The sequence below is a fragment of the Anser anser genome, assembly GCF_964211835.1.
Source record: "Anser anser genome assembly, chromosome: 3".
In the NCBI taxonomy this organism is placed as follows: domain Eukaryota; kingdom Metazoa; phylum Chordata; class Aves; order Anseriformes; family Anatidae; genus Anser; species Anser anser.
The window spans coordinates 117,605,740-117,677,828 of record NC_139722.1 but is presented as its reverse complement, the minus strand read 5'-3'; positions in this window follow the sequence as shown (position 1 = coordinate 117,677,828).

Genomic DNA, 72,089 nt, shown 5'->3' with positions numbered 1-72,089 from the left:
CCAGACTTCTTGTATATCTAACATGTGAGGCAACCACAGAGCTTCATGTAGGTTGTGATGGGGGAGACGCTGTCAGGCTGCACTGCTACCAGAGAGGGGGTGAAGCCATGCTGGGAACGGGGCTAGCAGTGAGGCACCTGTGCAGCAGCTGCAGATCACGACCACAAGGTCTATCTGTAGCCTGAGGACAGAAACTGAGAGAAGTTGGTGCAAATTATGCGAATTACTCAAATAATGCTTGCTGGAAAATTACATCCCCATTCTGCCATCCGTTAGCCTGCAAGTTGCTCCTCAGACAGCAGAAGAACTAATACCAAAATAAAATATTACTCAGCAAAAGGTGGGGCTGACTGATTGCGCCTTCAGCGTTTCTTACCTGCTTGCAAATAAACTCCCATCTTAACAACTCTATTTATTGGGTCAGGTCCTCACCTGGCCAGCTTCTTGGAGCTAAACTCAACAATGCTGTTTCAGGCTAGCATGAATCCGTGACTTACAAGCATTTGCTGATAGTTTCTGCAACCCGCTGTCTGTCTCCAGGTTGTTTGCCACATTCAGTAGTATTTCTCTTGGTACTTCCCACCTCCTGCTGCTGCACAGGGGCCCCAAGCCACTGGGGTCTGAATGGGGAGCCCAGCTTCACAGCACCCACCGAGTCATTGGTGGAAGGTTTTTCACCTGGCTCTTCCCCTGGAAAATTTGACTTGGGAGATGTAACCCCGACCGTTGGTCCAGTCCCCAGCCCAGTTGAGTCCCAACCCAGCAGACCATGCGGTTAAGTCCCGAGGGACTTAAGCATGTGCTTAAGTGCTCTGCTGGATCAGTGCCTTCACAACCAGTCCGACTGCTTTGTTAGCAGTGCTGAGCACCAGGGCTGAGCTCCAACAGGAAATAGCAGCTTCCCTTTGAAGTTCTGCCACTGATGTTCACGTAGGTGGGACTTCAAAGAGGAGCCACCGCTTCCCCTCCCAGTATCGGAGGCCCCAGTGTTAGAGAAGCAGTAGTGCTGGTTTTAATTGCATTAAAGGATGCTTTAGGGCGGACGATTCAGCCCTTCTCAGTAAAAGGACAACTTTAAAAGGTTCCCACCTGCTGGCAAGAGACCCAAGGAAAGGTTAACTCACATCCAAGAATGCCCTTTAAAACACAGGCCTGTGGAAAGCAATCTCTTCCCCTCCTGCTAACTGTTTTCCCTGCTGCCACTGAAAACTACCTGGTGAGCTTCTCATTTACTCTGGAGCTGCACTGCTGGCCATCATAAGGGTCCCTCGCCAACTGGGATGTGGACAAGTAATGGCCAACCTCAGCTCCTGTAATAGAGATCACTGAGCCAGCGCCAAGAAATACCCCCACAGCCAACCTAGATGGCTGATTCTGCTGCTGACTGACTGACAGTCATACACAAGAGCACCTTTAACCTCTCTGTATCTCCTTTCCTTGAGGGAAAATAAACCAGAGAAGTCTACATCCTATATGGTGTAAATAAACTCACATTACACCAAAACCTGACTCCACTTCTCCTCTTTCCAGTCTTGCAAAGATTGCCAATATCCAGCTGTGCTCTAAATCTCCAACCAGAAGCAAGACTCAGTCAGATGGGAGAGGGATCAGTCCACAAATACAGAAAACCCTGAGAGGCACTGATCACTGAATGCACTAGAGAAGCAGCTATCATTCCCAGGAAATAAAAATAACTGTGTGCAGGGCTTGCACTGATTTGCAAAGCTCTTCCCTGTTCATTATGCTGTTTTTCTCTTACCTGGATTTCCATTTCATATCCAATATACTCAATCTGTATTCCATATATTTCTATATTCAAAAGCCAGCTATGTAAGTAGGCATGGATTCTGATGGAAGATGAGTAATTGCATTTTATTTGAGGGCTGAGCACTTTGTGGCCTCATCACATGGAGTTCAGCTGAGCTTTGCTGTTCAGGTCGCCGACTTGCCATAACCTGGTCATCTCACCTGACCATTTCATATTTTGTACCTCCACACACAACACTTGCATGTTGTTTGTGGAACAAACCTGAGTCAGCAGCAAAGCAGTATGCCAATGGGGAGTAATAAGAGGAGGATGTTTACCCCAGTAAAACCAGCTAAGCACAGATGCGCCCCAAAAGTGCAGAGAGAGCTCAATACCAGACCCCCAGGGGCTGAAAGGAGCAGCAGTATCCACACAGTGTGACAAGACTGGACGTGACCACCCAAATGATCCCAAATCCTGACATCTGTCCTAGTGCGAAGAATTACTGAAAAGCCGAACTGAAATGGTTTCTGGCTCTGGAAGAAAAGATCCGTGGGGAAAGACACAGCCACATAGATAAGGCTTTGCTTATCCAACTCAACTGCAGAACAGCTTGTATAGAAATGCATGAAAAACTGCCTCTTTTTATCAACAGAAAAGTGTTTTTTTCAATAGATTTCTCCTAAAGTTTTAAACTTTTACAATAAAAATGCCACTGTGCGTTTTCAGTCAAAATTACGCAATTATACTAATATTCTGCAGTTTCCCATTAAGAATTCCTTGGATTTAGGAGTCTGGGGATTTTAATTGCTATTTTTTCTGAATATTTAATCAACATTTTCCACTGAGGGTGAAAAAAATATTCTGTCCAAGTGTAGGTTTCCTTGCAAGGTTGAGAAGGGCAAGGGGAAGGAGGGGGCGCTGTATTTTTCCTTAAAGACACAAACATTCTCTTATAACTTAAGTCACCGCTGCACTTGTGAGCCTGACAAATTTAGAGGACTTAAAATCAATCAATAAAAAAAGAGCCTGACCACAAAGGAAGTTCTGGTCAACCCTTCAGCTTTACATCATAGACAACATTTATTTTATCACAGCCTTACAAAAATTAAAATAGAAAAATGCATCTTCTTGGAAAACAGTAGTTATTTTCTTCCCCTGCTCAGATATTTTTATAAGCCCGGTTCCACCAGCCTCACTCATGCTGAGAATCACCTTACCCTGAAGAGCAGACCATTTATTTAGAGGCAAGATATTATGTCCCAAGCAGGACACTAAGATGCCTCCACCCAACAAAAACTCTACTGTGCAGCTGAGCTGGACCAACCTACATCCCAGGTCCAAGTCTGGTTTGAAGCATTACCCATACTGTCTGGACACTGGCCTCTATAAATAAACAGGCAAGAACATTTGGAGAAGAGGTGAAGCCTTTCTCATTAGTTGTGAGCAAGGAAGGAAGTTGTACCTTACCAGAGACTGCGGGAATTCACAGCTCCCTCCTTCCCTTAATAGCACTGCTGGAGGCAGAGAGGAGCAGGGCAGAACAGCCTTACAGGGATGGTCCAGCAAAATAGCCAGGACGACCTGGGAAATGAAATACCGCACATGAGTAAGGGTGGCAGAACTTGCCTGACAGATACCTTTCTTGCTGGCTAATCATAACCACAATTTATAGCTGTTTCCATTAAATCTTAACAAAAGGACACACTGGCACAGAGGCTGATCCGAACGGCTGGCAAACATGTCTTAACCCATCTTTGTCCACAGAACTGGTTCCGATGTTTGTCACCTCCCCGCGGCCCCTGCTTGTTTTGGTTGTTTACATGGATTGGCTTCAGTAAAACTTCCACTGGTCCAGGAGGAAACTTCTGGTCAGAAGACACACAAACAGACCTGCCCAGGGCTGGTTTCGGCGTTCAGCTGGAGCACAGCAGCTCTACATTTGAAGGCCTGATACAGATCAGGGAGCTGGACTTGGATCTGCTAAACCCAGGAGGGATATCTCAACCCCCAGGCAAGAGGCTGCTCTTGGATGTTGCTTTCCTGTAGGAGTCATTTCAGGTTTGATGCAAGTACTAAAAGATTTGCTGCTAACAGTGAGACCAGTTCAGCAGCCCGGAGGCCAGAACCCTGAACCAGAAAGAGCAGGGACGTGGTGCTGAGTCTCCCATATGCCAAGTGAGTGACTTGGCTATCTACTGGTTTACTGCGGTAACAAGAAAAACAAAACCTTTATGGATCCCGTGTCTTTCAAGCAGAACAGAAAAAACTTGAAATCTCACAACCTCTGGTGCAACAGGAGAACCATTTCCTACTCGCTGCCACAGGGGGTAAATCTGCAGAGTTTATCACCTCTTGTCGCCAAAGTCAGAATCTGGCCTGCTGCCTTCCACCCTAATTCAGAATGCACTTTCATCTCTAGTATAAACACTGAGACATATCAAAAGCCCTGTTGACAGTACTGCTCTCATTTTCTGCTTTAAGAAGTTGCCAAAATGTACAAAATTAAACTCTCCGAGTCACAGTAGGCTGTTTTGTCAGTTTATCCAATCGGTAACGCAATACTATCGTAACCTCTATCATTCTCACTCTTCTTTTTTTCTTCCCCCACCCCCTTTCTTTCTTTCTTAAGCAAGAATTTCCCCTGGAAGGGAGCAGATTTCCTCCAAAAATTAAATCATAGCATCAAATTTCAAAACCACAAATATAAATCAAGTATCGTTCCATTGACACGGAGGAATATTGCTTTGCACGACATGCTGCAGGAGCACTGTCCACACCACAGTAGGTACTATAACTATTACCACAGCTATAGTCTAAGGAGCTAGAGGATCTTTTCTGGGAATTTCCCCTGAAATTGCAGGAGCTGGAAAGAAGCACTGACTGCTCCACTGTCTCTTAGCTACTACCTAAAAAGCACATTTGAGAACTAGCTCTGTTTTTTTTTTTTTTGTGTGTGTGTTTTTCCTTGTTCCTTTCAAGACTAATGAGAAATTCTGGACCTCAGAAAATACAGAATTAGGTCCTTCCTAATTTCATTAATGAAAACACGAGCAAAATAAGCAGCACCATTTAACAAACTGCAATTCTGTGGAAAACTTCTAGGAAAACAGGAGCAATGCCAAACGTTTCTCCAGCATAGGAGTTCCTAAACGAGGAAATACATCCCCACAGTAAGGCATGCATGACATTTCCAAACGACCTTCACTTGAAATCAAAGTGTAACATACATTACCTCAGTACATAATTCATTCTTAATCTATTAATGATATGACTCATTAACGTATTAGTAGCAGTAGCGGTGTTAATAGTAGTAATAGTACTGCTAATGTCATTGCCATGCTAACAGGTTTCAACATGCTAGTTCTTCTACTCACATACAACAAAAGGATTTGCGACCCAGTACCACAGAGGTGGTGAGACGAGGACTTTGATAGCCCTACCAGTTACCACGTGGGGTGTCTGCTATTATCTCTTCTTACCTCCCTGAGGAATCACAGATCTAAATGTGCAATCAAAAGGGTTGGTCAGCTGTAAGATCCCTGACGGTATCTTTGCTGGACACGGGATGAAGCAGTCAAGAATGTCGTTTTCTTATTCCTTCAATGTTTCTGTAATTATGCAATCAGGTGTGAAATGCCTATGTAGGACACACAGGGCTGTAGTACAGATTTCTGTTTCTCCCAGTTGCAGGAATACTCTTACCTCAGGGAAAGGTTTTATGAAGTCATTTTGCAGAGCTTGTCAAGAACTACCAGGGAAGGATAACACACAGCATAAGAAAAGCTGTTGCATGTCTGGTTTTCTACCCTCTGTTTCCCTGCTTGGAAATCTCACCTGAAAAGAGGTTGGAGGAATTGATCTCTTAGTTTGGGGCTTCCAGAAGCTCGGTTCCCCTGACCTTGGGGCGAGGTCTGCGTTCACCCACCGGGCCCAGCCAGCACTGCCACACAGCCAGCAACGCAATGATTTCTGACCATGCTGGTTGATACAGAAAATACTGCTCACAAGAGCTGGGGCCTTAATCCAGATTCTGGTTTCAAGAATCCTTAAAATTTCCTGCTTTAAGAACCCAGCTTTAGGGACAGGCCCTTCCCTGGTTTTAGAAAACTAGGAAAAGAAAACTGGATGGTATCCCTGGCCTCATGCACTGATAAGATCTGCAAGCATGGGTCCACCTGCCCCTCTATGGTCATGGACGTGAAAAGGAGCCATCCTGTGATATCTTGCCATGTATCCCTGACTCCTGCATGATGGAGAATCCACACCTCAGCAGAGAATAAGCTGGGAGCCACAGCTGGGGTGGAAAATATCCACAGCAGCATTATATAGGAACAATAAAAAGCAAGACTGTAATTATCTTCCTGCTCACCCTCATGGTGCTGCAATGAAGTCTCTCCCATGAATGTCTAATCTACATACAAAGGCTGTGCATCTTGGAGTATATCTGAACAGTGAACGCACTAGAGCTCTCACCAGAAAGAAAGCCTGTATGGTGTAGGTCACTTTAATGCCAAAATAACTGCATTCACAAGAGGTCTAGTCCCACTATAACCAGTGGTAAAAAAAATAAAAATAAAAATTTTTTATTCCCTATATCCCCCTTTTATTCCCCCAGAATTATTCCCTAACCAAAAAATTCTATCAATGCAATTTTTCATGTAAACCAGGCCTAAAATAGTTCTTAAAAGTAGCTGCCAGGAAAACTGCCTAGCTTTCCAATTCTTCCCCACATCCCATGGTACCCAGAAGGGCTTTTAAACCCTCAGCTCTGGAATCACAGGACTGGGCAAGGACCTCTGTCCTGGCCACAGTGCCCACCAGCCTTGGGCCTGCCTAGGGATGCTGGAAACCAGCAGCACTGAAGGTGCAAAACCAGGGGAGTTTGGAGCCAGGTGGGCTCCAAACCCCATGTTGCAAAGAAGCAAAGCACCAGGATTGCAGCCTGTTCCCCTCTCAGATGGGTATCTGAAGGACACCCGCGGAGGCAGACGATCCCGATGTCACTCCGGTGCAGCCCCAAGGCAGCTCTGTGTCCCAGAGAGCAGCGGGAGAGGGGTCACCAGCCCCATGCCAAGGCTGCACGGGATGGCAAGGGCCATCCAAGCATCTGTCGATGTCTGCCTTCACGACTGGTTTATCTGGCTCCCACCTGCCAGCTTTTTGGAGCCCCCGAACTGTTATTATCAAGGAAATTGTATTAAGTACTATGTGCCCAAGTGAGTAAGTAGACAGGCTCACCCCTTGGGAATGAGAAAACAAAGTCTCAAAGGCAGATCTCTCCTCCTCCCTTTCCTCAGGCTTACTTTTATTTTTGGAGACAGACCCAAAACCAGTCCAGGTCACCCCATGCCAGGTGCAATGGACAAGGCCCCAGGATCCTCCCTGCCCATTTTTAGCCTTTTTCACAATTTTGCCCAGGTTGCCCAGATAACGGGCTGAAACCCGCTCACTGCACATGCTGGAGTAACTGCAACTTTGCCACAGCTGTCTGCCTTCCTCCCCCGGACTTAACAACCCCCTGCAATCTCCACTGGGGTGAAATAGAACAACTTGGGGGTTTTACACCCCTGAAAAAAGGGAAAAGACCCCGATGCCTCTGTCCCACTGTGCTGATAAGCTGATATTGATAATCTTGATAGTCTGTCCTGTACAAATACTGTATGATGGCCCACGTTCTGGTGGGGGAAATACACTGCTTGGATCACACTGCACCCCCAACAACCCTTCTGCGGAGATCTGCAGAGGGGTGAACTTCACCTTTGCAGAGCTTTTGTGAAACCTCCACTGTTGAACCCTGCTCCTCTCTAGAGGGGGGGACAGTCCTCCCGGTGCTCCTGTGCTGTAGGAACATGGGCTTTTACATTCAGGTTGCTTTATGGAGGCTCTTGAGAGGAGAGCTCCTAAATTGAAACCACATTGCCCAGCCTGAGCCAGAGCCTGCTGCATGAGCCCTGTTTACTCCCCAAGTCTTTCCAGTGCTGCTCACTTCGCAGAAAGAACAGGGAACAGTGGGGCTACAGATCCCAGGAATCTGCCAGCATGGAAACAGGAACAGCTAACAGCTTAAAACCTCCACCAGAGCTCAGGGATGCTCTTCCATCTTTCCAGGTCTTGGTGGGTGCAAAGCGGTCTGAACAGCTCTTTGTGTCTGTAGCTGCTACAAGAGGAACACCTCTCCTCTTTTTTCTTTTCTTTTTTTTTTTTTTTTCCCAAAAGAGAAGCTGTTGGGACGTGCTCACCATCTCACTCTCTTCTGATAACCCGTTCGGCATCCTTCCATTTTCTGGTTATTCAGTTGTTACCCCTGAAATCTGATTCCTGATCTCGGCCCTCTCTTATCAGCCCCTTTCGCCGAGGAGTCCCAGAGCAATGGGTTAGTTTTAATCTTTGCGCTCCTTCTCTGTCCCCGAGGCCTCGTTTTGCCAGGGGAGGAGGTGAGTGACTGGGCCGATGTTTGGGGGGGAAGGGGCTGCTATCCATTAACTCGCTCTTATCTATCTATTCATCTGCCCAGCAAGACAAAGGTATGATTGTTGCTCCAGCTGACAGACCTGCGCTGGCTTCACTCCAGCTCTTGTGGGCCAGGGGCACAGAGGAGATGCGGAGCCACGGTCCAAGCACAAGAGGCCCCCCCGCACAGGCTCTGTGCTGAGCTCTGCACCCCACATCTACCCAGCTGCTGGTACCCAAAGTGAGCCCACCCTGGCCACCTGCTCCCTCCGGTTGGTGTCTAAGTTTTGTTGGGTGTATAAATTCAGTCGGGTGCATAAACCTGCCCTGAAAACATGGGATTGACTCTGCGCCACCCCGGCATCCAGCAAACCCGTTTTGGGCTGTGCTCTCATTTAAGCAATTATATGGGATATAGGGTGCTAGAACATGAGTTCCCTTATCTCTGTTTCCCACATCACGCCCTTTCCTAAGGCAAATTGATGCAGCCCCATTGAAGCCGAGGCACTGATTGACACTAGCTGAAGATCTGGCCCCGATTCTGCCATGCTTTGCCTCTGGGTAGTCATTTACACCTGTTCAGGGTGCACAGGGCGACCAGCAGCAACCGCTCGAGCTGCAAAGCACTGAAGCCCTGTCCTGTTGCCTTTGGAGCCCGACATGCCCCGCACCGATCCGTGGCACAGGGCCCCGTTCCCCCTGCATCTGAGTTGGTTTTGGCGTTGCACATAGGCATCCTCTCTTCTGCTTCTACTAACCCCTGAGACTGCTGCCAAGTCTCATGAAAGAAAAAGTTGTGACCCAGTTCCTGGAGGGTGACTTAGTGTAAATAACTCTCGGTGGCAGGATGACACCCTCCTGAAATCTAGCAGTGCACTTGTCAGTCTGTGAAGCATGGAGCCAAGAACCAGTCCCCATACAGTTTCACACGCTGAATGTCTTTTCCTCCCCTTGCACACACAAAATCCCTGGCAATTTCCGGAAGAGCTGTGGTTGTGCAAGCCAAACAGGGCTTGGCTTATTTTCTGAATCATCCAAATAGTGCCGGTTTGCATGGACAACATCAGCTTTTGAGCAAAGCTTGCCAGGACTGAAAAAAAGCTTTATGCCTGAATTAGACCCCAGTTCCTGCAGCTAGCTGGCTTTCCTGGTTGCCCCTGCAGCCAGCTTTAACCTCGGGGCTGTAGAGTCTTCCAGGGACTCTGCAGAGCAATGTCCATGCCCTGCTTGTAACACACCTGCAGGAATGGAGACTGGACTTCCTCTGCCTTTTTACTGGTTTCGGTGATAGCCTGTCGCTGGCACTATTTGGTAGCCTCAGAAGAGACTGTGCAAACAACGCTGAAACTGGGCAGCCACCGACAAACATCTCCATGGCCTCTGCTTTTCTTGGAGGCTTCCAGGTATGACAGTCACTCTGTTTTTTTCCATTGCCATCCAAAATCCAATCTCGATGTCAAACAAAATGGATCTAGCATTCAGATCTAAGGCACCACGGTTAGATCTGTGGCTTGCTTTGGGCTTCTAATTTCCATGGGGATTTGCATAATAAAATACAGTAATAGGCTGGGCATGTACACCGAGCTGTGGCTGTGAGCCAGCAGCTAATGAGCTCTATTGCATACTCTTTAGCTCCGGACAAGTCACTTGACCTTCCAAAGTCACATCATACCCAACTGTGAAATGGGGATAGTAATACTTGCCTCACAGGGGTGTTGTGAGGATTAATTAGTTACTGCTTGTACATCACTTTGATGATCTTAAGAGCTACATGCTTCTTAAGTATTGTTATTATATCATGGCTGGGAAGATATTGCAGTTAGGGCTAAATCCCGCCCTTGGAAAAAGATGCGTCTTCCCCCACGTCTTGTAAAATCAGCTGCTAGGCTTGCGCAAGGAGCATTTATATAACTTTGGTACCAAACATCAATATGCACCTCGTACCTTTGACGTTGCCAAATCCCCAGAACAATATCCTGCTGGCAGTCATGTGGTACACCCATCCCGGCACAAACAGCTTTGGGCAGGAGCCCGATTGCAAGCTCTTTCTCTCTCTTCCCCCATGCCAACTTCTCTTGAAATTAGTAAATGTTTCCAACAGGCATTTCAGAGGTGACCTCAGGTCCAGAGCTCGGCGCGCCATGCAAAGCCCACGGGCACGGCAGCCCATGGAGGACACGCTGCGCGCTGCAAAGAGGACGCCCCGCGCGGGACCGCGTGCCCAGGACCGCCGAGTGTGCTCTGTGCACGGCAAAGCCATGGCAAGTCTGCAGAAAGACACAGATGCGTACATGAACGCAGTCGGGAAAGGTAAGCTCCCCTCGCCTGAGCTCTATCCCTCAGGTTGGCACTTCTTGCTCAGCCTTACACTCCCCCGTACTCTCTCTGGAGGGCAAAGCCCTTTCTCCTCCTCGGCATTTGGGCCTGAATGATACCAAATAGCGCACAAAGAAAAGAATTTCACTGACTGCACCGGGCTACGGCTCAGGATCATTAGGATCAAACCACAGCATCCAGCCAACTCGTGGAACACACAGGAGTTACGCATCCAAATTTCAGTGACATTTAGTGGAAGTCGGCCAAATGGCTCCCTTTGATTCCTTTGAAATCTGAGCCATAACTGTCACTGCATCTTAGACGTGTGAACTGCTTTGAGAAGGCTCCCATATAGATTAGACCGCGATCAAAGAGTTCCACTAAACTGAATTTTATGAAGACGGAGAGCTGAGGCGAGGCTGATTGGCAACAATATTATCTGCAAAAGAAGCCCCCAAACTAGCAGGTTCGAAAGGGTTAAAGAGGAAAGTTGTTTGGGTAGACGGTGTACATTAACTATCATTTTCAGTCAGCATGCAATGACTAGTTAGCGGGGCTTATCATCCTCAGCTATGTGAGGAATTACAATAAATGCCTGAAATGCAAGCAGGTTTCCGGCTTAGGTAGGTAAATAATGGGAGCCACTATTTTTGTCTGAGCTGCAAGAATTCCCCGCGCACACATACTCCCCTCCCCACTGTAACACGTCTAGCCCTACTCCCTGCTGCTTGCCAAAACGAGGTCCTTTCATGCTTCCTCGGGACTTTGCTTTGTCTGCAGAAGTAGCCGACTCATGACTTCCTCCTTGGTGGAAAGCAAGAGGTTACACTTGCTGCATTCATGCGTTTAAAATACTTTTGGAACGCAGTGACCGAAGGATGAGTGGAAGGAGGTATGAGCAGCTGTGAGACAGGGACTGCATGATTTGTAGGGAAAAGGTAGCAAACAACCGGAGCATAGCTGTGGCGCTGTCAAAGCCTGGTAGCGATCCTCCCGTTGCCTTCGGTACCATGAGGCTTCACCTCCACAGCGCATCCCGCACAGAATGTGCTCTCAGACAGCTCAGTGATTCAGCTGCTATTTGAACAGCCAGTGGAGAAAAACACTGCCTGCCTCTGCAGGATAGAAACAGGGTAAACTTTGGAGAGCACTTAGTAGTAAATAGGGAATAAAGTCATTACAGTCGGGCAGTTTATTCTCATTTAGCCCAAGGCCCTTTTCCCTGCCCTGGCATCCCCTGGCACGTGCCTGACCTGGCCTCTCTCGGAGGCCCCTTTGAGGTTTCTGCGATGCAGCCTTCACGCGCCAGCTCAAGAAAACCCCAGGCGCCCGCCCCAGGAGGGGAACCAGGGTGGGATCCCGTGCCTTGTGCAGTCCCGCATTGACTTGGCCGCGCTCCAGGTAAGAACCTCAGCCCGTGAATGCACAAACTGATGTGAGCCACTGCTGGGGAAAGCCTGGCAGAGGCACAGAGCTGACAGTGCCCGGAAGGGTTAACCAGCGCCAGGGCTCACAGAGTGTCCTCCCTCGCTGCTTCACACACGCCGTACTTCTTCGCAAAGTGAACATATTAACACTGGCATGCTCCCACACACCGCCTTGGCTCCCCTCCAGGAAATCATAACCCAGCTATTTGGCACACAAGGCCGCAATTTTATTTACACAATCAACTTCTTGATAAACACAAAACTTACAAAATATACCACACCCTTAAAATAAAAAAAAAAAAGGAAGGAGTGTGGGGAGAATTGCAGTAACCTGAATGTCTCGGCCAGAAGGCCAACCCGCTTTGATTTGATAGCTCTGTCTCCATAGAAGTCACCTGTGGCTACATAAGGGTTTGCCCGGGCTTTGAGGCAGGATCCTGCTCAGGGAGGACAAGAAGGGGCTCCATGGGGCTGGGAAATGCCGGGCGCATTTGTGCTGACCCAGGCAGGTTTGCTCCTGGGCAGCGGGGAGTGCAGGCACCGGCGGCACCCCCGGCCCTCGGACCCCTCACCTGGTGTCACCGCTGCTCCCGGTGAGCATTCCTGTCCCCTCATGAGGGCAAGAGTGCCCCACTTTGCCCATAACCCCAAAACACTGTCAACCAGCCCTTGTCCTCTTCTCGACGTGATGCTGTGGGGAGGGTCCTGTCCCTACGAACGTTGCAGCCTTCAGCTCCATGCCCCTTAATCAGTCTGACCAACTGCAGGTGGAAGTGTAGTTTTCCTTTGGGGAAGGAAAACATTGCTGATTCCTTGCAGCAGCCAGATTTTCTGGAGACATGCTCCACTTCGCCAGAGCACCTCAGCTGGGAAGCCTCAGTCCCCAGCAGCCCCAGAGCTTCAGTGAAGTTCTGCGTAAGCATCAGCCTTGCAGTGAACTGAGAGGCAGACGTGTGTGTGCTGCTTGCATCTGGGGTCACTTGAACTCGGCTCCACCACCATCCCCCTCACCTTCCAAGCCCACATTTTTCCGCTGACCCCCTCAAAGAAATCACCTTGCCTGGCTACTTGACAAGTGGCTCAGCCTCACTCCATTGACTCTGCAGATATGGGAGAGCAGGGCAGCACCCAGTGCAAGCTCTCCAAAAGCTGAGGCTGATGCTCGTTCTGCCAAGCTTCAAACTGCACCAAGACGTAAGCATCAAGACAAGGAGATGCTTATCCACAGCCCAAATCCCACTCAAGAGAAACTGCATGAGGAAAAATAATGGGCCAAGGACATTAAACTGATTTATACTGGCTGAGGATCTGGACAAATCTACTTTATTCCTCACAGATAAAAAGATCTGCCTGAGGCTAATAAGCTTTTGATAGTTTCGGAAACAAAGATTGATTCTATTTATACTTTTTTTCACAAATAGGAAGAACCACCTTCAAATACCTGAGACACACTGCAATCATTTAGACAGATAAACATCTTGATTCCTAGAGATAACAGAAGCTGAATGGTTGGCCTCAAAACCAAGCATTCGTGACAATTCTTGAAACAAGAATGTTATTACTCTCCATTTCCACAACAATTTACACGTGACTGCAAAGAAAACCCTTCTCCCTGTGCAGCTGGATCATATACTCTAAACACGCTGTCCGCAGCCTTGCCATAGTACCTGAACACCCGGAGCTGGGTGCTGCCTGCCAGAGATTTTCCTTCTTTTCACAGCTTGGGAAGGGAGAACATGGGTTCACCTAAACATACAGCAACTGTGATGGCAATTTCTCATGCTACGCAATACAAAACAACTACCACATGTTCGCTCCCCTCTCTCCCTCTCCAAAAAGCAGCAGTTGAATAAGAACCACCAAGATCAGTCAAGAGGGGAGCTTGCCCTTGGAGACTGCACCTCGGCTCATGAGGCCAAGTCCCAGAGAGACTGCTGCTGGATGCTGATACAGCTGCTCCAGTCAAAGCACCTGTCAGTGCCGTCTTATTTTTGCAGCACCCATCCCTAAGGGTCTTGCACTCACCTCCACAACTAAATATTTGCAAGGGGTAATGTAGATGTTTCTTAACCATTCAGCTGCCCACAAACAAAAAGCTGTGCTTGTATTGTGAATCATCACTACAAATACCAGGTGTTGTTGGATTTCTCTAGAGGGGTCACCTCCTGCAACTTTACAGTGAATAACACCACATCTACTGGTTTCCACTCAAATAATTTTAATGTACCTAAGAACCTCATCTCTAACTTACAGTCAGTTTGTATCCCCTGTGAATGCAGGGACTTGAATGCCTAAGATGCAAAAAACCAGAAGGCAAATTCCCTCCAGCTCTAGGTACCAAAACTGCAGGATTTCTAAAGCCAATCTCAAGATTACACTTTTTTGAATGCTGCCATATAAAAGAGAAACAGCTCTCAGTACGCAGGTGGTCAATAAGACATGCTATAAACTGGCAAACCAACTGAACTGGTTTGCTGGAAGTATGTTCTGCAAACAGCCTCCTTAGTGCATCTTTTAATCTTACATACATTACATCCAAAAGCTAGAAGCCTTGTCAGAAATGACACTCGGACACCACATGTTCCCAGATGCACACAGCCGCTTGGTACACTGCTGCTGGTCAGTGCAGGCAGGTAGTGGATGCTCCACCATGCAGCAGCAGCCCATGGCCTATGTGCTGCTGGCTGGGTCAGGCTCCTGCATGGCCAGAGCAGCAGTGGTGGCTTTTTTGCAGGACAAAGGTGGGCTGAAGAGAGCCTACAGCTATCAGGAAAACCACCTCTTCCAATGCGATCCATCCAGGAGGGATCAGACCAGTGGCTGACAGCACCACAGCTCGCTGTGTTGCTAAACGTGGGGAGACAACACTGGCAGCATCAAAAGCAGTGAGTGCTCAGAGCTCCTTGACACCTCCCATATACTTGCCAACATTTACAAAGCTAAAGGGCTTTGCAAAAGCGTGTAGCCATTGGGAGAGCATGATTTGGACCAGTGACCACTGCCCCTTCAGAGTGATACTGGGAGGAGGATAAAACACGAGTGATCTTCTTCCACCTCACCGTAACCCTCACACCGTGTTTGCCCCCCTCTTCTCCTGCATCTCTGCTGAGGTTGAGATGCCAAGACCAGGGAGAACCAGGGCCCAAACGAGAACTTCACGGCTCTGCAAGAAAGCTCAGGGACCTTCCAGTTGAGGGATATTTCCAACAGAAGCACCGTGGTTTGTCAGAAACAGGCTCCAAACTGGCCTCGTCAAGCCTCTGAAATAAGAGCCACAGGAGGGCAAGATGTGGAGGAGGACTTCAAGGGTGCTTTCAAATGAACTGAATCAGAGGTTTACCCAACCCCGCTCTTTCAGAAGTTTCTGAATAACGCACTGGCTTGAACCACTGGAAAGAAACAAATAAATGAGCTGGCAACTTTCACAGGGAGGAGCCTTGAAGCCCAGTTCCCAAGACCACGCCAACCAGCTCAGTGTGACAGCATGCAGGAATGAAAATAGGTAGGTAACATTAACAGAAATACACTGAAACTTAATAACAGCAGCTTGTCAGGACATGCACTGAGGAGAAATGGCTCATAATAGCTACAGCTTGTATTATGAATGTTTCAGAGCCATCTGGCTATGCGAGCTGCCTAAGCTCAGCTGGTGTTCTGTGTACGCCGTGGTGAGCCATGGTGCGTGCTCTGCAGGGCGGCTGTCAGGCTCCAGTCCCAACATCCGCAGACCAAAAAGAGACACCGTTCCTCTCGGCAGACCTTACGTGTCTTAGGAGAGCAACGCAACAATGAAGAGAGCCTCTGATGAGCTAAGGCCGTGTCCTCCTTTGGTGTAAATCAGCAAGGCTCACTCGGGGTAAACGGAGTTACCCTGATTTACACCACCCCTGCACTCCAGCCCCATTGTATTAATGCCTCCTCGCCTCAGTCACAACTCTTGTGTGTCTGTCAGTAGCTTACAGCAAAGGCACAGCTCGTAAGGGAAAGCAATCCCCCTGCCTTTCCTCTCCCGATCTGATTCGCATACAAAATGGGCTTATGAACTCAAAAATTATGGGAGGGATTCAGGGAGGAGGAAAGGGAGACACAAGAGCCCTTTTATTTTGCGTCTTATTCACAATGAAAATTGGCACAGAAGCCAACCACATACATTAACATAGTTTGGGCAAGTTTAACTCTCATGAATACATTTCTGTGGAAAAACTATGTGACTATGGAAAAATCCCCTCTTTTTTGCCACTTGAAAAGATAACAGGCTTCTATGTGGAACATACCCAGAACCTGCCTGATTCAGAGACATGGAAATACAAAGATGAATAAGGCTGAGTTTCCCATGCTAGGGGCCCATGGAAACTGAGAGGGGAGGAAGAAGTAAGGAGGCCCATTGACTCGCGAGGAGGACTTTCATCCTACAGGTGAAGGAAGTATTTGAAGGCACGAGTAACATTGCAGGCCTGTTCCAGAGCCCATTTAAGTCACTGGCAAACATTTCATTGACTTCACTGGGATGTGGGTCAGGGCTAAACAGTTTTAAAATATAAGCCAAGGCTATTTCTACATCGCTGCGTAATGAGTGGGATTCGAAGCAACTCAAGTGTGCCCAGTGCTGTGACTTACCTGCTGGCTGTTTGCAGCCCTGGCTGCTAGCCTGGCTGTTCCTTGGGCTCAGATCTCGGTATTTTGAGAGGAACCACTGAGGAAGAGCTGTGCTGAGAGACTTTTTGGAGGCCTGTTTGGACTGAAGTGCGCACTAGACTGCACCGACGTCTAAGGCAAGCTGGAGGAAGAGCAGCTCTGGCTAAATGTACCGGGATAGCAACTCCTCTCCTGTCCCGTACCTCACCTCTGCTGCCCCTCGCCAGGCTCAGGCTGAGGAAGGCTTTCTACATGTGCTGCAGGGTTTGCAGTGGGCTCATCTGCTGGCCAACGCGCCCTTTCCTGTGTGTGGTGGTAGACCACCTGGACCCCAGATCTGGAATTTAAAGCCAGCCCAGCCCCACAGCCCCATCAGCTTGTGCTGGGATCTTCTGACCCCACCCCAGCCCAGACGCAGCCTTCCAAGTCCTGCAGAATTGCCTGGGTTACACAGAAAGTGACCCTGTTCTTACATCCCTAACTGCAACCTACAAGCTACTGCCATTCCTATATTGGAATATAGGAGGAAAACCCCTCTCCTTTGCTCACTGCCATCCTACAGCACTAGCCCTGCTACAGTGCCCTATTTATGGCTGAGGATGGTAACCTCAGAGTTACTATTTTCCTTTGAATGAACCAGTTTGCTTTATTACTAGCCTATCTGACATGACAGCTTGCATTACATGTCCTTCAACAGACCCCTTGAGTAGCACGCCATTGTATTAGGCCTTTAATATCTTTCTAATTAGTTTAATAAATTACTAATTGAACTCTTTAAATGACTCATATTGGTGCAGTGAGTCTCACTATACAGAAAATTCAGCCATCTCAGAAGAGGATATGTCACAGAATCATCCTCTCCTGCTAGGTAACACAAAGTTAAACTGTGGGGTAGGGACAGGACAGGGAATTTTCCCCCAAGATTAGCAGTTCAGAGCCCGTACCGCTGCGACGTATCTAAGAACCACATCTTTTGCACCTGCCTAAACGCAGAGTTTCCACTGATGTCAGCGTGCGGAACAAGCGAGGCGTGCAGATCCACACATCAGGGGCAATGGATCTGCAGAGCAGATCAAAAGGAAACGTCCTCCCGCTGGGGAAAGCCCATCCATAGTGCTAGCTGTTGCCATCATGACACTTAGCACACATCGCCGCTGATGTCATTGCTAAACGTGGTCCCACTGGGGAGGTGGGGTTTGGCAGCAAGCAGCAAACAGGATTTCTTGCGGACTGTCCAACACTGACCACTTCCAGCAACGCCAAGAGGCTGCCTTTGCCTTTTCCAACACAACTGTCTTTAAATACAACCCAGGACCAACGTCTGCACCTGGCAATAGCTTGGCAGCTGGCAAAAAGTAACTGAGTCTTTCAGGACGCGTTCTGCAAATACACAATTCCGTGTTACTTACTGCTCTGGCTCCGAGCAGATGTGCCTGCCTGACCCTTTACTCACTGAGCTGCTGTTTTTTTCCTAGGAGCCAGCCTGCTCACCACCTGCCTTGGAACAAAGGATGGCCCTTTTCTCACCTAGCTCCCACCAGTGCTGCTATCTACATCAGCTCAGCCACATTCACCTCCCAGCTGAGTTAACGGAGGGAGATAGGCACTGCTGGGGAGTAAAGCGCCCAGCCTGCAGCAGATGCCTACCTCAGGAGGAGATCAGTATCACTCCCCGACAGCTGCAAAGAGCATTTAGCTCTGCATCGGCTGTAGATGTCCACACAGGGTCAGAGGAATCCCATCCCAAGTGAGTGGTCAGATGCTGAGCCGCTGCTGCTGCTGTGGTGGGTTAAAAGCAGAGTTGTTTTACTGCACAATTAGCCCTGTGCTCCTCACCCACTGATTTGGCCTGCCTCTAAGCTGTCTTTTATGACTGCCCCTAGCACAGGGACCCTGCTGCTGTCCCTACACCTCCAACAAGCAATGAGAACACGAAGACACGTGTGTGCAGGCAGAGCTGCTCTAACACAAAGGCTTGAAGCAGAACTGGTTAGCCGAGTTCTTACCTGTAGACAAAAAGCCCCAAAAGGGACCTTTGCAGACATCTCAGCTGGTGTCCTGCATTACCAGTCAGCCTTTCGCCCAGCAGACCTCTGAGCTTAGAAAGCGACATGGTTCCCCGGTATAATTATGGGTATGTTCCCACTGGATTCGGCACCACTGGTTAACCAAACATCACACATTAGCTCCTCAGAGAAAGACTATTTTACCCACACAAGGTTTATCTTGCAGCAGCCATCAACTTTCCATGGAAAGATCATGCTCTACTATGCATCAGTCATTAGAGGCAGCTTCTAAACTTTAGTATCTCCAAAGGAACAATAACTGTGACCCTTCCAATATTTTATATTTGCAGACAAGCAGTATGAACTCACTGGGATCAGCAGGTGGTGTGTGTTCAGCTGCTTGGAGCAACACTCAGCCTGCCTATTCCCAGCGAGGGCAGCTGACATCAGAGAGGCAATGCCCCATGAATATGCCATTCAGTGGACAGGAGGGCCCACAGTCTGCATGTTAGACATGAAAGTGTTTGTAACATGCAGATGTTTTCCATGCAGAGGCCGAGAAAAGTGATGGATGAGTTTATGTAAATCTTGTGCTGTTGCGTGTTTGTTGTTTTAGTTGTTGTTGTTTAAATTTCTCCCTCACACACCCCCATTTCCTTGCCTTGTATGGAAGAATGATAGCATTAAAAATAATGGGTTATATCAGTAGCTGATATAATTTGGTGTGACTCCAGTGACTTCACAGAGCTATGCCTGTTTACACAAGTTGCAAGTTTCTCCCATCAATTTAAAGCTGTACAGATTTATATCATGGGGAATACAGCTTTTTTTTTTCCCCTCGCTCAATTAAAGGGTCCTCCCACGGCCACGTGAGCCAGAGCAGGGCTGAGGTGCTGAGCTGGAGAGGCCCACAGCTGCACCCACTGCCGGCTCTCCTTGTTGGCACGTACCTCCCCGAGTAAGGAAAAACATCCCAAATGTCCCTGAGCCCTGCAGAGGACAGGGCCCTCTTCACCACCAGGGATGGGGGTAAAAACTCCTGCTCTGGTTGATAGGGGGCAGTGACCTGGATGCACAGGTCCCTCTGCCCAGGTGAATTCCTTAACCACCGAGCTAATAGCTATTTTTAAAAAGTTCTCCTTCCCTTTCATTTTCATTTTCATTTCATGAGACATTTCAAGAGGCCTTGCTTTCATCTTCCTATGGAATAAAAACACATTTCGAAACCTGACCATTTTTTTTAAATGAAATTCTTGTGTTCCCATTTGTCCTAACCAGAAGTACTGCACCACCACATCCGCAAAATATGTTGTATCGTGCTATGATCTTGTGCCGTTCTGCAGAGAAACACGACAAGGTTTCACATGGCATTACAAACTGACCTCACTCAAAACTCCCCTCCTGTAAGCAAGCACCCATCCACGCATACACACACATGAAGCCAGACACTTCCCTTTAGGAAACAGTTTGCTGAGCAGGCTGGAGAGCTTAAATGCTTCTGAAAACAACAGCAACAACACTTCTGCTGGGCAATGAGCTGACCGAGCCTGATTTGGGGATACACTGAATAATCCAAAAGAGCAGGTGACTTAAATAACAAATTCCTTGCCACATGTACTGATTTAATGTGACCACTAAAGTTCTCCAGGCTTTTTGGAAGCCCTAGTTGTGATTGCAGGAACCAGTATGTCCAAGACAATCCCACAGGTTGAACACTGTCATTAAAAGCGTGACCTGTTCCTGCTTGAGGCAAATGATGGAGTCCCTGCAGGAGTGGTAGTGAATTAACTCCCTGTATCATCCACCACAGCAGTAGCTCTCTGCTATGAAGCAAGACCACTGGAGGTCTCTGAGGCCATAGTAAAAGTCTTACATGTTTTCCAATTAAAGCTGAGCTTTGAACTGCCCAGTGACCTGCAAGATTAGTTTTGAGTACATTTTCTGGATGAATTGAGAGTGCACCCAAGATGATGAGGGAGACTTCCAATATAAGGACAAACCTTTTCACCAGGAAAGTGGTCAAGCACCGAGACAGAGGTCCAGAAAGATTGTCTCCACCTTGGAGATGTTCTAAACATGATGGGACAAGGCCCTCAGCAACCTGCTTTGAGCAGGAAGACCTGCTGCTAGATGATCTCCAGAGGTGCCTTCCGCCCTAAACTATTCCATGTTTTCATGAACATGATCCCCATGTTTGGGAACCACTGCAAGAGTGTGAGATAACCTATGGGGGCAGGATCCATGTTCTGTTTCTCAGCCATAACACTATTTAAATAAGAAGTCATCAAAGAAAAAGCAGGTATTCTTTAATATTGCTCACCTGCAGCACCAGTCACGCCTATTCTCTAAAGCCCCATGCTTAACGCGGCACCTATTTCAGAAGGAGGTGCCGAAGCCTCCCAGTTCAGCCCACTGCACGCAGAGGCCTTTCCTGCAGGGCTCTGCTGGTCATTGCACTGACCACTCACCCTTCCCAGCCAGGTGCCCACCACGCTTTCCTCCTGAAGCCCACCTTCCCAGCAGTGTGCCTACGTGCCGCACGTACGCTGCTTTCTACGTGCCCTCCCACTCTGAGATCAATGTTTCCATCCTGTCCCTCCTTCCCCAGGGCTGCTGACTTGCTAGAGGTTAAGCTGCCTCTCAAACAGCCCCCTTCCCACTTAGCCTGTATCCCGGGATTTTCTTCCATGAAAAAGGCACTGTAAAGGCTCTGAGCCCTGTGCTATGATTTACACTTTTTCATCTCCTGTAGAAAGCCTGCCGTGTATGTGATGATACCATTCAGCTCCGTTTACCTGAGAACTTAAAAAAATATCATCGGAGGTTGTTTTTTCCATATGGGTAAATAGTAGGGGTGGGAGTATTCCTTATGGGAAACCTGGAACAGTCGCACTCTGTCGGCCTGACATTTCCTGCTGTAATTGAAACTTTTGATGTTAAAAATTCCATTTACACAGTGTCTCTCTAAGCCAGGCGGGGAGAAGGGCAGAGGTGGGCACAGCTTTAGCACACAGTTTCCCCAACTCCCCCACTGCAGCCAGTTAAACTATAGCAGGTGAGATGCGTAGATGTAAGGGCAGGAATATGAGGAAGGAAATACCAGCTGAGTTAGGTAATTTGGGTCAGAGGAAGCCAGGCATAGTTACAGAGGCAGGTAGAGATTAAATCAGCTTGAGGCTCTAGGTCTTCGCTTCTGCCCATGCCCCTGCCCAGGAGGGCAGGGAGAGGAGCACCCGGACGGTGCTATGCTCGCAGGGATGTGTATCTTGGACACCTGGGCTCCACCTTGAGAAGAGGGACAGAAAAACAGCTCCCTTGGAACTTCTGGGGACTTCTGATCCAAGCTGCTATGTAACCCCTTAGGTTGGGTTTTCATGACCCGCCTAAGTCTGCCCTGTGGCAAGATAAAGCGCGCTTAGCCGAGTGTCTGCAGAAATCCCACCTGAAGCTGCGCAGCCTGACCCTCAGCTGGACTGGCCAAGCCTCAGGAAGAAATCCAGGCAGAGCGGCCCACTGCCACCAGGCCTATGCTTCACCCTGCACCAGCTCCAGAGCCCACCACAACCTGGCCCCTGAAGACCAGCACAGAGCTGCTCCCCGCCAAAGCCAGCCCAGCAAGCTTGGCCAGTCTCAGTTCGGTTTATCTGTGCACAGGCTGCTCCCAGCTGGGGACGCATCTCATGGGTCCACAGGGCTTTCAACCAGCACAGCTCACCCATCCTCTCCCTCGGCTCTGCAGCAGCTGCTGGCTCAAGTCCTACCCCCGGCTCTACCCCACCCCAGGAGCTCCAGTCGTTCCCAGCCATCCAGCGAGGCAGACGCCTACCCTCCTCCTCCATGAAACCTCCGGCAGACTCTCCAGGGCTGAAGAGCAGCAGCAAGAAACATCTGAGTGCTGGTATCGCCACTGGCCCCAGCTCCCGCTAGCAGCAAATACATTAATAAGACAAAGTACGGGACAAAGTGGAATCCTTGTGAGTAATGGACATAATTACATTAGCTAGTCAAAGTACCTTTATGTTAAGAAATATTTTTGGCATGCCATGAAAAGTTTAAATCCTGTCACACCCCAACAGTTACAAAAGTCAAAGACAACATAACATGAGCTTTATTTTAACTGTTACATGCATTTGCATAAAAATGCTTCTTCAGAACGATGATACAGCCTTGCTTCCCTGTTTTAGTTTTTTGCTCTTTTCCTTTTGATGCAGCTTTCTTGTATCCTCAAAGGCATGAAGCAGAACAGGAAACAGTTCTCCTGCAACTCTTTTCTCAGGCACCTTAAAAAAACAAAGCTCAATATTTTGTATTGAGCTTCTTCAAGATATCCACAGACAAGACAGTAAAAAACCCAAGTACCTAGCTTCAACAATCATTTCTGAAGATCTGTATCTTCACTGTCAAATACGGATCTGACCCTCCAGCCACAACAGTGAATAACAAGCAAATTAAATTCACCATTATTCTTTCTAGCAATCTTTACAAGCAATGGGCAGCACAGGGTAAGAAAACTGAAGCTGGTCTACAGAAACAGACATTTTAGAAAGGAAACAAGTGAGTTATTTGAACAGCTGCTCACTTTAATTCTCATTTCCAACCCTGTAACATACATGATAATTGACTATGAACTCAATCCACGCCTTGGAGTACCACAATAAGTTTGTTCAAAAACTATTCGGGCCTTAAAAATACTAATCAACTAACACATTTTATAACACTGACTTTCTCAAACTCTGTCACCAGGTGTAGACAAAACTAAAACCTGAAGTTCATAGCTATTAAATTTTGATGCTAAATTTATGATACAGGTGCTCATTTTTCTTGAAATATGTAATTCACATATTTCTGGAGACAAGTCTGAATTTCTCCATTCAGACAGCTCTTTTACTTTTCAGTTCACTTTATTCTTTTGAAATAAATACATTAAAAAGCATCAAAAACTAATGATGTTTGTTGTTGCTGTTGTTTCAGATTGCACAAAACATTTCCTCTGAGACCAAAGGGATCTTTTTTTCATTTTTGACAGACTGAATACTTTAGGGGTAAAATTCATTTTGGAAGCCCTAATAAACCAGAACTGCAAGTGATCCCAGTGCCCACCAGTTGTTCTTATATCTCCACCAAGGAATCTTTCACAAGAAGATTCACAATGTGTGTTCCAGTTTTCCCAGGCAAAGCTGGGACAATGCCTTGCCCAACAACCATTTTTTCTACTGCAGCAGCATCAAGAAGCCTCCTACGGCTGTGGCTCACAGGTGCCCATTATTCAAAAGGCTGCCCCTTACCTGAGGGGCTCACAACCGAGAGAGAAAGACGGGAAAACAAAACCAAAGTAACTTGCCCAGTGCTGTGCAGCAGACTGACAGCAGTCTGGTTCACCTTGACTCTTCATTCAGTGACCTGTCTGATAGGAGCCTATGGTCAGACTCAAGAGAAAGCCTTTATTTTGGTTTCACCTGACTTATTTCTGCTTCAGGGGCCAGCAGGGGGTTGCCAAACTCCAGCAAGTACAAATGTAAAGGTCTTCAGCAGATGTCCAGGGGAAACCAAGAAAAATCTTTATCATTGTCTTATATCGATCTTTGTCCACCTGGCACAAAGGGAACTCCCAGTGTACCACTAGCAGAAGCCACATACCAGAAATTATCAACTGTGAAGTAAAGAAAAAAAAACCTGAGGAGGTAAAAGAGATACAAGGTAAATAGGAAAAGAGAAGTGCTGTCAGGAACTGATGGCAATACTTAGCATATGAGTTGTGGGAGTCTCTGGTCTACTGCTATGGGTAAACATTTGTCCAAATGACAGCACATGGTGGAAAATTATGTGAGATGGGCCAGAACTAAGTCGTGATTGATGAGCCTTGGAAGAACAGGACCTGGCTCTCCAATGTTGGTTTTGCAACCTTTGATCTTTATAGCCACGCATTATAAAGCAGTTTCAACTTGTAACTAAATTCCTGACATACTCAGCTGTAAAATCCAGACATATCCTGAGTAATAAAACAAATACATAAACTGGAACTTACGTGAGAGAGTCATCTTTTACTGTCACTTAATGCTGGGAACACCTAGAGCTCATTATACTAGATTCAGTAGGAAAGCGTAATTTTAAGAGCGGCAAGAAGTGATTTGGGCTAGAAACAAATTCACTGGGCTGTACAGACTACATCGTTAATCCTGCCTGGCCAACTTAGAGTGCCTCTAAAGGGCATCACAGAACAGGCATCTTGCAAACTGTTATGTGCACTGTAAGTACACCACATGATGTTCATCAAATAGGACTTCTATCACACTGTGTATCAGAGCCACGGGCCTTCTGCAAAAACGTCATTCTAAGAACTTCTTGCCTACTGTGGATATAACCAATAAATCAAGGCAGTTACACAAGCCACAACCTAGGTGGCATTAATTAGATCAGTGGAAGTTATGATCCAACCTAATTATCACTGCTACCCCACCTACGTTTAATTTCAGTGTTTCTTCCTATCTTTCCCCCAGAGGGTCAATAGGAGAGCTAAACTACATGCTTGAACAGTGTCAGTCTCCAGAAGCAGCACGAAAGAGCGATGTTTAGTAATTATGTAAGTGCAAGTAAGGGGAAGGGGACTATCACGAGATGCGATCAGATACTGCACAGCAAGGGGAGAAAGAAAGAAAGAAATTCACCCTTTGCCCCTTACGCACCTCAAAGCTTTGCACTGGGACAAGAAGTCTAGGATTTGTGCTTCTAGATCTGACCCAGCTAGGTATTTACTTTTAGAAATCACTGAAAGCATATGGGCTTGCACACTGGGGTAAACCTGATTTCCCAAACTCTTAAAAATATATTGAAAATGGCCTGAATGGCATGTCCCAGGGGAGGGAAGGAAGGGTCAATGTACTGAGATTGGACCTGGGGCATCTCTGATGACATCTATACACCCATATCAGCAAGTGCTGCAGCACAGCAGGAATGGATATGCAGAAAGAAACAACAGGCGTCGAAGACCCAACACCCACACTCCATGTATTACCATTCTGTGCAGGTTTTACTTCAGACAAGCCACAGTCTAGCAGCAGCAGCAGCTGGCACAAGTTGCCCCATGCCAGTACAGTCCCAGCGAGCATCCACCGGGTTTGTGCCCCACCAGAGGAACCCAGTTCACACCCTCCAAGACAGCACTGAAACATAGATGTGTAGGTCAGTTGAGGATCGCTAGGAGACTTGCTTCAGAAGCACTCTGTTGAGCTCAAATAAAATCCTAATTCTGATGCTGGTCCTCTTTCCCTGCTGGGCACAACCAAGTGACTGGGGACACGTGTGCTGCTGACCACCAACAGCTCAGAGACTCCGGAGCAAACATCTCCTGAGACAGAGACAGAGCAAGAGCCACAGCAGTACAATCAAGTCGGTGCAATGCCAAGCCTGGGCTATTTAACACTGCTGTAATAGTCCAGCGTAACAGCCCTGAGGTAGGTCTGTGCTGGACCAACACAAGTGTCCCTGGGGAGCACCGCGCTGTGCCGCCGCACCACGCATGGGCAGTCAGCTCCCCTGCATGGTGTGTATGTGTGTGTGTGCGCACTCCTCGTCTCCATCACTCCCTCTGTCAATAGGGACAATTTCATAAGCCAGAGTCTCTGAGGACTGTGCTTCAGGAAGTAGGAGTCATACAAATATAAATATAAATCGGAAACCAAGTGTTTGCAAGACAGAGCCCTGCATCACAGTCCAGGATCCGGTTGTAACAAGAGTACATGGCTGAAGGAGAGCTACCGCCTTTGAAATGGTGGCTGGACGGACCTTGTACAAAAAGGTATTAGACCTTTGGGGCACAGCAGTTCTCTCTGACTGGAAGTTGCACCATCACAGAGAGGTTTTCTGCTAAAAATCCCCAAAGACACTCTGTTTTAGCAGGTCAATTGGTTCTGTTCTTCTTTGACCCCTCTCCTATGCCTCTGCTCTTCCCTACCCTTACAATAAAACATTTTCCTTTGACACAGTGCAGGGCTCTGCTTAAAGAGAGCTTGGTGTAATCAGGTGTGTTCCTAGTGAACTGCAGCCTGCAGTACAAAGACAACACTGTTTGTCAGAAGGCCGTTCAGTAATGTTCACTCAACAGAAGAGACCAACAGCATGGCAATATCCATCAACCCCCTGCATTTGCTGGTAATTAAGGAAAGGTCAGTAGCTATACCTTTCTGAGAACCACACTTACCTTTGCACGGCCAAAAAACCAAACATATACAAATTTCACAATGGAAACTTCCAGTGATATCCAGACACGTGAAACCTGAGGCACCAAAAGTATTCAACAGCCAACTCTGATAACCTAACAACTGATTTGCCCCTCTGGTTGGGTGCAGAACTGTTGAGATAATATTTGGTACCTAGCAGCAAAAGCTGTCGTATTCCAGTTTTTTCATGCCTCGCTGCTACAGAAAGGCCCTGATTCACACCACTTCATTATCTGTTCTCATTTTTATAGGCAGCCAGAGGGCATGCTGGATCCTCAGTTTGTTTGTCTGGATCCACTCATTAGTAAATTACGTGTAGTGAGCAATGACGTGCACCTGGACATTTAGTCTGAGTAGCTTCTTTAACATTCAAATAGGTTGTGCTTCTTTAGCAAAGAAAGGCAACAGATCTCTCTGAAATGTTTTTTTCTTTATGCTTTTGTATTTCTAGGAGCTGTATCATAAGCAGACCAGAAGTGCCAAAAAGCAAGGACAAAAGAGAAGAAAGAAAAGCACAAGACTTCGCCATAAAGCACTGTCATAATCAGTGTGCTGTGAATGCAAGGTTCCTACAGCCAAGACCACAGCCACACGATGGTGGCAATCAAAGTGGCAGTGCTTAATATTTTGCTGTATAGCTAGACAATAAAAACTACAGAGGAACAGAGATATTTGAAGAACCAGCTAAGAAATCTGCATCAACGTTGAGTGCAAGCCTGACATGTTGTCTGGAGATCCAGAAATGGAAACAACCTTGAAATCTTCTTGGGACCAAGCCTTTAGCCCCTCCCTGGTTCTCCTGGAGTAATCACTACATATAATTTGCTACTGTAATAAAGGGAAGTGGGGCAGAGAGGGACAGATACAGGATACAGATAAGGCCTGAGGTATTCCAGCGAAATCCTCTTGATGTACAACCCTTGGAGACCACGACAAGTGGTGAGAACCAGAGACACAACCCAACAGATCCTTGCTTGACTTCTCCCATCACTAGCAGGGTACCACAGAGAATGGAGTTTAAAATGCCTTCTAAAATAGCTTTAAGGATTGGAAATCTGATAAGGCAAATACAAGTGGCAAAGCTCCACTGACGTCAGCGAGACTTATATAAGGCAAGATTTTGTAATGGTAAGAGAAACACTGGGTCTGAAAAGTCCTACATGCTGAACAAGGATGTTTTCTGGGTTAACCTCAGCACAAGCTGTGGATTTGTCCTCAAAGCAATTTCCCCCCTGCCAGCAAATAAAATAAAAACTGAACTCTAGTCTGTTTCTGCAAAAATTGTCACTTGCGTGTAATTTAATGCAAAACTACTCATTGATAAGGCAACCAGGATATTAATATTGAATGATGTTTTAGAAACTAAAATTTGAATTTATGCATATTGCAATTTGCATGAAGAAAGTATGACTGTAAAAAGCAGTACATTTAGCCAGTCCTGGGACAATATGGCATGGGAGTCATTCTTCCCTCATACAATTCTTCTTTTCAAGACCATCTAGTAAATTGGTGTGAATTAACACTGGGCATTTGAAATCAATTAGAAAAAAAAAAAAAAAAAAAGTGGAACTATGCCAAATTACATCAGTGATGGATCCAGCCTTTTGACTTCAAGTTATCCTCAGTTAACACTGGCGTAATCAGAAAAAGGCGACATTTACTTTGCTGCCCAATCAAAATAGCCTGAATATTGGCTACTTTCAGAGAACTGCCTGAAAACATTCCACAAACCATGAATTATTCACAGTATTAAACAAATAATTGTGACTAGTAAATAAATATTTGAAAGTAATGGCTGGTTCATAGACCATTCAAACACAGTGTAAGGGGGAGATATTCATCATATGAATTACCCATTAAGAATTATTGGCTCAGCTCTAGTTATAACTGATAAACAGTCATGTGGATAACAAGGCAAGTGTTTGGCAAGTCTCCTGCTTTCATTCACAGCAATATGGCTTCCTTTTCAGCAGACACATAAGCTCGACTATTTATCCCACTTCTACCAGAGAAACTAACTGCCTCCAGTGCACCTGAAAGGCAAGGGCTGGCTTGCAGTTTCCCTGAGCCCTACTTGTCTGGTTAAATTCCAGGTCAGGCTGCAGCCCTCTGACAGAACCACATTCCTGCTGTAGTTTCAATTACCTAAATTATTCTTCACCTCCTGTCCTAAGCATGGGCATATTTTTGATGGCCCTAGCTGGGAAATGTGAATGCAAACTGCTACCAGATGTAGAGAGGAAGAATGATTTCAGATCGGAGGCACTAACCTCTGAGTCAAAATATCTCAGACTCTGCTGTTCCACAGGCTTTCTGTAAGCCACTTAGGCCCAAATCCCCAAAGGTATTTAGGCTTTTAACTCCTGTTCATTTCAGTGAGAGTTAAAAGCCTAAGTACCTCTATGGCTTTGGGTTTGAGCCTCTGAGGTTATGTCTACACAGTGTGAGGGTATCCATAGGACCGGGCAGGCACAGCAGAGCCAACTCTGAACAACCTGGCTCCTCTAGAAGGGCAAGCTCCTGGTGTTGGTCTCCTCCTCGGCCACGTGCGGAATATAATCTGATCAGGGAGAGCCCTCACCACTGTATTCCCAGCTCCAGCATGCTCACAGAAGGCCACGGTATCTCCACACAGCACGGCGTTCTGCTGGGTAGGTGTAGCCCCCACACCTCAGAACTACACTGCGGTGTGGCTGCCAGCCTGCCTTGCAGGGCTGTGGGGAGAATTAATACACCCAGTCGGATTCACCCAGTGCCCAGGTGGGCAGCACGCAAAGCACCGGCAGCGAGCAGGCTTGGTGCAGCTGAACAATCCTGCAAAATCCATTTTAATGCAGCTTTTCAGAAAGCAGCTTCCACTGGCCACAGAAAGGCAGCAGGGGGCTGTGCAACATGTTGTCATTTAAATACCTGGCATCCTGCATTAACAATGCCAACACAACATCTGACTGCATCGCCAAAAAGAATCAGAGCAAATGGTTAATGTGCAGTTATGGTAGTTAAAAAAAGAAATGCTTCGCTGCTGCTTTATTGTCAGTTCTGGCAAGCAGCACTGGGGAAGCGAAACACTGATAACATTGCTTTATTGTTCGTGTAGGTCCCAACCTTAACATGCTACATCTGTATCTTCTGTCTCAAGAAGTTGCTTTCTTTTCATCAAACACATTCCAGAAGTCAACAGTAAAAGCACTGACAAGAGACAGCAGATTGATCCATTAACTCTCACTCACTGCTAACAGTTCCTTGGCTGAAACCGGACCCTGCATTCCTCTTGGGAAGATTTGGTAAGTTCAAAATGTAAACATGCTTGCAGGATTTGGTTACTGCTCTCATACACTGCAGCTCCTGCCCCAGCTTAACAGGAGGTGCTGGGAATCTCTACAGGTGCTATGCCTCTTTATACATGTGTAATTAAATAACAAACAGGACAAGCCAAACGAGTCCTATGTGCCATGTGCTAATATTATACTAGATTCTCAGTTAGTGCTAATCAATGCGGTTGCAATGAAGGATATTACAGTACATAGCTCTTTCTAATATGTCTAACAATAATAATAATAATAAATAATAATAATGTACTGTCCCTTTGCCAGAAAAGATGCAATTAAGTGAGCACGTATTTTCCCTTTGGAGACAGGCCCTTAAGCATCTTCCTTTTAACAGCAGATAAAATGAAAAGCGTTGCTTGCCGTGGCTCTGAATTTGCTTTGCAAAACCAGCCTTTATTTTAAGTTAGATGTACCTAACAATGCTCCTTTGTTGAACTATTATCCTCCATCTGTAAGACCAAAGCATACAGGGGCTCTGCTCACAAACCAACACTCCAGTGCTTCGGTCGCTGTAAAAACATAGAACAGAATGCAGGCCCTATGCCAAAGACCCACCGTCACTGCAATTCTCAGTTTCTTATCCATCTGCTAACAAAGCTGCAAAGCACAGCATGGGCTCCTCTCCTAGTGTGGCTCTCTGTCCCCCTCTACTGACTACAACAGACGGTCCTGGGTCCAATTCCTGCATCCAGAGACTTAGCCTGTGGTGCTGTTACCCTTGGAGAGGTGACAATGCACCTTCTGAGAGGCTGCGAGATGCTGGCTTGTCCTGGGAAGAAGCTGATTTTTCCTGTGCAGCAGCTGGACAAACAGGGTTTTGTCCAAACAGACCTCCGAGTTCAGCTTCTGCACCGCTCACAAAACAGAACAGGGTTTTGTGCTGAAAAACTTGACGTGGAGGTAAAACATCACTGCAGTATTCCAGCCCATTCCTTAATATTGTGATTCAAAATGGTGTCTTTGGTGTCCCACGGGAATTGAAACCGTGCTTTGACTCCATGGGTCAGGTTCTTGAGACGGATCCTTTCCAGAAAGGTCATCTACTTCAGCTGAAGACTTGCTGCTTTTCAGGAGTTTCCCTTTTTGATATGACAATGGCATTTCTCGCAGAAAGCAAGCAAGGACTTCAGAAGAAACACACCTTATCAAAAGTCATGTATCTGACAAAATGCCCCCTCTGTGCATATATGTACCTATTACTAGCCTTTGCTTTTTATGCAGACTGCAGTACCATGTACAACCCATGTACAATCTCATGAGAAGAACCAGTAGAGATTGCTACCGATGCTGGGAGCTGCTCCACTGACATCACTGGGAGTTTTGCCACTGATTTCAGTAGAGTCATGATTTCATGCAGGACTCTGCTGCCATTGGACTCATAGCTTAATTACATGACTCTTTACTAACTGGCTCTGGGATTCTGTGCTGCTGATTTCCCTCCAATCTTGCTCCAGGGGTTAGTTCTGACTTGTTACAGGGGCATGTTTGAAAGCTTCATGTTTCTTATGCTTCTCTTCTTCCTTTGGTATTGTACAACTACAGATGCACTTCCCTATTCCAGGCATATCTATGTACAGATCATCCATATTTACATCTCAACACTTGGGTTTTCTCTCCTCTGTAGTCTCAAGTTTCAGATGTTTTTTGCCCTTCCCCTGTTCTTCTCCTCTGTGATCAGGTCTTTCCATGTTTAACACCCCTTTGTAATATAGCTCTATAAACAGATGTTAGCTGTCAGTGAGTGATCTAGGAAAAATGATTAAGTTTCCAGATCATTTTGGCCTTCTGGTGTGACCCTTAAGACGCCATTCCGTTTTCAGACCCATCTCTGCCTGTACAGAGACATCCCGCCCATTCAGGCTGCAAGTCCTTCAGGAACCAGAGCTGGTTTTGCTGCCTGTCTGCACAGCAGCAAGAGCAGTGGGACCTGGGGTTTGTGCAGAATAGGGAGCACCTCTGTAGTAATTCTGGATGGAGGATTCCTATTGCTCAAGTTAACTTACAACACCTTAATTTGCAACCAGGACTTTGTCCGCCTTGCAGCCAAAGGCGTGAGAGCAACACATTGACCACCTTCTCTCTAGCTAGTTTGGATACCTTAAGCGGTGGAGACACAGTGTTCAGGCACCAGCTCTTGCATATGTATGCCACATCCCGGGCAGGCTTGCCCAGCCTGCCCTAAACCCTGTGAAGATTAAAGCTAGATGCTATTTGATTATCTGTGCTGCAATCGTACCTCCCAGTTGCAACGCAGGGGCACAGCCAGTGACCAGGGGACCGTTCCTCTCTCCATGCTGTGCTGCCAGGAGCACGCTGAAGCTGTGCAGGAAGCAAACACCCCTTGTCTGCAGACTGCTTGTTTTGTACTGGAGCAGCCCGAGTTTTGTTAGCAGCTCACTAGCACTGTGATGTTTGGATCTCCCCCTTTCTTCCCCAGGCCTTGGAAGAGAAGATGGGCTTAAGACTGGAACAGCTTGAATGTATTTTAGCTGCTTTTCCAGAAAGGATCTGTTAAAGAGAAAGAAATGCACTTTTGTATGAAGCTGTCCATAACAAGCATGGAATGAGGATGAGATGAGATACTATGGAGATTTACAGAAATTGAATTACCACTTTTCTCATCCAGTTTAGATTTTACAACTTGCTTTCACTTACAGAGGAGATGTGAACATCTCTAGAGTGACTTTATGCCTCCTGATAGGTTTGCTTTACTAAGCTTTACTTTTCTCAGATTCTTTACAAGATGCTCAGCTCCTGGGACTAGACGCTGAAAACGAGTGCACTGCATTGCACTGCTATCTGACGTCAAGAAAAATGCCACCAGCTGCAGCCAAGTTATGTATGAGCATAACTAACGTGACGTAAGGATAAGGCCCATACGGACTTGATTCTGCAGCTATGCAGAATCCAAGAATACGGCCACGTACCTTATCTGTACACAGAAATGCAATAACAAGTAAGAGAAAGGTAAGACTAATTCAGACTCTGCATTTTATAGGGGCTTACTACAGAAATACACTAACAGGGCCTCCAAAAGCTAGACCCTTTGAAGAAGTCTCAAGTCCCAGACAGGGAACTTCGAATTGCAAACTGCTTCTCATAATCTCTGCCTAAATTTGCAAAAGTCAAGACAGGGCTATAGCTGGCAGAAAACTAACCTCGCTAAAGCTGGACCTGATTATTCAGACACATTTTCAAAATGAGAACTATGAAAAAAACTAAATCCAAGCACTTGTGAATTCCTGTTGACCTGCTACATAACTGCTTAGTGTCACACATTCAAATTCGTCCAACAATGTATGCGGTAGCAGGGCTGCATCAAAAGCTTCAGTGTCTGAGTCTGGCTAAGCAAGCACAAGTTTGGATACTTATTTAAAACTTGTTTGTATCCCTTAATTCATGAAGCCAGGGTGAAAATGTTGGAATAATCCTTCTCATGAGGTCTCCAGTAATACCTGCATCCAGCTGGGCTAGATAAACACTCCGAACAACCTTTCAGAGTACTCTCCTCACTCTGCCTCCCAGGTCCAGCTGAGACCCAAAGAGCAAAGTTTTGAAGTAGGACCAGCAGCGGGGGGAAGAAAAGTTTACTAAGTCTCAGTAAGCATATCCATGAGCCAGAGTTGAGTGCCTGCATCTTCGCATAGTGACGTCCAAAGTCTGGGAGAACCACAAACAGGTGTAACCACCTATACGAACTATATGCTCTCCTGATAGAAAAATACAACTGCATATGTGCTCAAGCCTCCACACTTAAGTAATTGAGGAAAACAAGCCACTTTTAATTTTAAAAAGCTCTCAGCTGTGTCCTTAGTAATTAAGATAGCATGGATGCAATAAATCAGTCCATGTGCCAACCCACAGAGGTCAAATATAACCAGGCAGCAAATTATAGTAAACATTTATGAATCCCTTGTATATGGCACATGACCCCACCCACTCTCTTTGGCACTGCAGTTTGCTGTTGATTGCACTGGTCCTTCTGGCATTTCATGTCCTCATGCGAGTCATACCAAGTAGCCTCCCTGAAATATTGTACCTGAACATGATCAGACTCATTTCAATCATTGTGTGTATTTTAAATGATGACTAACACTCTGAGAGGATGAGAGAAAGCAAAATGGTCAGGGAGCTTTTTTTTTAAAAAAAAGAGGAACAAGGAAAATGTAAATCAAGGTTTCTATTTAAGCAAGGAGAAACTCAGTGCATCTTTCTGCAGAGGAAGGATGGTCTTGTGGCTGAAATATAGGGCAAGGGCATGGGAGCCAGCTAACCCATGGCATGCCTCCAGGATAGCACTGAAAAGCCAAGGCAAAGTCCCTGTGTGTCCAGAGCTCCTCAGCTCCCCATCTTCAAAACAGGAATAATTATCCTTTCTTACTCCCCTCCTTTATCAGTCTTGCCCATCTATACCAAAAAACACTTCACTGAAAGGGACTGCCTTTAATTAGGTGTCTGTGTGTGCTTAGCACAATAAGGTGCCAATTTTAGCTGAGGTCCCTGAGAGTTCCTACCTGGCAACTGCACCAGGCATTTACTGCAGGGTTAATGACCAGCTGAGATTACTTGATATTATTATTTCATTTGTACTGCTGTCACACCTAAGAGCACCAGCCACAGACCTGAACCTGTTCTGTGTTTGCATTTAATGCATACTGAACATAATGACAGTGCCTCTCCCAAACAGCTTAAAATTAAGTCTTGCTCTCCCTTCCCCCACCAGTGACTTGCACTGAGTTTGCTCCACATCTGCCAATGTGACAGCTCCAAGTATCTCCCTGTGCCTGCTCAGATTAGATACAGGTAACACCTGAGAAGTGTAGATGAGATTCTGGTCCCAACTAGAAGGAAAGTGAGAAATATATCTTCTACCAAAAGGTTTAAAGAAACAAAAGCATTTCCGTTGTTTTTAAGTTCAGTCATGTTCTACTGATAATTTTTCTAACAAAAGGCAAAAGAACCCTCCAATAAGACAGACCTATGAAACAATCTGATGTTTTGTCTTCAGAAAAGCAATGCATTTTGAGGGGGTTTGAGTTTTCACAGAGGGTTACATTGAGAGAAAGCATTCCTACTTTATTCCCCCGTAGAAAACTTTTGACCCCAAATTTCCATCTGCTGCCATTCTCGGACCTGGTAGCAAAACAGAGGGCTTTACACACAAGTGCCAGGGGGCTGGGGTAGGAAATCCACCATCTAACCTTTATCTTTACTTTAGTCAAAAGTGCTCGAAGTCCCCCTCACGGTACAGTATCTAGGGAAGCCTAATGCAAGATAGCACATGCTGCATTCAGGAATACTTCAAGCACCAAAGTACAGTAGAGCTCCTGGTAGGGGATGAAAGAGATGGAGATGTGAGATTTCTTGCATTTGTGAGCCATTTCCTTTCCTTGTGGTGGCATTGATGCTTGAGAGAGACTCTTTCTTTCTTCTAGTAAAAAACCTTTCAAAGGAGCTTCCTTACCAGCTTCAGATGAAAGGACAGAAGCTGGCGTGAATCTCTCTTCAGCATCAGTAGTCGCCTGCTTTACACTTTGCACAAACCTGGAGAGTCCTGGAACACAAGAGACACCACCTGGATATTTTCGGTTACCAGAAAAGTTCTCAGAGCAAGTCTGGGACTCTTCATAAACTGGCCTTTCACCAGTAAATTCAGAGGAGTGATGTACTTTTCCCCTTGCCTTCCCCAAATTGGAAAAAGAGCTTGCAGCTTCATGTGGTTTATGCAGGCTCCTCGCCTTGTGCAGAGGTGCCCAGCGGGGAGAGCTGGGACTGCAGGGCAGCCTCATCCCCACACGGCTCAGCCTTTCCTAACTAGCAAGAAAGGAAACTTTCTGAAAAGGGAATCCCTTTTGTATAAATGTCAAAGAAAGCGAGGAATCCCTTTTAGGAGGGACAGTGGAGTGCCTATTATCTCACAGGACATTCTCCTACAGGTGTCCTTCACTTGCTATTTGTCTCCCAGCGCTCACCAAAACCTATATTTGATGAGCTTGGAATATTACACAAGATCAGGCCTACTCAGACATCCTTTTGGAAACAGTCAGCCCCTTGAACTGAAACATACGTGTGATTCATAACGTATTCACTGCAGGATGCGCTCACCCACAGATGTGTTCACCCACAGGAAAACCTCCGAGCCCATCAAGGGATCCTTTCCACACTCCTCAGGCAGGCAAAACTTCTGGTGAGTGTGGTCTGAGAATAGATAAAAGTTCTACAGAAATGGGCTCTGAGAGAGAATATCATAACATACCCAGTATCTTCTTAGCACGGACTGCTCAGTTACTCATCTAACATATATATTTGTAGATATGCAGCAAATTATCTAACAAAGATGTTGGATGCAATTTGTGCCCTTCATTGCCTTTGCTGGCAGTGTGACGTGCTGGTATCTGACACACAATATAAAAAAGCATGGCAGGATTTACTGGCACACTCAACATTGCTGATACTTACACCAGACCATATAATCTTCATCAGATTATATAATTTCCTAGATTGTAATCTCTAGCTCATCCCATGTGAACTAATTTAAAAAGATAAGAAATTGCCAGCCCCATAACCTGGTAATGTCTAAACCAAGTATCTTCCAAATTACTCCAGATGCTTGTCTTTAAAGCTTCCAGGGCAAGTTATGCTCAAGTTTTGGAATAAAATTTGAGGGGCCAGAAGGCAGAAGTCTCTATGCCAATGCTATTTACATTATATGAAGAGCCTGTAAGTGCAGACATGGGTGTGACGATCTAGGAGATGCTGCTATTAGAAAAAAACAGAACAGTAGGACTCTAATTCCCACAGCTGCAGCAAATGAAATACAGAAACATGAACCTGAATAATCACTAGTCAAATAAAACCCCAGAAGGCATTATTTACAAAATCTCATCATTTTTAACCAGTGGTATGATTTGAGAGGCTTGACTCATGACTTCTTAATGCTTTGGGTTAGCAACGCTAGTTGACATTTCCAGTGGCTGAAGTGAGCTGTCCTTATTATAAAGTCAATCATCTGTCTACCTGGCAATTAGCCAGGAATCCTAAAATTAACAGCTTTTTAGGAACCTGCCCATGACATATTATTCATACAGACAGCCCCTTGTTCTGGGGCGATCTCTCTTAACCCAGCACAGGGAACAAGGGAGAGGAACAGTATCTGGCACGTGCTTCCACAACAGGGTCCACTGCTTCCAGCAGGGTGCTGAGTGGCATTTCAGTGGGCACATAAATTAGAACAGTTTCCTACCGGTGCTACAGCTCTCTCTTTCAAAGAAGAACTGGACTCATCATTTCTGAAATGTTTCTCAGTTGTCCTGAGGTATTTTTTTGGAAATCAACCTCATGTCTGCAGAGATTACTGTAACAAACACTGGCTCAGCTCCATCAGCGCTATAAAGCACCACTGGCAATTTCAACCCCACATGGAGGAAGGTTTGTTCTCAGTGGGATCATCTGATAGAGCAGCGGCAAGGTTGGCCACGGTTACATAAACAGGAGCAAGTCCAGAGCTGATTATGCCTTTCCATTGATTGAAGGGGACTTCTGCAAGATCCACTAGTTTTTCCAGCATTGCTGATTAGAAGTGGGCAAGGTTCTTCTGTTGAAGGATGTTGGCTTCTTCTGCTAACTCAATTCAACTGCTGACAAAATTTTGGAGCTTTCACTGAAATCTCAATTTCAATGAGAATCCTAAACTAAACACGGTGATTGTGGATCAGAGAGTATCTTTGATTAAAAAACAAAACATTATTTCAGATGTTGAAATTCTCTTTTACATTAGTTCTTGCTTTTGTAACTTTTTGAAACCCTCTCCCACAAAAAAAGTTGGTTACATCAAAAATATAGGAGGAAGGGATTTTTTAACTGTATTTTTTCTTTATGGAAAAGACATCTCTAAACCAGCGCTGTTGCTAATACATGCAGACACAAAACAGTGACAATAACATTGCTAACATTTAGGAGATGCGGGTATCACTCATTCTGGAGAACATGCCTTTTACAGATAATCAAAGGACTTTAGAAATGGGCCAGCAACATTTGGAATAAATCCATGAAAACTAGATGAAAATTAAAGATGAGAAGTACTGAAAAAGTAATACTGCATTAAAATCCATCAGACTTGACTGTAGGGCTCAACCCAGATATTCTTACCCACATGGAATGGCATTTTGATTTCAAGCCACTCCAGTGGTGAACTGTGGGCGCTATTTAGGAAGGGTAAAGGCATTACAGCCTGGCCCACTGTTATTTAGAAATAGAATTTTAATTGTGTATTGAGTTCTTATCTTAGGATGAGGTAATCTACAGTATGCTGATGAAGGTTTATCAACTGGGCTGGTAAAGCCCCAGGGAATGACAAAGGGGAGAAAGAATGGGAAGGAGACACATTGGCTATGAAACACTCCTTGCTAGAACAAGAAACAATAGTGTGCTGCAACTGGAGGAAGAAAAAAAAAATACTTCCTGGGACAAGATACCTTGCTCAGGTATGATACTAAGAAGAGATAAGCATATTTTCAGTGACAGGCTGGAGCACTGAAAACACAGCAACTCTTGCAGTGAGACACAACGTCTCTCTAAGGCTTATGTTTAAAGTTTCCATGGTAAAGTGATTCTTGCCTCAGATCAGAAAAGCATTTGTTTCTCAGGTAAAATATTTAGAACAACTTGTTATAGGAAGTAAATACTCAGAACCCTTTGAAGACCAGAGACCTGTAAAATCTCTTAAAATAGACACCCAAAACCACACACCATTTCAGATTTCTCTCAGCTTTTTCCACCTAATTGAATCAGCAATTTTCCAGCCAGAAGCTTATCAAAGCATCACACCTCAACGGTTTAGTTCCTATTTGCTCGCTACTCCTACCTGAGTAACAATGATCTCAATAAAAAACAAATTAATTTCAGATCTGCTGCTGGAGTCAAGCTCTCTGTAGGAAAGGAGTCCAAATTCCAAACTCAGAGATGAAGTAAATTCTATTCCCAACTGAGAACACTCAGAAGGGGTTGGGGATGGAAAAAGCTGCAAAGTGATAGGCAGAGAATGCAAGAACTACAAAGAGACGCAAGGCAAGGAGAGCTTCACACCCAAAGATTTCTTTTTTAAAAAGCTTTGACTAACACTGGTTAGATTCTTCAGGAAGCAGCATGGAGCAGAACAAGGACTCTGACAGCACCCAGACAGCACGCCTGCACTGCAGCCCCCAGAGAGCCCAGTTCCCATCCTCTTTCAGAAGGAATTTTGTGTATTACTCCAACTGCCAAATTTGAAAATGTCTGTTTTGATCTTTAATGTTATTCTTACAGCTTCTGTAGAGCCTTCCTGTTGAGTCTATTGAGCATCAAGGTGCTGGTACGATCATCATTTCCAAAGAGGAATACAGATGTCACAAGAATTAATAAAGCACACAAAACAAAGATGTGGAAGAGGATGCTTTCTGCACCTGTACCCAGAGCAGTGTGTCATGGTATTGGGCTAAGCCTTTTCACATCACATACGGTGTAAGGCACCCTGTAAGGCACACGTAGTCCCGTTACACTACCCATGATAGGAGGAAAACCCTCAGCCAACCTCTTGCTGCAAACCCTGCCCTTAAGTAGGGGTGAGGCTCGCTGAGAACTTGCTTGCTGAAGCACCACGGGTTTCAATTCTTCGGTGCCTGACACGAGATAGTTTAAAGGGGTCTGAGCTTTTATATTCCAATTACCATGTGCTGGAAACCCGGACCTGAGATCTACTGTTGCATCAGTGATAAATCTTGTTCAGAAATAGGTTCTCTCATTTCCAGCCCTAATTTTTTGCCTGGAAGCAGGCTACAGAACCAAAATCAGCCTCTGCCATCTGGTTGAACAACCCCACGGAAATGTGTGCACGAGGTTCTCCCAGATCACATACATCACAACAAATAATGGTGTTCTTTAGGGCTCTTTGTCAACCTGACAGCTTTTTCACATATCTAGCAAGAAAGAAAATAAGAACAACTCTAACAGGCCTTGTGCACCTTGTTGATGTAGATTGCCCCTGTGCCAGGCATCCAGCCGCAAACTCGGGCACATGCTACCAGCTCTGCCTACTGCTGACCTGGACTGCCAGCTAGTGACAAAAACAGCTACATTGGCACTCAAAGACCTTGCTGAATACCACCATCTACTGGCATAAAATAACGAGGAAGGAAAGGAAAGGAGTGGGGAGAGGAGAGAAACAAGGAGGGAAAAGTGGCTGAAGCAAAAATAATAGCAAAAATAATAGCACAAAGAAGATAAACCAAAAACACCTATGATAAAATGAAAGACCATGAGTATCGAATGAGCAACAGGCAAAAAATAAACAGTAGAAGAAAGATGGTGGGAGCAATTTTCCTGACAAATTACAACTTGCAGCTGGCCATGAGTGCTGGGCAGAAGCCTGGGGACACAGCACCAGGGCCCATCTCCTGGGAACCACCACAGCCCTACTGCAATAGGTGCTCCTGGAGCTGGCAGGGCTGTGGCCAGCATCTCCCAACACATCACAGCCTCCAGATGTCCCTGCGCTACAGAGCTTCTCCGCAAGCAATAATGCTCGCCCCACTATTGATCTGAGCTAGATAGGAATTTGTCTCTAAGATAGTAAAGGCTCCATATGTCATTACCATACTGCTCAAGTCATCCACCCACTTCGATCTGCAAGGCTGTTATCACGCTGATTGCTCTATGTACACCTTCCAGGAGCGACTTCGCAGTCATCTACTCACCCAGAGTCATAATTAGAGACAGGAATGTACTATTGCAAGAGAGATTTAATATTCATTTGAATTCTTAACATTAATTTGCTTCAGCTGTGTGCCAGCCCCCTTTCCATATTTGCTTTCAACAAATATTTTAACAAATTAATTTTCTGGCAGGAATATTTGTGGAAATGGCACGTTTAGAGATGTTTCCCAGAGCCAGTGTGAACATAGGTATGGCTCCCTAGCATGGCACAAGTCTACAGATACATGCTTTTAATTGGGGCTGGCCAATTCGGGTTAAACTAACAGTGAGGGCTCTCAAATTGCCTTGGTTTATCTGATTTAATCTGAATTATCTAGCTCAGGTTAGCAAATCCAAATTAAGAACACACCCCTGTTTTGTGCTATGGAAATATCTGTCAACCCTAATCTTTCTCATCACATTCAGGTCATAAAGGCTATAGGAAAGACTTTTCCTTTTCTTCTCATCCCTAACTACCCCACAATCTATTCCCTTTCTAGACCACAACAACCCTGGAATTCGCCTACAAACAGCCATAAAATATAACTGCCAAATTAAAAAATAGATACACCAAATCCCTTTCTTACAACTCCCTGTGCAAGGAAGGGGCTTGCTCACAAAAATCAGTGATTTCGTCCGGTCTCCCTGAAAATGCTTTTTTTTTCTTTTTCTATGTAAGAAAGATTGTGGAATTAAGGAAATAATTTTCCACTTCAACTTGGAAAATGCTGTGACTTTCTCCTCTTTCGCTGTCATTTTACCTTTCCTCATTCACCCTAGCAGCATGTCTCTTTTTTTCTAGATTGGCTTATTTTTCCTTTCTTTTCCTATGCCTCCTTCACTAACTTACACCTCCTTCTTTCAGCCTGCCCCATGCTGTCCTCGTAGCAATACAAAAAGAGCTAGTAGCGCACCGTTCAATTATTTCTTTACAGTAACATGTCAGACCTCAGCAGCACCTGTGGCCTGCTGCAGTCTGCTCTCCCCTTCTCTTCCACCAAGCCTCAGGATGGAATAGGACCTTCAGGCTTTGCCATCACACCCTCTGTTCTCACATGGCTGCTGCTCCTCCACCTCCGCGGTAGCCAACTTTCTGTCCTTCACCTCTCTGTGCTCATCTCTCCCTCTGGTTTTCCCACTTCAGACAGACTCTTGCTCTCTCCTCCTTATTTCTCTTTCATCACCCTGGGCTATGAGCCAAATGCCTCAGGTCTGATGGTTTAAAAAAAAAAAAAAAGAGAGAGAGAGAGAGAGAGAGAGAGAAAGGAAAGGAAAGGAAAGGAAAGGAAAGGAAAGGAAAGGAAAGGAAAGGAAAGGAAAGGAAAGGAAAGGAAAGGAAAGGAAAGGAAAGGAAAGGAAAGGAAAGGAAAGGAAAGGAAAGGAAAGGAAAGGAAAGGAAAGGAAAGGAAAGGAAAGGAAAGGAAAGGAAAGGAAAGGAAAGGAAAGGAAAGGAAAGGAAAGGAAAGGAAAGGAAAGGAAAGGAAAGGAAAGGAAAGGAAAGGAAAGGAAAGGAAAGGAAAGGAAAGGAAAGGAAAGGAAAGGAAAGGAAAGGAAAGGAAAGGAAAGGAAAGGAAAGGAAAGGAAAGGAAAGGAAAGGAAAGGAAAGGAAAGGAAACTCCAAAGGTCTGCACAGAATTAAACCATGTTTTGCCCCAGATGGTTTGGATGGTTTGGAGACAAGAAAAAAAGAGTTCAGATACAGTGAGGACTAGATACTCAGACTTCCTGAGTAAGCAATAACTCCAGAAAACATACCAGGCTAATTTCATTCATGTTGCACTAATGCAAATGACTGGTAGTAAGGATCAAGGGTGGGATTTTCTAAAGGACTGAAGGTATTGTTTTTTAAAGTTCTTTACTGACTCAGGAGTCAAAGTCCCATTTTCAAGAGGAAGTTAAGAGCAAAAACCCCCTTCTGAAACCAGACTTAAGTCTACCAGTCAGACTGGCATTCCCAGACCCTGACTTTGCCACCACCTCATTTTCGTTGGGAAAGTCCCCAAGCATGTGCCTACCTAGTGGGAAGGCACGGGCTGCATCTTGGCAGGAGTGAGCAGCTCAGTTCCAGCCCTGTGCCCAAATCCCAGGCTGACTCAGAAATCCAGTGACTGCTCACTGGATCTGTGAGGTAGACAACAAACGCGCACCGACTTCATCATATCCTGCAGTTGATATTGCCCCCATAACCCAGCTTAGCAGCTCCTCCTGCTGAAGTTGCTTCGCTTTGTACAAAATATTGGGAGATTCACTGGGGCTGAGAAGAAGCCCAGAACGATTCCATAGCCTAGAGATCAACATTCCCCCAAAGGTGGGAAGCTGTTTTTCAAAGCCCAGACTTGACACTTGAACGATGTGATGGGGAGTAAAAGTCACCAGATCTCTTCAGGTTTTCTTGTGGTTTGTTCTGTTTTAAAAGAGGAAGCCTTACTTCCAGGAGAGGATTAATGGCACGATGAGAGAGAATTCATTTCCAGAGACAGACTCCTTCCTCACTTCAGCAATGCAAGGCAGGATAAGACAGTCCTGTTCTTCTCTTCAGTTGTGGGTTGGTCTGGCTGCATCCAAGGTAACTGAAGGACTCTGGCAGCCGTGTAAACTTTTCTACAGCTGTCTACATGTCCTCCACCAAAAGTCCATGGCACTTGCTCTCCCCCAAGACATGTAGGGCACAAACTTCAGAGGTACCTTAAGGCCAGATGTTTACAGATATTTACATCTCCAAAGTGCACTTACTTAAAATATTCTTGAGTGCATTATCACTCTATCAATTTTCAATTAAATTTGTGCTTCTGAGTCCTAGACGTGCTTTTTGAAAATCCTAGTCTTGCAAATAGTTAGCAGAAAGCACCGAAAAGACTGATTTTGAAACAGTTCACCATCCACACTTGAGGACACATTCTCACATGCACTCAGTTTCCTGGCTGATGTATCAATGAAATGCCCAGATTTACAAAAATGCCAAGTATGCCCATCCATTCTTCACCACCCTGCTGTTTGGGAAGGGCAGAATTCATCACTGCTTTTCTGAAGCGAGTGTGGTGTTGAGTTCTTTTGAAAACCAGGCCCTATAACATTGTGCTGTTACCTCTTTGAACAGCTCCAATCATTTCCAATTTTGCTGGCAGAAACTGAACCTGTCTTTCCAAGGCAGCAGCATCTTCCTTCCCACGTATCCCTTCTGAGTTCAGCAGCAGTAAAGGTAGATCATCAACCAATTATTTTGAAATCCCACCCTCTATACCATGTCACAGCAACTCAACACCAATTAAATTTTGGATCTTGAGTCTTTTCAACAAACTGGCAGTTAATGATCTATAGGCAAAGGCTGCTTGACAAGCATGGATGAAATGTAAAGCTGTATGTGAAAACCACCATCCTTTCACATATAACTTGTGAAGGGAAGGAGGAAAATATGAATCAAATTAGCTATCATTACAAACAGTGGTCTGAAAATGAATCACAGATGTTCTGATGAAGAATGGCTTTTTTTTTCGTAACACAATTCTTCTGTGCCCATTCTGCATGAAAAGGATCCTTTTCCCCCTGAAGAAACTGATTGTTCAAAATATTGAAGTATTCCAACCATGCACAAAGACATTTCTGCATGCCTTTGCAATATTCTATGGGAGTTGGATTTTGTTCTTTGGTGTTCATCTAAGCCAAACTCCTTAAGTGAATTACATTTCAAATGTCATATATCTATCATCTTTAAGGGAGGAGACCACAGAGGATCAGTCCAAATAGAAGCCAGGTTTAAAGAAGTTTAAAGCCAGGTACTATGGCAGCTTTTCCAAACAGAAATATTCTGGTCTTTCACCTTATATTTTCTTGTTACTATTTTTGTTTGTTTGTTTATCACTATAGTTACAGTTCTTTTCCTTACTTGGTGTTTATGCTACACATAAATCAGTAACAGTCATGTGACAAGCAGCCAAGTGATTTGATAAAGGTACCCTTCAACATGTACATCTGGCCAGCAGCACACGGACCCATGTCCAGCTCTGTGGGCACAATCCTTTTACCACTGCACAATTCAAACGAGAGGTAAGAGTAGGTAAAATTTCCAACACTTGTCCATGAGCCCACAAATACAAAACTCCAGCCAGACAAGTGCTTTCTTCCTTCTCCTAAAATATAATGTGTTTTTATTACTTTTGTGCCTCATTCTTTCCTATGCCATGTTCACATAGCCTACCATTGGAGAAAAATCACAGCAAAACGAGATTCAGGACCAACACATAACCACTAAGAAGTGTACTAGCTCATCCCTCAACCATGAGGTTTGTAGGTGGAAGGAATTTCCTTCATTAGACTAACTAGCATCATTTGAAAAAGCAAACAAGCTTTCAGAAGAGCTCACAGGCTTTTCCTCCAGATCTAGAACAGAAGCAGCAGAATTCAAAACTATATGCAAATTTAAAAAATAAAAATAAAAAATCTAGAGTTCAATTTAATTTGTACCAGTAGGACCATCTTTGACAGAAAAAGCAACTGGTATATGTGGAGGATCTTTGCAGCATAAAGCTAAGGGTGACAAGGTGATAATCTCTGTAGGATCAGGGAGAAGAAATAATTTATAGCTGGTGGAATATGAAGGTGCTGTAAGTGGGGTAGGAAATCCAAGTATACCCTAAAACCTTTGACTCGAAGCACTTATGAATTTCAGTTCCTAGGAATGGCATTGGAAAGAGGGTTTCTTTTTTTAAGTACAAAAACACTTTGATGATTGAGATGAGAAAAGCCCCATGAGATAAATTATCAGACTGAATGTAAATTACTGAAATTTGCATGTCTTGTTTTGGGGGGACACCCCAAAACTCTTGTTTTTGAGGCAACCTGAATTTCAGGCTCCAATAACATCGATAACAAAGGACAGGCCAGCCCAGGTTCCCTTGCTGACCTCTGGAAGAAGATGCCTGCTCTCCTCCGACACGCCATGTGGCTACAGCATACAAAATCCTGGTTCTTCTCCAATGAAGAACACTATCTGTACAGCCACTCCAAGCAGAAAACCAGAAAACAGTGTATAATGTGGCATGATTCCTTCTGAAGATTATCTAAATCGAGTAAAATGGAAGAGTGGTCAAGTTCAGAATAAAGCTAGGCTTAATATGTTTTAATAAGAAACAAAGGAACCACTGTTTTGCACTGTATTGTTCAGGCTTGCCTTTCGGCACATGTGGAAAAATGTTTACTAAATAACTGAAATACTTAGCAGTGAGATACATTTTATTTCAAAACGAATTTCCTGCAAGTGCATACATGCCAAAAGGGAAGCAAAATGTCATCAGCTTTTTCTGGGCACAAAGCTGTCAGCATTGTTCTGCAGACACAATCCCCCCCATTTCACCACATGAGCCATATAAAAAACCCAAACCAAACCGATTCCTCTCTCCAACAAAAAAGCAAAGCGTGCTATCCTGCACCATGAGCAGGAATGGCATGGAGGGGACTCGTGGCTTCAGTCATGTGTGTTGGAACCATGCATCAGTGATGAGACTAGGGCTCACAAGGCGACTTCAATCCTCGTTCTGCCACGTGGGCAAAGATGCTTGGGAAGTGCATGACCAGAAGAACTAGGTTAAGAATACTTCCCTCTGTCCTGCATTAATTTGCTTGATATACTTTAAGCAAGATGCTCCAGCCACACTCCAACTTTAAACCAGTCCTAAAAACAAATGAAAATGGAGGCACAAATGCCATCCCATCCCTTTCCCAGTCCTTGCCAAGTTAATTGTTGTATGTATAGCTCAGTTTTATAACTCAGTTTTATTTAAAAAAAAAAATACATAAAATGATACATCAAAGCTGACTCATTATTGCAAAAGCTTTTCATTTTAAGTAAACATCTCATTCTTTTGGAAAAACACCTCTCAAAAAATGTCTGCTCTACTTTGCATAGGACTCTACATCTTGCCAATCAGACTGAAATACTTACATCTTTAAGTCACTTCAGAAAATAGAAAGAAGGTGCTTTTTTAAACATCGTTCTTGCATATCAGATCCCCCACCACAATGACACGGTTGGAGTTTGAAGCTAATGCCAGGGAAACATCAGGCAGGGCTGAAAACATCTGTAAGGTACAACATGTACCTGCCAACTGCACTACTTCCAACCGAAGTCCTGCCATTTTAAGTTATCTCCTGCCTTAGTTATCTACTACTTGTACTTTTCTGGTTTTCTATCAGCTGCAGCTAAATCTCAAAGACTATTAAAAAACACAGCACTTAGCACACTCAGCCTTTACAGCACATCGTGCTGAGGAACCTGCTGCCATTCCAAGTAGAGCAGTCAAACATACCACTTCCTAAGCTCTTAGCATTTAAACACCAGCATGCTGAGGTGACGTATTTCAAAATCTTCTGTCGTTTGGAATAATCACCTTTTGAGAAGAAAGCAGTGATCCAAACACCTGCTAGCAATAACCAGGAACACTGCCCGAGTATTATCAGTGATCCTGATAACAGTCACCAACCTAAAATGTCTATAATTAGCTAACGCCAAAAGCACCACCACTTACCTACTCACAGAATATTCCCAACGACTGCAAGTTTGTTCCTGGCTTCAAGATCCCTTTTAGGCTGAAAAGAAACTACCGCAGTGTTTTAGCCAAAAGGTGTGCTTCCTGTGGTTATCAACTTCTCTCCAAGCTCCTGCACTTTCAGTTGCTTAATTTCTACTGCTGTTGGTACTGGTGAACACACACGTATGTGAAGAAGCCAGCTGGAGTCTTCTGGTTGAAGACTCATTGAAAATCATTCCCATCTGTTACATCTAATGTGATCCCTACTGTGGTAGGCCCTACAGGTACCAGGCAAGAGCAGAGCACTGCAGAAGCATGCAGCAGCAGATAGTCCCTGCCCTGAAGAGCTTACAGGCACATAGAGTGGCTGCTGCAGCAAGACACTGTGACTGCTGGAACATCTGCCAGTACCACATGGAGAACGGAGGTGTTCTCATGGTGGAGTTTTGTAGCTTACTCAGCTTGAAATCCTTCTCCAGGACCCATGGGTGGCAGGTTGAAAGGCACAGTTTTAGACCCCAGGATTTCTCCTGTCATGGAAATCATCGCAAACCATGACGCTTGGGGAATATTGCAGGAGAAAACCCAAAATAAGATGAGCTGCCACTGGCAGAGCAAGGACATCCAGCTGACAAACAGCTCCTGCAAGACTCCCCTTTCGAGTTGGGACTAGACAACCTGATGTTTCAGCTCTCTAGAAGATGCAATGCAAAAGGATTGCTTTTGCATATTTGATTTGCAAAGCCAGGACACTCGTACACGATAAGGCAATCCTCATTTGTGCAAAGAAAAGTGTCAGTGAGAGCCATTCCTTCAGCAGATTCAAATTATAAAAAGTAGCAGATTTTAATTAGAGAAATAATTTAGAAAGAGAATTTGCTCTTCTCCAGTCACAAGCCTACATCATTTCTTCATTTCCCTTAATTTTTAAAGGCTTCTACCTTTTCTGACTTAACAGGAGCTGTGTATTTAGCTGCCCCCTGTACACGAAACTCACCCTAAATCAAATGGAAAAACATTTGCGTATGAGCTGCTGTGAGGCAGTATTTGCCATTCTCATTTTGTCTCTTGACTTGAAGTAAAATGGATTTGTCTGCAAACAGGAGAAAACAGCACTTTGCAGATTTTTGTACAGAACAGTTCAAATACTGAGGAAAATGGGAGGTGTTTTTTCATGGTCTAGGGGCAGAACAAACATCCTTTGGATACAATGCCATCTGCGGGACACTGTCAGCTGCTCAGCATTTAATACAGGGCTATATTTAATCTAGGGCTATATAGCATTTAATATTTAATATAGGGCTGTGCCTGGTAGCTGTTTATGGCTTTTAATGCTTGGGCATGCAATCAGAGGTACCATCTACCCACCAATCTTAAAAAGTAAAAATTCTTCTATTTTTCAAATATTTTTAAATACCTGCGGAAGATTTTTCCCAACTATTGACTTGCTGAAGTGAGAAGGATTTATTCCTCAAACATGAGAGAGAGAGCTCTGTATTTCCAGGAATGCACACTTAAGCTTCTGGTGAAGATGGGAGCTTGGGATATTGTCACTACTGCTGGTGAGCAGGACCTGAGTTAGGTAAGCCTATGTGAGCAGCCACGCTACAAAGCAAGGGTATCCTAATGATCCTACATCCCCCAGCACCTGCTGAGTCTTCAGGGAGCGCACCCCACAGCTCCCTGTGGCAGCCCACAGCTCTCACCCAGGGAATCACAGGGGAATTTGCCTCCCCTTTTAGACACAAGTTGGGAGCTGTAAAAAGGCACTGAAGGACAAGCCAGGCTGGAATGACTTAACCTTCCACCCTAAGTGCAACAAAATCAAAGCCCACGCTCTTAGCTCTCGCTCCCAGTAAGATCTGTTCCTGTTGATAGAAGTGCTAACCTCACTGCATGACTTTGCATGGGACAGAGAGAGGATAAAATACAACAACCTACTAAAAGCCCAACCTGACTGTGCAGTGAAGCCACAGGCTGTAGATCAAAGGTGCCACGATAAAAGCAAATCTGAGCATTTCAGAGCTTGCGAAGTGACACTTGATTTTTTTTTAGAAAGTTAAACCTGAAAACAGCGTATCAGCTTTCCAACAGCAACTTCACTGATAACGCAGCTGCAAATGGGTGTCCTACAAGCAAAAAATCAATGGTGGATCTCTGCAAAAAGGAAGCTCCAACGAGCTTCTCAGATCTCTCTTCAACTTCTAATCAACTATAAAGAACAACAAAATTACAGAAGCAGGAAATAATGCTTCCTACCCTTTCATGAAAATCCTTTGAAACTCCTCCACTAAAGCAGAGCTTTAAATAATTTCCTAGTTATAAAATGATCTCTGCTTGTTTTCATCAGCGTGCCAGTTTCAGCGTCTTGGAAAACTCTTCTCTCACCTCAAGCAAATGCATACCCACGTACAGTTACTAAGACTCATTAGCTGGTTACTGAGATTCATTAGCTTTTGTTTGCTACAGGAAGCCCTTCTAGTGCTGTCTAAATTGGTAGAAGAAGAAGAGCATCTCAGGATATCTGAGTCAATGAGTGAAACAGGACTCAGGAGATGCAAATGTGTGTTTTGGTTCTGTCTCAGGGAACCTGTGTAATCCTGATGAGGTCATGGACAACCTTGCTCTGTCTCCGCACTCCAGCTACAAAACAGAGTGGTAATTCTCTGTCCCAGTGCAATCTTATGGTGCTGAAAGCATGAAGGCTCAGCTATTGTAGGGCTGCAGCACTCATAAATATTTCAAGAGAATGAAATCAGAAGGGAGGAAAAGACAGGGGAGTTTAGTCTACTGTTTCACTCTGAGAACAAGTATGGAATTGGTAAAACCAAGTAACGTGATCTTACTGCAATGATGCCGTCACAGGCAATGCTAATCATAATATAAAGGCAGCTGCGTGTAGAAATGTGTTTCTTTTTGGCACTGTCTGTTCTGTTGGTTGTCACACAGCCCCAGCAGCTGAATGAGTCAAGACATGGGAAAAAGAAAACCATCAACACAACAACACTCAGTTTGCCTGCTACTTTCATGAACTCTTCAGCTAAGCCCGAGGTTTTCTAACTCTTCAAGGTGTGGACATAACATGTTTGCAGATACTTCCTCTCTGCTCACACTAGTGTTGGAACTTGACACCCGGTGGCATAAGTAATAGGAGGTTGAAAATAACAGTAATGAAGCCTGATACTCATATGTATCAGGAGGGACTACATGAAACACCCCATCCTGTAATGGATCCTGAAAATGGTCACACCTTCCATTTCTAGCATCCAGAGGAATTAGCAGCAAAGCCTGCCTCTAAAGTGATCCAGATGTTTTGGGAGGCCAGCTGCAGGTGTGGACAGTTACCTTATGGCACATCTTCAGCTGATGTGAACTAGTGCTGAACCTCACAGAGGTTCCGGCCCTTTCTATGGAGTATCCAGGAGCTAACCAGGTGGGAAGGGGTGGGAGAGGGGGAAACCAGTTGTCACGGACAGTTCAAACCAAGTTATCTTACTAACCAGGTGTTACTCCCAGCTGCCTTGTGGCAGTAGATTTCTCTTTGGTGATGGCAACATGATGAAGGATAATAAAACAGCAAAGACAATTCATTTCTCTTGCAAAGAAACAACAAAAAATAATGCATATGAGAATACACAGGCTAACAGTGAAGACTAGCATGCAGTTTGGCCCAAAATTCAAGTGACCACTGATAAAGACAACAGCAGGAAAGACTTAGACTGACTTACTAGGTTTAAGACTCTAAGGGCCTTGGAAGATGGCTCTAGCCAGAGCAAATTCATTAACCTGATCCACAGCCATACAAAGTACCTGGCTGTGCACAGGAGCACAGCCCTTGTGGCAGTTCAGCGTGGCACAATCCATGCCACTTCAGTGGCAGGCACTCAAGGCTGAATACTCACATAAGTCTGCTTAATAGTCACTAAGTACATATTGCCTTGAAGAAAGCAGAAAGCCAGCAAACATACTGGATATTTTTGGGACAGATGTGCCATGACTGTCTTTTCACCCACCGCCACATGTGCAGAGCTTTTTTTTTTGGCAGCACAATGCCCAGCATTTCGAACCCACAGCATCACAATGTTTATTGTCTGCCAGATGGGCTGTGAAATGTATACTGTTCATAATAGGATTATGCAAGTTGTTTATTGTTTGAAAAATAATCCAAGCATTATCCTCTGTACTCTTTTAACAGGTTTCCCTTTTATACAAATTAGGAAGTCCAATTTTTCATTTGTAATACCTGTTGCAGATATCTGCTTTCAACTTTACAAATGACATTGCATTCAGGCACATACTACAACTGTATTAAGGGTAAACCAAGAATTTTTTGCATGAGTGGAAGCACAAAGAGTATATTATTATATGGAACTACACATACTAACTCTGATCACGTACCTGTATTTATCCGTGTCCCAGAAATAACGAACAAGGTATGACAAGGGAGTTAGAATATGCTGCTGTAAGTTACAGCTGTTAGCAGCAGTGCAAGAAACTACTAGTTTCCTGGAAAACACTTAACTTTGGGTATATGCTTGCTGTTACTGAAGCCAATAACATTTAAACTTTTCAACCTAGCTCTATGCACATACTTAAGTGATTATCTGAACTGCAAACTGTAGCTCACCTAGTCTTCACATTGTGACTTTTTTTTTTGTAGTTATTGACACTCTCAAGGATTAATGGGTTTTAAATACTGACAGCCTTCCAAATTAGGTAACTTCTCATCACTTCATCAGCAATGCTGTATTACATTTTCAAGTTCCTCCAATTGCCAACTGTGACTGGAGGAATAGTACTTGCCTTAAAAATCAAGATTTAACGTGATTACTGCTATTCCTTGAGTCATATCTGCAGATGTTGCCCATCTATCAAAGGTGGTTTGGGAATTGGTGCTTTGGAGACTGCAAAAACTCACTGAGGAAAAAAGTCCTGTTGATTCTCACTGGGTTTGGATCAAATCTTCAGGTACCATTTATCTTCCTACATTGCCACAGTTGCAGAAATTAGCTAGGGCTCCTGCAAGACACTGCTGGGAACACCTCTAATGTACCTCTTTGATACGAAAAGGCCCTAAAGCTCTGACCTTCAAGGGATACCAGAAGTCAAGGACATTGATTGCAACTTTCACTTGTCAAGTTTGCTGTATTATTTTTCTACTATCTATAGCTTGAACTAAGCTTACTAACACTAATACAGCATCAACCCGAAGGTCAAAGTGTTGGAATGCCACTGTCATACATATAACTGATGCGACATTCCTAAATAAGCATGGATAAGCTTCAAAACAGCGAAAATCAGACATATACACTACTGAATTGGAATCAAACCAGCAGTATAAATCTTTCATTTCCCCTTACCCTGCCACAAAGAATCACGACTCAGAGTCACCCACAGGTGGCAGTACTTCAGTCGCTAACACAATTGCGCAATAACCACACTGGGATCCTGCAGAGCAAAATTAGCTGCAAAAGAACATTTGGATTTACACTGGTGTTAATACGATTCCTTAGTCATAGCAGCTGTAAAATGAATGAAAAAATTAAGCGAGTTTCCTTCAGCTACAGATACTACAAAGGAGAGAAAGAATGAATAGTGGGCCTGTAGCCACATTTAGCAAGGCAAAATGTGGAATATTACCTGATTTTAAAACATGAAATTGAAGAGAATTAACTGATAGACATTTCTCAGTTCCTCTCCAACTAAGAAGAATGAAAGGATTTGATAAGCTATGAAAACTCAATTACAAAAGCCACAGCATTAATTCTTGTGATAAGCAAGCAGTTATTTTTCTTGAAAGAGTTCATTGTTCATGAGTAATTTAAGGCAACTTCCAATTCAGAAAAACACATTTCATATCAAAACCTAATACAACATCCACCAGTGACATGAAACTCAGGGCAGCAGAATCTTTTTTTTTTTTTTTTTTAAGGCCTATTTCTTCAGGTCTATTTTGAATGTCGATTCATAAAAATATTACTTTAGTCAAATATTTTTGAAGCTGTGATTTGCTAGTGGTTTGGCTCTTTTGGGGATGGGGAGAAGTTGAAAATATTTTTGGCTTAGCTACAGGGTATGAGCTTGTTCTTGCATTTGACCTCCTCTGTACAGCACGGACTCAAATCTTGATGCAGTGAAAGTTCCCTGAAAACATAGTTGAGCAAGGATCTGCTGTGTCAGATGTTGCATAACAGTGTTGAGTACTTTACGTTGGCAATAATCTCCATATCTCCATCTTCTTTCCTCTCCCACGTTCCCCAAGTACTGCTCAGGACTTTTTAAGATGTTGATCTTGTATCTTCTTATTTCCTTCTGAGTGAGCTTTAAAAAGTCTTGTGTTTTCTAGGTTTCCTCTACAGCCACTTAAAATTGGAAGGTGAAATTCTTCAGTAACTGCTGGAGCTCATGTACTGAGAAGGACCACAAGAACTGATAAAACACGAAAAAGTAAGACAGCTGCATCCCTGTTGTGTGCCATCTCCCTGCTGAAGAATTGCTCATGTCCAAGTCAGTTGAGACAGCTGACTAAGAGGGAACCTACAACATCCCAGAATCACAGTTCCTGGTCACAAATCAGGACTGGCACAGCTGGGAGAAGAAAATGCACCACACTCAACACAGCACAGAAAGCACCACCCTTACACAGGATGTCAACACCCTGAGGAACAACTGCCACCAGCTCAGGTTCTTCCCGTTGCACTGCAATTTGGCTGGGCCCTCCTGGAGCTACACAATCAAGCCCTTATTATCCTGCTAGTTTTATGATGAAACTGTTCCTCCCAGAGCACTCCTTTACTTTCTCATTTTGCTTCTCCATTTTCTACCATTCCTTTAGCAAAGGTTAAGCCAACTTAGAGCTTACAATAGGCACCTCTGAGTCATCCAGGAGCCTGAGGATCTCTGCTTGCCTTCAGAAGGATGACAGAAAAGGCAACAGCAATGAAAACTTTTCCATGCACTGTCCCACCCAGGGTGCCCAACACCTTGACCTGCAGATCTTCTCCCATAAGGACACAAAGACACTTCATTCTCTTGTAGCATCGTTAGGTGGCTCGGTGAGACCTACAGTGTCAAACAAGGGTGTATGTGTCAAACACTGCCAGTTGGGATGAGGTCACCTGGCCAATGAGACAGCCCAGAGACCATTTGCTTTCACCTAGACTTCAAAGGCTGCATTCGCTCGCAGCCAATAACAGCGTGCTTGATTCCCACAAATGACCTGCCAATGAGGTACTTCACATCTCCTTACTGAACCTCTGACCCACCCTTTGTCCCGACTATTTTCCCCTCAGCTGTCCAACTGGATACCCCAAATAAGTTAAAGTACAGTGCCTGAGAGTCATACAGTGCTGGCTTTCCACTTCTCTAAAAGGCAAATCCTGCACTCTTATAAATATTTCTAAGCTCCAACTCAATAAACAGCCCCTTCATAAGAGTGTAAAAATAACCGAGCCATGCTCCAAAACCTCTCACATTGCTGGAGAGGTGCAAAGGGTGTGCAGTGTAAATAAGAATCAGGTTCACAACTTCTAAGCACGTTCTTGTTTTCAATTACACTTCGATTTGTTTCAGCTTTAATATGAAGCTGAAACTGATGCTAGACTATTTTTAAATCCCAACACATTCCCGATTAGTTGTGAGCATCAGCTACTCTTTTCCATGCTCAGCTTACTACTTTTAAAAGGACGCAGAAAAGGAGCTCGGGTTTAGGATCTGGTATAACGGAGAGGACCTGATCTCTTGCGAAGAGCACAGGTGCTTTTGTGTTGAAGTATTAATCAACCCAAGTCCCATATGACTGTTTTATTATGTTGGTATGGCAAGCAGTCAGCTGTGGGGTTTCTTCAGAAGCTCATGAAGTCACTCCATCTCTTTAAAGCAAAAATAATGTCTCTCCAGCAAACAGTAAGAGTTGGCAGCTGTGATGTTGAGATGATGTAATTGTACACAGTGGTGATGTGAGATTTTTCTAGGTTCCTAGAAGCCAATACTGCAGAGGTAATCATAACAACAGTATTTGCTTAAAACTTTTGGACAAGAGAGGAGACCGAGGTTCTTGCACAAACACGGAGTGAACACAGAGAATGAAAGGTCAGAAATTGGCTGTCAGAAAGGCAAGCAGCTAAGGCCAAGCTCTGGCACTGAAAATGCAAGGTAGCAAGCAGTGCAAACAGCACATATTTCCCCTGCACTAACACGTACGTCTTTATATTCTGAGCACACTGGGACACTTCCCTCTCCATACCTCCTCTGCTAACAGCTGATTATCTTCTTAGTTTTGCCATAGGAAAAATGATGGTATGGAATTATTTATTATTAGTAGGTTTCCCTAGAGTGAATATATGGCACATTGGCAAAAGGAGATGAACACCTAACACTGCATCAGTGATTCAAAGAACCAGCTTCCATGGTTTTACCAATGGTGGCACATTTAATGAAAAACAGCTATTAAAAAAGGAGCCATATTTCTTTTTCCTATAGCTGAAGAGAATAGACTGGAAGGACTAGGCAGGTTGGACAACAGGATAAGAAAATTACCTGGTCACCTTTGTTCCCCCATTCCTGTTTGTTTTTTAGGTTTGAAACATATGAGGGATGATTGGCTGTGTTCCCCCAAACAGGTAAGGTACTCCAATCTGCTGTTTAAATGAAACAGGTAATACCTCTAAGAAAGTGCTGGGCCACAATAGCCTGGCCAAACTCCTTTTACAACGTGGCCCATTCCATTACAACTTGTAATTACTGCTGCACAGATGCAGCTATTTATAAGCGGGAGCAGCAGGCACTCCGCAGTGGCACTGTAGGTTTCCTAGTCTGCTCTGCTGCTGGAGTCTGATTTTGGAATAGCTAGAGATGGACTCAACAACCTGACAAACAAACAAACAAACAAAAAAATGTAAACAGAGGTTACTTTCCTAGTCCTTAATAAAGTAACCAGGTAATTACTGTATTTTCTGCAGTGAACACCACTCTGAATGGCAAATAAACCTTCATACACTGTGTTACTGTTTCTCGCTGGCTTTTCTCCTTTAACGGTTTGCAGGGGCAAAACGTCATGTAGGTATATATAATTTCGGTCACTTCAAACTCCTCCTAGATTCACAGGCACTGAAAGTTGTGCCTTATGTCATCCAAGAGGTAAAAACCCTCAATTTGCAACAAGGCTGGGTGTGACCTACCAGTAAGATTCAGCATCATGGGGAACAAATGAATACTGTAGAAGGAAAAAAAAATAGGAGAACTTATTTGCTGCAGATTAAAAAGAACTGGATTCATTAGAAGGCTTTTATTCTGTTTAAAATCTGAGAGATTATCTGGAAATAATAGCAGGAATGCTCTTATTTGTTTCAAATTTGCTTCATGTTCTTTTAAAATTGTGTACTTTTCTTTTTCCAATGTTAAAGTTAGGGTATTCTAGACCAAGAGACTAATGACTATAGGAGTGCTGAAATGCAGATAATGTAACCATTAAGAGGAAAAGGAAGTTTAAAGTCTTTTGGATTTGCTTTATCTTTATTGACATGGATAGTCAGTATTTCTGATAAAGGAGATCTGTTAAGGAATCATGATTTTTTTCCTTTCAGTGACTTTATCAAGAGCTCTTTACATGAGTGTGTAAATATGTATTTATAAACAAATGTATATAAACATATATATAGTATATTTCCTGCCTATGTTTCAAAGCTGGAGAATACAATGACTAAATATCTGAAATGTAAAAACAAAAAACCAACAAAACAAACAAAAAAAAACACTTGAAAGTAATCTTTCCAGCTATCTCAAACATCCCTCAGAAGCAAAGATGACACAACTCATTTTTTTCACTGTTCTGGCCAAAACTACAGCTTTTTCTGTTTGAAAACATTGGCTGAAAAGGAGTTCTGCTTTAGTTGCCTGGTGTCGCCCTTCTCCCCTCCAGGCCGGGCTCTGCTATGTGCCCCACAAGGTGGGACCTGCGTGCCCACAGCTGTCCCCGCTTGCCCCTAAGCAGTAAGGCACAACAGTGCACCTTACAGCAGGAGAGGCTGGTCCGCAGAGGAGAAGCCATCCAAACTGTTCAGGGGGCAAAGCAGAACCTTTGCGTTATCCTACTTATTTCGGCCTAATGATGCTAACCAATTTTACCAATGACGCAGATACCCATCCTGAAAATTAATCAAAGCCAATGGATGTGACAGGTGAATTGGCTACTAAAATGCAATAAAATTCAAAAGAGCTCCTTTTCTGGGGTTGAGAACCTCCACTCGACCCCAGCAATTCCCATTCCTACTGCAGACTGTCGTGTGGATGGGTACTGTGGCACCTCTCCCATCTGAAAAGGAAAACCCAGAGTTCACAGCTGCTGTACACTTAAGATTACTGAACAAAGAGCACTGGGCAAACCCAATATACACAGACCTACCGTATTACAGTTCCAGCCACTGACACTTCATTGCTGCTCCACATAAATAGAAGTAGGAGTTATGTGGGTTATTGACCGCTGTATATTTTCCCACTGAATCATAATTACAGATTCTCTTTTACTGGCTCTGCTAAGTAACTCTGTGATGAATCTGATTCATGTTGCAGACGCAGCATCCACCAGACCTCAAAGTGCCCCACACTTCACAGGGCCAGCCCAGGTGCATGTGAGCCTACAGTGAGCAGGGGCACGGGTCTGGGGCTCGTGGATGTCCCTGTCGGGTCCAGCCCCTGTCAGGTGGCCTCCCCCACAGGTGGACCTGGAGGTGGCTGCAGAGCTCTCCCACACACCGATTCCTGCCGGGGTTGTGGGCACAGGAGCATACTGCCCTGATACCCCAGGGCTCACAAGACAGTGAGAACCAGTCCCTGGAGTGCTGGCTGAAAGGCAGCCCCGTTTCATGTCCCTTCCTTTCAGCACAAAGCCACTGAAACATCTACTTCCAGGAGCGGGCTCCTGCCTCCCAAGGCCCACGGGGAGGTATTTGAGGAAGGCCAGGCTCGACACCAAGAGCTCTACACGTGGGGGCATGGCACAGGGAGCCCACCTCCTAGCCTGAGGCTGCAGATGCTCGAGCCCTTTTCCAGACCGAGCGCTAAGGAAAGTTTCCCATTACTTCACAGGCTAAATCAAGTGAATGAATACGCCTCACAGTTGCTTTTCTCCAGTTTCCCTCCCCACCACGGAGACTCCTGAGCTGGCAAAGGCCAGTGTCATTCCACTGAGGTCGATGGAATGATGCCCATTTGTATCAGCTGATGATTTAAACCTCTAGACATGCTCTCTGGCACACGTTTCTTTTCCACCAAGCCTGGATATAAAGCAGAATCTAGAACATATGGAGGTGAAGACGCGCAGCTGGTTTAAACTCACACTTCCACCCTTGCAGCTGTGCCAACACTACAGCAGCAGCATGGGTTTTGCAGAAACCGCTTCAATGCAGACATGTCCCCAAAGGGAAGGAAAAAACACCAGCACGTACGTCAGTGGGAAACAGACAGCAGCAAGCAGCAACAGCACAACTGGCACCGGGGTGAGGTTCTGCCTGCCCCCCGCCCCAACTCTTCCCACCTTACTTTTTTATACAAGTAAGCACTGGAACTGCTACAAGGAAGATCCGGCACGCAGTAGTGGGGAAGAGATTGTCTGAGGGGACCTTCCTTGTAAAGAGAAGCTACATGATGGAAAACTCATGAGAACTGCTGGCTGAAGCAATCACACAATGCTGTAGCATGTTTGGGAAGGAATTCCAGCTTGACTTCTGCAATGATTGTCTTATGCCCTCAGGCATGAGATTTTATTACCCTTATCTTGGCAAGCATTACATTTACTTATTGGCCACAGCCTTCGTGCAGGGAGGGAGGACTGGCTTGCTACCACTCCTGACTGGGTGGCTGCTAAGCCCAGTTTCCACCTCAGTGTGTAACCAGCTGTCCCAAAAGTTGGAGGGCAAAGAGAAAAAGTAGATGAGGTCATGCCTCAGCCCATCTACTTTCAGCTGAAGTCACAGAGGAGCACAACCTGAAAGGAAATAATTGCCTGGGGAGCCCCAGTGCTCAGGTGTCTCCCCTGTTTGGAAACCAGAGTCATCTGGATGGAGCATGGCTGACGGGGACATCCCCACCGAAAGGAGCCAACCAAGGCCAACCCCGAGAGCCCAATCCTGGAAGGGTGGATTTCTGAAGTACAGAAGAAACTGGAAAGTGCATCCTGCTCTGCTGCTCACTGAATGCTGCTCCAGCCTCATTTGAACGTGGAGCAATAGTGACATAAAGTGGCCTGCTGTGTTAATCACAGGTAGAAGGTGGAAGCAGCTCCCAGGAGCCCCGTGCCTTATGATGCTGTTCTAGCCTGGCATGCTGTAACAAAACCAAGCCCCACATACTACCCTGTTCTTTGCAGAAGGGCCACCAGAGCCCTCCACGTGTGGTAAATAGCACAGCATTGCCTAGGAGGAGGTACCTGAAACACTGCCTGCTCCGTTTCATGGGCAAGGCTTGCAAAACAAGAGAGGCAAGTAGAAAAGAACAGGAACAAAATGCAAAAAGGTTGCGACAATATTACATTCCATCCAGATGTCTGGTTCCCCAAAAATAAACAATATGAGCAATAACAACAAAACCTCAGTATCGCTTCTGTACATGTGCTGTGCAGTCTTCGCCACAACCTGACAGCCAACTGAAACCTTAGAGATTGGCACATGAGAAGTGTCGCCAGAGCAATGAGAACAAAAGGAAGGGAAATATTAAAGGTGGTTTAATTGTCTGACTTGCCTGTCAGGACCATCACATCAGTTTAAATTGTCTGCAAATATTGATAAATATCTCAATATTAGATAACATTCTTACATGTCAGCACACACGACAACTTTTCACCAGAGTCCTTTTCTATTTTATCTCCATATGCTTATTATTTGTATAGTTTTATTTTAATTCTTACAGGAGTATATTTGTCCCCAGGTGCCATAAAGTGCACAAGACAGAATGATCCTCGCGTCAGTTAGGGTTTCCACATGGTAATTCGACACGCGTTTCCTTTGTTAACAAGATCGTAATTAGCTATAATTACAGGCAAAGGCATGTACATTATAAAATATAACTTAAGGTTGGTTTGATAAATTAAAAGTAAATCAATATTTAGCAAAAAAAAATCTCAAAAATATTTTCTGTAATTGCAGCATGACACTGATCAGCAACTCAGGCTGGAATTCAGGTCTTGGATTTATCATCCAGTAAACTGACAGGGAAATGCCTACCCTGGTAGGGCACAGTTCTCTGGGTGCTTCCTCTCTGGCCATGAAAGCTCGCAGCAGGGCTCTCTGTGGTTCAGGACAACACGATGCAAGCGGCATTACTTGTGTGCTAACAGAACCTTGAGAGTTCACCGGTGATGCTGTCACAATTGGAACTATCTAAGAGCTGGCAGTTTTAAAGACCTGGATAAGACAATTTTCCTTGTCTGTTTTATTTTAGAAAAAATAAAGTATTTTGCTTGACAAATTTTAACCTTTTTTTACTTCTTTACAAATTTGAACTGTATTATATATTGCTTGGGTAGCACAGAGTCCAGCTGTAAGCATAAATACAAGGAAGCATAAATTATTTTTAGCTAATGACAAGTACACATGCTATCAGAGCTGCACATTGAAGTGCTTATTGTTTGCCTCTGGGTATCTCTAGAGTTAGAAAAAAAATGTTGAAAATAGAAATCAACAATCAATATCAGTGACTTGTAACTAAAAAGCAAAACTATAATTTATAATTGCAACCAGAAGTGGGATGTAAAGAAACACTTGCTGAGAGAAGCTGTTCAACAAAAAGTTTCTTTTTTTTCTGAAATTTCAAAATGGGTAGGGGTTAAAACAGAACACAAAAAAATAAAACATTTTTTAGCAGTTTACTTTTTTTTTCTGGAGAACGACTCTGCCTCTGTCTTTGCTACACAAAGACTCTTTAGTTTGCTTGGAACCTGAAGTGTTAGGCTAGTTACCCTGCTGTCCTATCTATTCACACAGCCAAGAGGTCCCTAAAAGAAATCCAGTGTAAAGAGGGTACACAGGTCCTTATGTTTGGAAATGGGACGTGTGCATGAAAGCGACATGAGTGAGTCACAGCTTTGAGGTGGATCTGCCTCAATCTCCTGTTCTAATAAGCTCCCCAAATAAGACTCAAAAATTCAAGTTGGACTTAAACAGCAACCTATTTAATTATTTTTTGCCTCGCAAAAACTCAAGGCAAGCATAAGATGACAGGAAAGGGCATATAGCCTGTGATACAAGGATTGTAACTGGAACTCTCCCTGTCTCTTCTTCCTTGGCCCAAACAGCTCTGAGGTGCAGCACAAACGTGCCCCAGTGCATGCGGGGACGCCCCGCTGTCCCCTGTGTCCCCGCAGGCTAGCAGCTCCCTGATCCCCAGCACATCCTCTCCTTCTCCCACTTTGTCCTGTGCTGATGTTTCTCTCTCTGAGCAAGCACCATGAAGCAGTGTAACATGTACCTCATGTCACGGCATGTAAACAGCTTTGGGCTATGAGTGCCCCAAGTGGACTTGCTGGAGCTATTAGAAAAAAAAAGTAAAAAATAATGAGAAGGTGCAGGGCGTAGGATCCTTGTAGTATAAAAGCACCAAGACCATGAAAAATGTCACTGACACCTGCTGTTCTCCAGCTACAGACATGGCCATTGAGGCCTGAGCAGTGGAAAGGTGCCGCACACTGCCCAGCCCCGCACAGATCTCTAGATCTCTGCCTGCTCCCTGCCCGCTCTATCAGAAAAGGATTTAATTTCAGTTTCCTGTTCACTAATGTTGCAAAAGCAAGCTGATCCTTCAGTATTCAAATATACAGAGAAGTTATCAAACAAGACCGTATAACAACACAGATCACCGCCACGACACAGCTTGAAAGGTACGAACCGGCTGCAATTTTGAGGCTTGACGCAGGTTTGACTGGAGAAATGACTACGTCATGGCAAAGGGGGAAAAATCCACAAGGCACAACATCCCGCTAACCAAAACCCCATCCATTTTTCCTATTTCCTCAGCAGAACGCCCCAAATACCTTGTTCTACGCAGCAAGCCTAACTCCAAAGAGTTTGGACAGCAGAAATAATGACACAGGTTTAAGGAGGTAAAAAATCCTTCCTGCTCTTTGATTAACTGGGCTTCTTGATGGAGTTAAGTGCAAACAGCTGCCTGGACTTCAACTGAAAAGCCTAAATCTAAACACGCAGTGTTTACATAACCCAAACTTCTAATCAGGCAGCTGGATAATCCACCCATTTAAAGTATCCCTAAGAGTTTCAGGGAAATGTGATTTTCTTAGAGCTAAGCCAATCAACAACCACTTTAAAAAACTCCAGCTACTGAGTTACTACTTTCGAACAGCGGTCTCAGCGGGATGGGGTCACGACCCCATAGTGAATCACAAAGCAGTTCTGGTGGGATCCTTCCCCTTTTCTTTTTTCTTTTTTTTTTCTTTTTTTTTCTTTTTTTGGGGAGAAGGTACAAATCTGAATCTCTAATTTCCTCTGTATTCAGTCGCTGTAAGGTAATAAATTAGAGGAGAGAGGCACACAGCAGTGCTTACACACATGCTGGCATTTGCTTGCGGGACCTTAATCCAAAGCCTTGTGAAACCTTGTCCACATCCAGCCAGAACCAAGGACCTTGGGAAAGGTATCACAACCATCACTGAGAGAGTCCCTAATTTCTTACGGAGAAAAGGGGAAGAGAACCAGCACCGAGAAACTAGAAGATTTAGAGGAAGAACACAGCACAGATATTTACAGGACTCAATATTCTTTAAATTGACACACACATTCACAGCACTGTTATCTGGCCATAGCTCTCAGTGCTTAGGGCCCCATCTCATCTCCACCTCTTAAGACCAAACACTGAATTGTTTTACCACCATAACTCATTGTAAGGTCAGGCTTTCAGTTCTGTTTCTCTGTTTGACTGAAATATTTGCACCTTACTGCAGTTCAATATTACTTGTCAGATATCCTGATGTAGGTCTGTCTTTTCCTAATCTCATGGAGTCCCTCTGTTAAATCACATACAGTCACACCTGATAGATAATTAGCATCTCAACACAAATATTTTCCCTGGCCAGTACCACAGTTATTAAAAATCTGCTCATCCACAAACCCATCAAAAGTATATCTTATAATTCAACTCAATTTTATGTGACCCCAAAGAAAGCGACGCTGCTTGGACTAAGCAGAGAAACATGGGGTTTACTCCTGAGTCTACTACTGAGCTACAGGGTGATCCTGGGCAACTTACTGTACTTCTGGGCCTCTGCATCCCCACCTCTAAAAGGAGCCTGGTGATGTTAAGCTTTCCATTTGAGACATGGGAAAGCAAATTATTTAGCTTTGATAATGAACAGTGATGCTCAAGTTGTATTTTATAACTGGTGAAATTAACTGAAAATAAGAAAGAGTTCACTTTTTTCAAGCAAGAAGTAATCCTCGTCCAACACGTGGCAATGCAATAACAAAAGTAGAAGGACATGCTTTTAGACAGACCTGATAAAATTAGGCCACAGGGGAAATAAACTTCACTTAGTTTTTCTTCATTTTGCCAAGACCCAGGCAGAGCACTGGAGATACAGCACTGGTGAAACAGCGCTACATAATCCCTTTCGGATTATATGCTGCATATTTTAATTCCTAGACAAAGAGGTTGAAAGGTTTGGGGCCAAAGCTGAGAAATAACTTTTTATTTTTAATCTTTTAGAATTATTTATAAATATCGCAATGTGGGAAGTAATGTGGCAAATTTTAATCCTGAATACATGGCCAAAAATTTCTTGTGCTTTCCAGTGATAGCAAAGATGCCTTTCAAATAACTTGAATATACTAGTAGAAAAATGAAGAGCAGTAAAAGTTTGACTCAAGTTTATTATTCAATTATTATTCAAGTTTTCCAATAATTATTCCTTTTTATTGATAGGTGTCCCTTCTGCAAAGCAGCCCAGGAAAGAGCTGCTGCATTAATATCCACTAACTCGTGCTGAACTGGGTGATCACAGTAACAAGCACACACCGCTCCTCACCTCCTCACCCAGTCTCTATTGTCTTTACCAGATGATTTAATGGCTGACTGTGGGTGGACAGCAGTGAGAACAAAAATGTTTAATTTGATGGAAAAAAAGCATGTCCTTCATTCTCCAGAGTGCCTGCTGTCATATCTGCTCTGTTCTTAACTCTAGCTGGTTCCTATTGGGTACCCTCCAGGGTGAATTAGCTGCCCCCAACTGAATTGTACAGCCTACTCCTACCTGCAACCCTGAAAATCAGCACAGTTTGGGGTTTTCTCCTAGTCCTGCCATTTATTAGCTGTGTTAACCTTGGGCAACACGCTACGCTTTTCCCCAGTCTGATCAGTGGTAACTTGTTACAAAAAAAAAGGGCTACCTTGCTTACACTTCTGTGTGATGTCTCACCCACAACAGCTCTAGCCAATACTGCAAATTTAGATGCTGATGTGTAGCAGCAATAGCTCTGTCTGCAGAAAGCGAGGTGCAGAATAGCTGGGTGTTCCAAGGCAGCAGCATTCCAGCTGTCAAACCGGCAGGCTAAGCCCTTCGAGCGAGCACAGAGCCCTGCTGTGTGCTTCCAGCTGCTCCGGCCCCAGCTAAATCACATTGTTCGGACGCAGCTCCAAGCCCTGCTTAACCTCACTGTACATCTCTGTGTCCATAACAGCATGTGAAGCGCCCCTGGCCAGGGGCAGGGTGCAGAACCAGACCCTGGCAGCTTGCTGACTCGACATGGCACCGTCCACAGCTGCGGTGCGTATACTGCTTTCATTCTGTAGGGGTTTCCAATAAAACCTACTTTAAATCTGAGAGCAATAAAGGGTAGCTATTCTGTACAGAAAACATTTTTTATAGTAAACAATTACATATTCAGCATCTGCTTATCTGGTTCAAAATAGTGCGTTGTTTGTTTTTTTTTAATAAAAGCCTAGTAAGTACAATATCCAAAGACACAAAATTCAGAATTTTTAAACAAAGTCTTCTTATAGAAACTGGATGACCAATTTTCTAAAAGCAGACTATCATTTTATAGAACTGCAAGCATCTCAACTCCACGTTTGCCTGTGTTTCTGTGCAACTGGATTTAAAAAAAATAAGTTACAAAGGAAGACCCTCACAAACGCAGAATCACGGGGCCAGAACTAGGTACAGCCTGCTCCTAGTTTCAGTGGGTGCTCCACCGTACTTGTGTGGGCCACAAAACATGCTCAGTTAATGTGCATAAAAAGGATTTTCACAGAACAGGGAAAACCAGGTTTCTCGCAGGAATTCAAAAGTAAAGCTATCTTCTCCCCAAAGAAGGACTAGCTACTGTCTGTCATCGGTGCGCTACTAACAGGTTATTAGTCTGCTGACATCTCCATCTAGAAAAAACTAGTAAGTTGTCTCAGGATGAGAGGTAACAGTGAGTGAAAAGGACTTGCTGTGATGTGGTGGTGGCAAGCAGGATTTTTTAGACATCTACACTTACTTTGTGATAAAATGCTTCTAAGATGGTGTCACTTCCCTCCCAGACAGCCCAGCTTTTCTTAGCGCCTGATACCGAATCAGTGACCTTCTGTGAATTGGAGCTAATCTCAGGATATGCCACATCTGTAGCAGGAGGAACAGCTGAGCAACACTTGTCCAGGCATAATTGAGCCTCAAGATTGCAGAGCAGTGCGTGATTAATTGGCTGAAGGATTCCTGATAAAGAGGAAGAGGCTAATGACCCGCCTGGGTCAATGGGTGGTGCTTGGCTTATCTGGAAGCATAACAGGCATTAAAAGAAATGCTCCTGATCAAGGTCACAGGGAACGGTGACAGATTCTGTGTGTGAATTTGAGGCATTTCAAAATCACATTCCATAGCTGTGCACAGGGGTAAGTGTACTTAGGAAGACTGTTTTAATGCCTTTTATGGTCCTGGCTCCATGGTCATTATTCACAAGAGTACTACCAGGAGCCTAATCCTGAGAAGATCTACCTATCAGCTTTGCAAGCGCTTGCATACAGACTTCATTGACTTGCAAAAGTTAGATTTAATCCAAGGCAATTCTCACTTGATTTTCATTTGGGTATTCCAGCTTGTTCCAAGCTCCACTTAGAAGCAAACAGGCAATGCCCCCTCACTGGAAAATGGGAAAGAGCCAGCTGGAACTACTGCTGTGGTCAACAGCTGTGGTGACACATACATGTGACTCCTGGCTTAGGAACTACTCTGGCTCTCTAGGACCACTCAGCTACATTGAAAAGAGCAGGTATTGTTTCTACTCCACACACCCTGCTTCTCAGCAACCACGATGACCTCTGTGGTGTACCCTCACGGGAGAGAAGCCTTCGACATTTCTAAGGATGGACTCGAGAGCAAGTGCTGATTGTAGGTCCATCGCAGCCTCGTGCTTCAGGCCACCAGGATGCCTTGAGCGGAGCAGCTACATACTGTGCAATCAGTTTGCAGCAGCCACGTTGCCATAAATATCAGTTGGGTAAGTTCAGGTACATTTAACAGAAAGACATAAAAGATTCATTTAAATAATAAAGAAAGTAATAAACAAAAGATACCTTTGATAACATAGCAGCAGTCTGTTCTGCCATACAGAGGACTCACTGTGTCTTACACACAGTGCATCTTCTTGTGCCTCCCCCTCTAAAGCCCAACAACTTTGACTCCCTGACCCCAGGGGGTTCACAGCTGCCTACCTAGCCTGACCTCTCCCCAAGGACAGATAACTCTGCTCTTCCATACTCTTCAGATGAACAACAATTCGTTTGGTCAAACAGTTCACACTCCCTCTTTCCTTCTTCAATAAGAATTTTACCTCCATCAAACAGCTGAAGAGAATTTCTCTTAAATTCTAAATATGCATAAGGGAGCTGAGCCCCGTGTGCTTCACGACTGCGCTCCAGCTGCCTCGAGCCTAATGATATTTTTTTCATCTGCCACACAGATTTTCATACGCTGAGGTTACCACTCAGTTACACTGGTGCTTGTGGAAAATCGAGAGGATGGCAGTTTATTGGAAATAAGTGTGAGGTAGAGTCCTACGGGGAGGAAAGGCAGTCTTTGAAGCTCCAGTCAGCATCGGTTTACACAGGCCACACAAGAGAAGGTGTGGTGGGTCACCAGCTGACACATGCTCAGAAGAAATCAAAAGTCATACTGTTTCTGGCGCAAAGCCAGATGGGTAAAGCATCAACTAGAACAGGATTTTTAGTCCTTAATGTAAAGTTTTCCACTTCAAACAACCACAACAAGTAGGCCAAGTGAGCTTAAAAGTCATTCAGGACTGACACAGAGCAAGAAAAGCAACAACAAAGAGTTTGCAACCTACAGCACTTTCACGCTTTTTCTGTCCAGTCTGCAGGCAAATAGACCCATTCCTAGAAGGGAACTGCAGGCTGCTAATTTACAGGACAGGCAAACAGGAGTTCATGCTCTCACCCAGTGCTCCCATCCCTTACCAGGCCCATCGGGCAGCATGTGTCCTCTGAACAAATGGGAAATGGCCAAGTTGCTGTGAGCAATCAGTAGCCTCACCCTGAGAAATAAAGCAGAATTCAAACTGGGCTCCCCTTGAACAATGGCACAAATACCTCCCATCTCCAGAGAGAAGGGATTTGACTACTTCCTATTTCGCTCAGAGAAGATTTATAGCTGATCATCATACAATAAGTGCTGGGTAAGACTTATTAATCCTTCCAAACCCACTTCACATCAGTGACGAATTCAAACTTATTTGGTGCATAAATCACAGGGTACAAACGTGTTATGTTTCCCCTCCTCTTTGGCTGCAATTCTGAATCCTTGAGGGTTTTCTTTTACAACCCCCTAATCTATTTATGTGGCTCCAAACACACCAAATTGAATTCTAGTTCATAATCTCACTTCTTGCTCATGCAGCACTTTCCCCCTCCCCAGGTCGTAGCTTTCAAGTGTCCCACTTTGTAGCATGCTGCCCTGCGATGAGTTCTCAGTAACAGAGCTCAAATCCAGCTCTACAAGCAGCTGAAGCTCACCTCATGCTACAGAGCTCTCTGGCACTACTGAAGCACAGAAGTTACAAGATTAACCAAGGGCATTTGCAAGGTGGGATACATAAAGAAAAGCTCAGCAATCTGAGCTTCGTTCTCCTACAAATAGTCTGGATGTATTAAAAATACAAAACAGGTTATGGAGGGTATTTTTCTTCATGAGGACGACAGCATTCTCTAAAACAGAATGAGAAGAAATGCACAGAAATGGTCTCCTTCAAACACAGCTCTTCCCTTTCACACTGTAACAACTTACGTGGCCAGAGCCATCCATGAGCGAAACGCTGCTCCGTGTTTAAGTGTTGGCACAGCAGGGATGCCTGCTACTGCTCAGCAGTAGGGACAGTAGGCCCTGATTTTACCTGGTGAATCTAGATGCTGCTTTATCCCGTATCTTTTAAAACCCTGTTCTTATGTCTTTTCTTACACTTTCTGTGTTTTTGTTGGGAAGCCTAGCCTGGGCAAAACAACATGTGTGGAAAACAGGAGTTTCATGTTCTCAGGGATAAAGAAGCCTCTACACGAGGATGCGCAGGTCTCTAATATTCTGATGCTGCTATTTCCATTCACATCTACCTGCATAAGCTGTGCTGCCATGAGTGAGGCTGTTCTTCCTGCAACAGATAGCTGCAGCTCTCTCAAACCCATAAAACCATGTGATTTGGCCCCCAGATGGAGGTTGGCATTTATCAGAAATACACCGTGTTGTAACATCAACTGGCTCTTCAGTTTCCTCTACAGCACTGCTTTGTTCTTCACCTCTGAGAGTAGCATCACAGTTCACCAATCTGATCTGTTCATAGAATACAGTCATCAGTTAATCCAGCCTACAGCTTTGACTCAAAGATTTTGTACCACAGTGAATTATTCCAGAGCTTCTCTCTTCTATTAAAATTTGGTATACCTTATTGTCTTATTTGGTCTGTATTTGTCTTGCCTTTGCTTTTATATGAGCTTCTCCAATAGACCAGCCAGGGTGCTAATAACAACATTTGCTACCTTACTCTTTTTTCTGTTTTCCTTAGACAGCTCAAACTGAGTTAAAGTGTATCTGCAAAAGCACTCCCAGTTGCTTCACAAGGTAACACAGATGGAGATACCAGAACTGTAGATATTTCCAGCAGTTTCCACTGAACCATCATATCTACCATCATTTGTTTAGAAAAAAAAAGACAGCTACAGTCTATACTGGGTTTGAAACTGGGAAGCCACCGGTCCTCATAATACTGAGAAGTATCCAGGAAAAGTCTGGCTTTAGATTTACACCTTTCTCTCCTCTGGCATTTTTCATCTGTGTATCTCAAAGCATCTCGGAAAGCAGATCAATGTTATTATTCCTGATTTATTTGTCCAAGGTCACCCAGCACAGACACAAGCTGAACTGCGGCACTCTGAGATGCTGCTCAGAACCACACAGGCCATGCACTCTCCCCTAAACAAGCATTAGCTATAAATAAGGAAATTTAGGAGTCACTAGAAGTTTCTAAGATAAATGAAAACAAAGTAAGAACAATTATAAATGTAAATGAAATAAGAAGCAGTGTGTCTGGACTGGTTTTTTTTAGGCATCTGTCTTGAGATTTGCAGCACAGAAATAACATCTCCCTGACATCACAAGTATGTAGTTCTATGCATTGAGAAAAACCTGCTGTTTATTTGGATCTTTTGAAGTCTAGTATCAATATAGCTTCTTAGTCCCCAGAGTGTCCTCAAGGTTTGAGATGTATATTTTTAACTTCTGTGCTTACTGACATTCCATTCACACTATTTGGCTGTTCTCCCCATCAGGGCTTCATCAGCTATCGCTCTGATTTTGGCACCACTGGGCTTATTTGCTTTACTATTTCCTAAATGTCTGTGCAAGGAGGCATGGCCTGCTATGCCCATTAGCTCACCCCCACACAAACTGCGTTAACTTCAGAGCTAAGGCTCTTTGAGTGCATTTTCCTATCAAGGCAATCAGCATAAACCGAGGAAATCGAGTCCTTCATGTTTCACACCTCGAAGGTGCATTGACAAGAAGATTACAACCATGTGAAATTTGAACTTGGTCACATTGGCAATGGTCTTGATGACAAATAACTGTTTTCCCAGCAAAATTCTTCGCTCTGTGTGACTTCAGTTAGTCACAATATACCCGTTCTGACACTGTATGGTACAACACCAGACAAAAGCAGAGCCTGGACTTGCTGTGGGTAACTAACTGCTCACAGTGTGGTACAAAGATTAAATAGTTTGGAATTCAGCACTGTCCAAGTTGTTGCATGTTGTCCCGATAGCAAAACACAAAGAAACCCAACTTAGACACACCAACCAAGTTGGCAGAAACACAGAAAAAGATTTTTAGCTTCCATAAAGACCTACTGAAACAAGAGCTTCCCAAATCTCTGCAGGTATGTCTGTGACTTTTCCATCATCAGCAGCCTGCTGCTTAGGGAAGCAGAGCATTAGGCTTTCTTTAAAGGAGGTTTAAAAGCCCCTCTGTTCACTTTCAACTATTCATCACAGTCATTTGAAGTTCTCTTTCGCACCCCTCCTTCTTCTTACTCACATCTGGCACTGCATGTTACTACACTGAGACCATGAATAACAAGGAAATGATATGGAGATACTGGATGTTCCATTGTCCTCATAGCCAAGTATTCAATAAATTCCCTAGGTTACACTACAATAAATACACAGGAGAAGGTGGTGGTGGTACAAAGTTCCCTGGAACACAGCTTCTAAATAGCACATTATTATCAGGGCAGCAAGCATGTAGGCTAAAAATGGTGTTGAAAAGCATCTTTAAAAGGTTTTCTCCTTCAGTGAGTATGTTTGCATTTAGAACTACAGAGCAGATGAGATTTAGCAATAACATTTTAGGAAGGGATGATCTCTGTCAATGTTTGGTCTCCTGTCAAAATCTGGCATTTGCATCTCCTACATACAAGAGGATGAAGTGGGAGAAGGCTGTTTTTAATTGCCTTTGTTCCCTATACACCATACAAGGACTGTATATTGTCCCAACACATGAACTAGTTACAAGGTTACATGGATTATACCCTGTAATGCTCTGTGTGACCACTTCTGAGCATTTCTGCATGAGCATATGACACTCCACCACTCTTAATGTCTGCTGTACATACATATCCTATTCCACGATAGATTTGTCTGATTATGGAAACAGAAGGGAAACTGTAATCAGTTTTGCAATTTTTCCAAATGACAATTGAAATTACACTGACAGCGTCAGCCCTGTTACCTTCCATCTTCACCATCTTCCATCTTCACCAGGAGCATGTTTCTGCTGGTATACAGGTTTCTCTGAAAAGCAAGCCCCCTTAACCTAAGAGTAGAGTAAAAAGACTTTAAGAAAATGGGTTTTGGCCACTATGGTTATTAAATGGTTCTTTGAATGCACAATTACAGAATATAGCATTTTGTGTTCCTGTAGGTAAAGTATGAGCAAGTATGAGCACTTTATAGTCCAGAACAGACCTCTAAAAACTATGCAAATCTCTCAAAACTCTCATTTCCATACATCTGAGAGGAAATAATTCTCTTGAGAATAATTATGCCTATCTTCTCCACAAAAGCTATTTATGGTTAATCATTAAGGACAGATTTGTTCCAGGTATTTTCTGAAAATGTTTTTGAGTTCCAGTGTCCTAAGGACAAGTACCACTGCAGTGGTATGCTAAT